The following is a 60,948-nucleotide window of genomic DNA, read 5'->3' as shown; positions in this document are numbered from 1 at the left end:
AGCACGGAGCTCCGTAAACATTCTTCCTCGTGTAGCCCAGGCTCTCCTACCCGTGTGTCGCGATCATGCCTCCACCAGGCACGCCCCCTCCCTCTGTCCACGTGTCCAGATCCGCCCTCTGGGAACCTGGGCCACGGCTCCCTCCCATCACGACGTCCGCGCACTGACGACCCCGGGAGAAACCCACCCCCGTCCCTCCGAACGCTCATGGCGCGGATCTGCGGCATGCTCCAGCGACCTCTCGTTTTCTTCTTTACATCGTGATTATTCACCTCTAGGTACGTAAGTTCCCGGGGACGGGCCGTCTGGCTGTGTCATCCCTGCGTTCCTAGCAGTCAGCCTAGAAAATTCTGGATGGGCAAGCGGAAACACAACTAGAGGTCTTTACTGGAAACTTGGGTCAGTTTCCTGTTGCTGCTGGAACAAATTAGCACACGCTTGGTGACTTTCAAACAACATAGATTTATTGTCTTGTGTTTCTGGACGCCAGACATCCAGAATCAGGCTCACTGGGCTGGCATGCTGGGATGTCAGCAGGGCTGGGTCCTTCTAGGGGCCCCAGGGGGCATCCGTTCCCTTGCCTCGTCCTGCCTCCAGAGGGTGCCGTAAGTCCCTGGCTCTGGGCCCCTTTATGAGTTACCCCAACCTCTTGCCTCTGTTGTGACATCGCCTTCCCTGACTCGGACAGATCTGCTTCCCTTTTATAAGGGCCTTTGCGATGGCATCGGGCCACCCCAATAATCCAGGACCATCTCCCCATCTGAGAGCCTTAGTTTAGTTGCGTCTGCAAAGTCCCTGCTACCGTTAAAACATTCACAGCGTCCAGGACCTACATACAGGTCCTGGTTATCTCGGGGGCCCGTGTCCGCCCACTACAGTAGTGTTTATGACGTCAGAAGTAGTCTATCCGGAAGCCAAGCCTCTCGGCTCACCTTGGCTGTTTCAATTCCTCCAGAAACGCTGGAAGATTTCTTTCCTGGGTGACGAGGACGCGGCCGGGAGGCGCCTCGGGCTGCACTGTTTGTAGAGTTCCCACGCCTTGGTCCTGAAAAGCTGACCCACAAAGGCGTAGATCACCGGGTTCAGGCAGCTGTTGGTGAACGCGAAGAAGTTGGACCACTGCAGGCCCAGGTCGGTGAGGTGGTCCCAGAAGCAGCCCTGGATGGCCCGCGTCTGGAAGAGAAACTCCAGGAAGGCGAAGAAGTGGTAAGGGGTCCAGCAGACCAGGAAGGCGGCCACGAGCGCCAGGATGAGGGCCGTGGTCCTGCCGTCCGCGGGGCCCGCGCCGCTCACCCTCCGGACCTCCGCCCGCCCTCGCAGGGAGGCCAGGATGTGGCAGTTGAAGAAGACGATGGCGGCCAGCGGCAGGAGGAACCCCAGCACGTTGAGCTCCACCATCCTCACGAAGTGCCAGCCCTCGTGGGGGAGCAGCAGCACACAGGCCGAGATGTTCAGCTCCGGGACGACTTCGACGGAGCGGAGCAGGAACGTGGGGACGCTCAGGAGACCCCCCAAGACCCAGATGAGCATGCAAGTGACCCGGGCCAGCCGCCGCCGCCGCCGCCTCCGGCTGGCCAGGGGGTGCACCAGCACGCGGTAGCGGTCCTGGCTGATGGCCACCACCAGGAAGATGCTGATGAACAGATTGGCCTTGATCACACCGTTGACGGCGCGGCAGAGCACGGCCCCGAAGGGCCAGTGGAACTGGTTCCAGACGTTCTCGGCCCAGAAGGGCAAGCCCAAGACAAACACCAGGTCCGACGCCGCCAGGTTGGCCAGGTAGATCTCTGCCGCGTTCAGACGCCGCTGCCGCCGGGGCAGGAGGAAGACGGACAGCACCAAAAGGTTTCCCAGCAGGCCGCAGAGGCAGACGGCCACGATGAACGTCGGCAACACGCCGTGCAGCACGTCCCAGGCTTCCCGAGCTCCATCGCAGGACGTGGCATTGGGATGCGCCGGCTGGCTCTGGTTGGAGGGCGGGAACTCCAGGAGGCTCTGGGGTGCCATCCACAGGGACCTGCAATGAACAGCATGCAGTGAACTGACTCGGGGGGACCCCAAGCACAAGCGCAGCTCACGGGCTCCATCCCGTTGGCCCAGGGTTTGGAAAATAAAGTCTCATGGCCACAGCCACACCCACTCACTGACACGCTGTCCTCAGCTGCTTGTGTGTCACAGCAGCGGGGCCGAGTGGTTGCGACAGGGGACTGTGAGGACTGCGAAACCGAGGACATTTACCGTCTGCTCGCTTAGAGGAAAAGTTTGCCAACTTCTCCTGGAAGGAAAGGACCAGGGCTTTGAAACCGAGTCCAAATCCTGGCCCCCTCCCCCCGCCTTGGTGTGGGCCACTTAGACCCACTGGCTTTTGTTTTTCTGTTTGAAAATCGAAGCTAATTGGATCCTGCTTGGCATGCTTGCCTGGCACAGAGGGACCCCTCCACGGAAGGTGGGGATCACCCTTACTAATAACCGTGGTATTATTACTAACCGTCTAACTAATGCTTCATGAGCACCTGCTTTGTGCCGGCACTTTGCCGGGTGCTGGAGGTGTGGGTGACAGGGCAGGGCAGTCCCCGGCCTGAAGGTGCCCACCGTCCAGACAGGGATGCAGGCCAGGAGAGAGGTGGGAACGACAGGCCTCCTGAGCTGCTGTGTGAGCAGGAGCGAGGTGAGAGGGGCTCAGACTCTGGATCGAGGCTGAAGGCAGTCAGCACCACCATGACTTTCTGTTGGGTGTTGGTTGCGAGAGAGAAGATTTTTGGCCTGAGCCTCTGGGGATACCAAGTGCATCAGCAGAAATGGAGATGACATGGACGGGGCGGCGGGGGGGGGGGGGGGGGGGGGATGCAGAGGTTTCTTTTTTTTTTTTCTTTTTTTGGGTGGGGAGAGATCAGGAGTTCATTTGGACCCATCAAGGCCAAGCGATCCGTTGGACACGTAGTGGGCATGTCCAGTGGGCGCCTGGATAAAGCAGACAGGGAAGTTTTCAGAGACCAGGTCGAGATAATGGCGCACCGCCGGGAGCTGGAACCTCACGGAGGGTCTGTGAAGCCATGGGACCGGATGAGACCGCCAACGGGTGGTTTAACGAGAAAGGACCCAAGTACTGCGCTTGTGTTTCTCGAAGTCACGGGTGCATGGGCAACTGGCACAGAACGTTTACTGGTGCCTGTGCCACTGGGGGGGCAGCAATCTCACCGACCACCAAAAATCCTTCACCGACCACCAGTAAAACCTAGACACGAGCCGCTCCTGCAGACACTAGTAGTTTCGGGAGAGGGCACCCTAAGGCGGCGACTGTACCCGCGGAGCCGCAGAACAAGCTGTGGTGAGTTGCTCCGTGAAGCATGACCGTTCACCTCGGATGCTCGACTGCTCCTTAAGTTAGTTCAGCTTCAACCCAGCGTGTGCACATGAGACCACGGAAACGCTGACCGGGCACACGTGCGCACGCGTGAGACCCACACACGCCCTGAACTGCGCCAGGTTCGCGCCTGTGTCCTCACAGTCTTCGAATTACGAAAATCAGGCAGTCCCAACGGCGATCCGATTCTCTCATCCGGTGCTTGCAATCAAAGCAAAATTTCCGAAGCTCGCTCTGGCGAATGGCATTCTAAAGTCGGATAACACATTGCTGGTGGGTAGTTTTTATCCCGCGCTCTACTACCAGTCAACGCAAAACGTATAAATACATTTCCCGCATGCGATGTGTTAAAATTGTTCCCACTGGAAATGAAGTTGCTGTATTTTGTGATGATCATACACAGACGTTTTGGTGGGCAAAGTGTTGTGGCAACAACACTGTTCTTACTAAAATAAGAGACAGGTGGGCCCTGGCTGGTGTGGCTCAGTGGGCTGAGCACTGGCCTGCGAACCAAAAGGGTCACCGGTTCGCTTCCCAGTCAGGGCACATGCCTGAGTTGTGGGCCGGGTCCCCAGCAGGGGGTGCTTGAGAGGCAACCACACATTGATGTTTCTCTCTCTCTCTTTCTCACTTCTTTCTCCTGTCTAAAAATAAATAAATAAAATCTTTTAAAAAAGTTTAAAGTAAGAGACGGATGGAACAAACACAGACGGACTTCGAACAGGTTTCCACAATTCGTAGTTGCACATAACTAAGTTTTGATTTCTACCAACTGAAACACAGGTTGTAGTTGCCAGATTTACAAAATTTTGGAACACAGTTACTGAACTACAAAGCTCTTGTGATGAAGCTGATGGTGAGTTTGAAAAAACACAGTTTCAACATCTGTTTTCTTTCTCGGCTGCCTGTCACCAGGTTTTAGGGGACACTAGTGTAAGGGCCCTAAAATGTTATTAAATTGTTTGTTAAAGCAGACCTCTAAGTAGGTGGGTTTTGATCCAAATCAATTATAAATCTTTAATCAAGTTATTCAATAAATGTAGTACCAAGACATCAGCTTTTAAAGCTTTTAGCAGATTACAATGATTGAAAACAAAGCTTTTATGTGGACAATAATGAAGCTTTTTTTTTTTTTGCTAAAAGAGCAAGGGACAAAAATGAGCAAATTAAGTGATGAGAGCTCAAATAGCACACAAGATTTAATTTTAAAATTCTGTGATAAAATTCTGTGATGAGCTTTGGAACATCTCAACGTGTAGAAAGAATTTTTTTCAGGTGGATAAATTCATACTGTATATAGGAAAAAAGGTGAAATCAAGAAAATCAGTGGTCTGTAGCATCTACATTGAATAAAGCACTAGAAAATTAGACATAGCTACTGTTTATTTAAAGAGCTTAATCTGATAAATACATTTGTGAAGACAGGAACTCTGAACTAAGGCACAATGGCAGTGCCGGTGAAAACATCGGGGCTGAAACATTTGCGTGACCCTGTACGCAAAGCACTGGACTTGAGAATTTCTTGTCAGAACTTGCTCAGAGCTTATCAGGTGCCTCAGCACTTGCGGAGGGAACATTTCTTTCTTTTTTTTTTTTTTAAAGATTTTATTTATTTAGAGAGGGAAGGGAGGGAGAGAGAGAGGGAGAGAGAAACATCAATGTGTGGTTGCTGGGGGTCATGGCCTGCAACCCAGGCATGTACCCTGACTGGGAATCGAACCTGAGACACTTTGGTTTGCAGCCTGCGCTCAATCCACTGAGCTACGCCAGCCAGGGCTACATTTCTTAATTAAATATACTCTGGTCCAAGAAAAGAATCAATCAAAGGCATTCATTTAAATTTGTCAACTGTAAAATTGGAAGAAAAGGATTTCAGCAATTATACAGAACAATTCTAAATAATAAAATCGCGCTGAAAGAGGAAGACTCTCTTGAGGAAAAGGCCAGCGCCGTATCGGAGTCAGGTACAAGTCTGAGAAACTAATTATGGTTCCTGGACACGTGCCAGGCACAGTCACCTTGCTGCTGTCATTTCCAACGTCCAGTTAACAGAGGGAACAGGCTTTACTTTGCTTTAATATATGTGGGGATACACACACACACACACACACACATACACATACATATATATTTGATGTATATATCTTTAAAGACATATTTTTTTTGAAACAAGATTTTGACTGAAACTACTTTGTGACTCCATTCAATGTAATACAGCCAACTCGTTGTGGTAAGGCGCCCGGCCTGTGGGACTGGATGGGGCAGCCGCAGGGAACACACGTGCCCGTGTACGCGCACACCTGCCTTCTCAGGTGTGCGAAGTGGGCCGCCACAGCCCCCTCCCTCGTTCTGCACGGGGTCGTATGAGCCGCTTCTCAAGGCTGCCACTGGGTTCCGTGTCACTCCTTCCTGTGCCGCCCTGGGGGCCGAGGACGGCCCGGGCGACCTCTGTGTCTCTGCCCCGACCTTCCGCCAGGCCGAGGCTGCGGGGCGAGGCCCTGGCGCCCAGATCTGGCCCCGGGCTGCACCTGTGACGTGCTGAGGGCCCGGCACTGTGCTGGGCTTTCCATAACTGAGCCCGACAACGTGCCTGGGAGGAAGGGCGAGGCCTTTACGCCCATTGTGCAGAGGAGCAAACTGAGGCGAAGACAAAGAAACGACTCGTTAAGTTTGCGTGACAACAGCTCTGTTTCCTGGCCCCGTTCAGGGTCCACTGTCTCTCTTGTACGCCCTGCCGCGACTACAGAGAGAATGGGCCTGAAGGCAGGGGACCGGGGCTTCGGTCCAGGGGTCACCAAACTATGCGATGCTGGGCAGGTCCAGGGACTTCTCTGAGGCTCGGTTTCCTCAGCGGCGAGGTGGGAATGCTGGCGGCTATTGCAAAGCGTGGCTGTGAAGCTTGGATGAGCTCACGTGCATACAGCCCCTCGCAAGTTGTAAGCCATCAAATCCAAGGCTCAATGATGACATCTGCCACCTCATCAGTAGTGATCCTGGCTACAGGGGTAGTAACAGTGATGACCAAGTGTCCCGGTCCCTCTGAGCAGGAGCGAGGTCTCCTCCACGTGGACCACCCATGAGGGTGGCAAGTGCCCCTGAGCCCCCTCCCCTGCTCCCCTGACCACGGAACAGGTCGGGGATGCCCTGGGACCCGGCGCACGAGGGCACGGAGGTACCGGATTCCAGAAGGCTGGGCTCCAGGGGGCCTGGTGCCCGGGACTGTCCTTTGTCTCCAGCCTCGGGGCTGTGACCACCAGGAGTTTAAGGAGGAGCCACCAGAAAGGGCGGAGGACTCATGGTGGAGGCTGAGCGAGCCTACGGCTGTGGTCAACTTCGCTTCTCTCCCTCCCCTTCCCCAGGTATCCCTGAGCATGCGGGAAGGGGACCCACGTCCCCTCTGAAGTGTGCCTGCCCGGGCAAGCAAGGATGGCCCTTGGTGGACAGTGGAAGGGGCCTGGCTCTGTGTCCTCCTCCTAAGAGACCCCAGGGTCAGTGAGAGGCAGGAGCTGCCCAGGCACCTCTAGACCGAAGGGCCGGCCTTGGGGTGCAGGGCTGAAGGGTTGGCCGGATCACGGCCCCAGAGATGTCTACATCCTGGTCCCTGGGCCGGTAAATATGTTGTTGCTCTACCTGGCAACAGGGTCTTTGCAGGTGCTCGGAAGCTAAGGATCTCGAGATGGGGAGATGCGTTTATTAAGAAGACGAGCTTACCCTGGCTGGCGTAGCTCAGTGGACTGAGCGTGGGCTGCGAACCAAAGTGTCGCAGGTTCGATTCCCAGTCAGGCCACATGCCTGGGTTGCAGGCCCTGGCCCCCAGCAACCGCACATTGATGTTTCTCTCTCTCTCCCTCCCTCCCTTCCCTCTCTAAAAATAAATAAAATCTTAAAAAAAAAAAGAAGAAGATGAGCTTAACGTACTCCAAAGTGAAAGTGACTTCATTTATGAGGGAAAGGGGAAGGTGGGAGGGCCAGAGTGGCAGAGAGATCAGAGGATACTGCACAGCTGGCTTTGAAGACGGAGGAAGGGCCAGGACCTAAGGACCTCAGGCAGCCTGGAGAAGCTGGGAAGAGCAAGGAGCGGTTGGTTCTTCCCTGATCCTCAGAAGGAGTGCGGCCCTGCCGACACCTTGCTTTTAGCCCAAAGTGACTGATTTTGAACTTCTGACCTGCAGGGCTGTTTGATAATGACTGTGTTGTTTTCAGCCACTAAGTTCATGCTTGTTTGTTACAGCGGCTGCAGGAAAATAACACAGGGGCAAAGCTCGCCCCTGCCCTGGGGACCAGGGACGGCCACCTGTGCCAGCAGATGCCTGGCTTCAGCCCCAGTGCCATCATCAGTTCAGCAGACGCTGCCCCCTGCGCCCCCCCACCCCTGCCCCCCAGGACCCCACCGAGTCCCTGGCGGCTGAGGTCACAGCGTGTCTGCTCCAGCTGGGCTCATTTGCAAACACAGCTTCTGCCTATGTTTATGTACAGTTAGCCAGAGAGAAGAAATCTTCCTTCTCTGGTTCTTAGTTTTAGCTCTGATATTTGCCTGGCACATAGTAGGTGTTCAGTAAACAGCAGCTATTGCTGTTATGGGTAATGTTTGATCCTATTTGAAAATCTTAGGGGTGACAGCGGGCAAGTCTACTAGGGATGACCCTTCTGGAATTTCCATGAGCTATTTTGTGAGTTCTGCACATTTTAAGCATGGGCAGGTGGCCCTTGGAAGGCAGCTGGACTTTCTTCCAGTCGATTCCCAGGTCTGCAGTGGGGTGACGGTCAGAGGCCTTTGGGGGACAGTCACAGATGGTGAAGAATGTCCACCCAGCCACACAGTAACACGCCACTTTCAAGCCTCACATAATAACCCCACCAAAGACCAGTTATAAGCCTTACAAAATCTTGTCAGCGATCCCGGGCAGGCCAACCTGATTTCTATTCCTCACAGTTTGTCAGCGGTGACTGCGGCATCCGGGGGGGTTGCGCTCGGGCCCGGTGGGCTCCGTGTGACCCGGAGAGAGACTGCTGCTGCAGCCCCCACAGGCCGTTCCCAACCTCCCTGCAGCCCCCCATCCCTGCCCCCAGCCTTCTGGGACAGCAACCAACACCCAGAGTGGGCATAGGACACACATTTCTTCCACTGACTCAGAATTACGTTAAACACACACACACACTTACAGAAAGCTGTGTTTCTTTAACACTTAGAATTACCTTTAAAAACACACACACACACACACAAATTCTGACAATATTTAGTTATAAAAGAAAGATTAGTTTCTCTCTTTCCTAGAAGCACGGGCCCCCCCTTATGGTTCAGTCCTCGCAGGAGAAGAGAAAGGCGGTCACTTACTTAAACTCAGGAAGAAAACGAAAGCGCTCGCCGGGCCAGCCACAGACAGCCAGCGCTGCCTCCAGGGGTGCTTTCTCCTCTGGGAAGCACTTGGAAACAGGGTGGCCTTCCCTTATGTAACCTCTACTCCGATGACGTCATGGGAGGGCCTGCCGAGAAAGTGAGTCTTCCAGACGGGGGAGCGGGAGCGTGCTGGGGTGTGGAGAGGAAAGCTGTTCTGTGCTTCGGAGCTGGCAGGGGGTGGCTCCCTCCTCACCTCGCTAACAGGCGGGGAGGCCCGCGATGAGGTCCCCCCAAGAAGGGCCCATCAGCCAATGTGCCCCTAGAATGCACTTGGCACAGGGACCGTGCATGGTGCCAGATGGCCACCACACGAATGCGGGGATGGGGGGGTGTCACTTGGTAAGACATAAAAGTGTGTGGTCACAGTGCTGTGTGCCTGCAATAGTATAAGCCCACTGTAGGGGAAAAACAAGTGGAAAACTCTTAAAGAAGGCCAAACACGAGGCAAAACCCAAACCACACCTCCTTGGGCCTCTCGGAGTCCCCCCCGAGCCTTGGGCATCGGGCGACACTGAGTGATGACTTGGCCCCTTCGCAGCGGGGTCCTCCACAGCTTTCGTGGGAGCTGACTCCAACGCCCCCATCTGAGCTTCGGGCGTGCGGCATGCGCTGCCAAGAACCCCTCGGTGCGGACCCTGTGGACGGGCAGGGAGCCAGGAGAAGCCTGCCGCGTGCTCTGCGCAGAGCTGAGTAAAGTCAGACGCACTGTTTCCTAATCCCCCCTGGCAGCGCCGAGGCCCCTGCCTGAGCTGAGCGTGCATGCATCAGCAGGCGCTCCCACTAGACCTCCCCTCCAGACGGTGGGCAATGTCTGGCTTCCTCTGAGACTCAGGCCTCAGGGTCCTTGCACGTCTTCGTGTCTTCCTTCCATCTTCGCTTTTAAAGAGTAAGACGCTTCACGCTCCCTCCCTAGAGGCAGGACAGCGCGTCCCCCAAATCTCAGACCCTCGGGCCCCCTCCCCACCCTGGTCCTGCCTCTCGGCGTCTCCACAAACCCAGTGAATGTGGCCAGAGCAGAAAGTGTCCCCTTTGTCCTCAGAAGCTGGCCTTTCCCAGGTGTTTCCCTTTTGTGACCCCCCTTGTGTACGGGGGCAAACTGTGCTTTTGAATTTTTCAAGCAGTTTCTTCCTGTTGATGGACACCTTGAACTTGTGGAAGCAGGGGGAAAAAAATAAAAAGAACGCTTCCAGGATCGGTAGCAGCTGTGTGATTTAGAGAGGAAACTGGAATTTACCTCTGCAGAAGGCCCCTGCCAACCGGGAGTGACCTGGGACTTTCTTTGTTTTTTTTTTTAAGATTTTATTTATTTATTTTTAGAGAGGGCAGGGAGGGAGAGAGAGAGAAAAAGATGAGAGAGAGAGAGAGAGACATCAATGTGCGGTTGCTGGAGGTCATGCCCTGCAACCCAGGCATGTACCCTGACTGGGAATCGAACCTGCGACACTTTGATTCGCAGCCCGCGCTCAATCCACGGAGCTACGCCAGCCGGGGCGACCTGGGACTTCCGTAGCGGTGCAGATGTTAGGCCAGTGCCCGCCATCGCTCCAGGGTGGATTTTAACCGGAGAAAGTTTCCAAACCCCAGGATTTCCTAATCAGTACTGCAGACAGGGGGGGGGGGGGGGTCTGGCCAGGCAGCCTCCCTGCTCTTGCAGAAAGCGGCTGGCTCTCCCCCTTCGGTGAGTGTTTAGGCTGGACGATTTCTGGGAAGTGCTATTTCCCGGGCGGTGTCTTCCTGCCCGAGCACGTGTTCTCCACGGAGACGCCCCAGAGGTCTGGGCTCCGCGGCTCAGAGGACGCCTGTGAGGAGAGGCAGGCTGAGGCAGGGCCACGTGGCCGGGACTGTCTGTCTGTGCCCCGCGTGCCCCGGAGGAGGGCTGGGGGAGCCGGCCTTGAGGAAATGACTCTGTGGCAGTCTGGCTGGGGCCCGGGGGCCCTGCCCAGGGTGGGATGGAAGGTAACGGAGATGATTAACGCACAGAGGCTCCCCCTGCTGCTCACCAGGATGGGAAGTGGGAAGCAGACCTTGGTCTGGGGGAGGACAGGCTCTCCCTCTGCCTATGGGCCCCGGGGGCCTGGGAGCCTGCATTCTGGGGACGGAGGGCAGGGTGAAGGAGCCCCAAGTCTGTAAGGGACAATGGGTCCCTGTGGCATGGAGAAGGCGGGGGTGACTGGGAGTCACCGAAGTCCCCTGGGCCCTGGGACGTGGGGGAAAGCGTGTGAGGAGGACGCAGCAGCACAGAGACGGTCCTCAGGCTGGCGGGGCACCCGGGGCCACCTTGCAGAAACACAGGCCGGCCTGGCCAGCTGGGTGGGGCAGGCCCGCCTTCCCTGGGTGCTTCTGCATGCCGGGGCAGGGGGACCCGGGGCAGGGGGACCCCGGGCAGCCCCACTTCCCGGGGACGGCTGGCCCAGACCCTGCTTGATGCACGTTCAGGGGAAGGTGAGCTGGAGCTTGAAGAACGTGGGGACACACGGTCACTGTCCCCACCATGACATACGGGGTCACTTTTCATTTCGCTAATTGCTAAGAACTGCAGTCACTTCGTCTGGGCTCCTTTCTGGTCACATCCAGCAAGTTCTTCAAGGCGGTAGATTCCAGTATCCCTCCAGCATGTCCTTCCAATAGCATCTGTGCACTGAGCACCTTCAAGTGTATCATGAGTCCTTAGAGTGCATGACGGCCCTGCCGGTGCCGCCTCCACCTGTGGGTGGAGGAAAGAAAGGCAAAGCGGGCCGTTTCTCTCCAGGACTGAAGACGCAGTTCAAGTTCAGTCCCGCCAGCGTCCCTCCTCCCTGGTTCACGCCCTCCTTCCTCCCCGAGGTCCTAGACCTGCAGCCGCAGGTAAGCCTGCCGCAGAGCGCGGTGACCCGATCTCCTTGCTTCCTGATGTCTTTCCTTCACTCTGTCCTCGTGCTAGATAGATTAGCCTTCCAGAAGCACTGGGATTTGTCACTTCACGGGACAGAGGCCCAACCCCTTGGAATCACAGACCTGGCTGCGCTGTGACGCTCGGAGCCGTCCTCCACCCTGGGCCCCCGGCTCCGGCAGACAGGGGCGGCTCCCGGGCTGCTAAGACATCCAGACTCACCTTCCTAGGGGCGTTTGCTGGAAACGACCTCCCCGCTCCTCCCCGCCACTTGATACCCACCCACCAGTAAGCCCCGCTGTGGCCCCCTGCCCCTCTGCGAGCACAGGTCTGAGCGTCCGTCCCTCTCTTCTGCAGACACGGGCGGACCCCCTACGCTCACCTGCACCAGGTGAGTGCAGGCACCCGGGGGCGGAGAAGAAGGCTCGGAGCCCAGCCCGGGGCTGCTCACACTCTGGTGACCAGGCAGGTGAGCCACGGACATTTGCAGCCAGGTGTGCCCACGCCACCCTAGAAGAGCACACACAAGCGGCTGGGATGGCGGTGGCAAGAGTAAGGCGCCAGGATGTGAGGGGGACAAAAACGAAATCCTAAACGTAGGTTCAGCAAAGCCCCAGCACCTGCACCCCCACGGGGCATGTCCTGGGCGTCGGGCAGCTGTGGGCGTGGCCCTGGCCGGCGATGATGACCATTTAGACCAAGAGAAGGGCCCTGGTGCCGGCCACTGGGCAGGAAAAGCTCTGCTGGGCCAGGGGTTTCACAGACCAGGAGGGTTTCTGAAAATCCACGCAAAACTCCATCTCCATGTTGGCCTCCTCACTTCGGGAGCTGAAGGCTTCCGCGCCTGGGCCGTGGGGCTCACCAGACCCTCCTCTTATGCAAGCCGTGAGCTCACGGGGCACCGGGCCAGGGCAGGCGTGCCCCCAAAGGTGTGGACAGAGCAACAGGTTCAGCCCAAAGCGAGGCCTTCTCGAGAGTGTGGGTGCAGAGAGGGGAGCTGGCCCACCTGTGAGACACCCCGGGAGAGAGCTGGGGGGGCCAGGCAGTCCTTGGGATGCTCCCACCCCCAGTTTTTCCACCTGGGAACGGGCCCTGCCCCCTTCGAGAGCTGCTGTGAAGGTCAGATAAACTCGTGGAGCGATGTTCCCAGGAGCGGGTGATGTGTGGGTGCTGGTGTAGCTTTCCCCAGCTCTGTGGGCTTCCTCTGTGGCATCTGGCAGAAAGCGCCCCAGAGGAAACACCTCTTCTGTCATTTTCCAGCCTAGAGGCTGCTGAACTGGCCCGCGTGGACAGCAAAAAATGGGGGCACGGACTACAGTGATTTTTCCTTAGAAACCGGTAGTTCTCAGTGGAGTCGACGCCCTGAGCATCCTGCTCAGGAAGTCACAGAACAGAGCGGGGTGGGGGGGTGCTGAGTGATATAAAAGACCCCCCTTTTTTCCAGGGGTTCCTCCCCACCGACTGGGTTCGTTTGGCCTGCCGCCTGAGGAAAGATGTCTCTTAATACCAGAGATCAGTGAAAAGGAAAGGAATTTATTGTTTATTTGAAATAACACAAACTAAAGTTCCCCACAAATGCACACGGTCCTCCCGGCACCCTCCGCGTGGCAAAAGGGAGCACTTCCAAAGCTTCATGGTCTTGACTCCCACCCAAGCTGCGTGGTCCCAACCAAGACACCAAAGCCACGTGGCCCTAAACAGACGTGTGGTCCCACAAAGGGAGACGCCCAATGGTTGCTGTGCCTCTGTTTAAATCCCAGTGTGCCAACCTTCCTCTGCAGCCCCATTTCCGGCTCCTCCCACAATTGGCCACAGCTGCCCGCATCCAGGGCAGGGGTGGCCCTGTGGTGTGGAGCCAACTATCTCCAAGCTCTTCTGGACCCCGTCACAACTCCCTATTTGGGGCTCCCCCTTGCCTGCACCCTGTTACAAACACATGTCACGTTGGTCCCCAAGAGAGGTCGTCTTCCATGAGCTGCAAAACTCTGGGCACGGGAGACCTGAAGATGCCAAAGGCAATTTTTTGCCTTTTTTAAAAATTTTTACTTTTTTTTTTAGAGAGAGGAAAGGGAGGAAGAGAGAGAGAAACATCAATGTGCGGTTGCTGGGGGCTGTGGCCTGCAACCCAGGCATGTACCCTGACTGGGAATCGAACCTGCAACACTTTGTTTCGCAGCCCGCGCTCAGTCCACTGAGCTACGCCAGCCAGGGCTCAACTTTCACCTTTTGTTAGATTCCAAAGCCAGAATCTCACGCTCTGGCCTGGAAGTCGCGGTGGGCAGGTCTGGGCCACAGGGCCGCCTTGCCAGGGGTTCGACCCCAGCTCCCTCACGGGTGAGCTGGGTGAACTTGGGCCATTGTCTGTAGCCCCCCGAGGAGCCTCAGTGTCCTGGCCTTCGCAGAGCTGGGGATCACACGCAGTGACGGGGAGAGGCAGCCGGCCCTGGGTCAGCCACCCGCAGCATCAGCTCTGGTGTAACTGCTGGGCTGTCGCACAGGGCGGCGGGGCGCCAGCACAGGAGGGGTCACACGGCTGTCCTCCATCCCGGCCAGGACTGGAGAGAGGAAACCGGTGCACGTTGCTGGCCCCCCAAGTGCGCCGTGCGGGGTGGCTCGGCCTGGAGGGCGGCGTCCAGAGGGGCTGAGGAGCCCCGTCTCGGGCTGTTTCTCCAGGCGGCCGATGAACAACTTTCCCACCCACGTGGGTGCAGTGGCTGGGCTGTCTGCGAGCCAGGAGCCGGGCCCTGTGGTCTCTCTTCTCACCCCCGCCTGAGACTCCCCAAATCAGCCTGACTTCGGGGCCTGGAGGGGTGGGGAGAGAGGAACGGGGCAGCTGGTCCCGAGTCACTGGAGACGGGGCATGCGGACCAGCACCCGCAGGCATGGGACGTGTACACTCTGAGCACCGGGCTGGCCCCCAACACGCTGTGTGACCCTGGGAAAGGCCTACTGTCTTCCCCTTGAGAAATTCCCCAAGGTCTGCAAGGTAGACACCCTATTCCTTCTGGGAAGTCGTCGGTCACAGGCTGGCCCCCGTGGCCGTCCGGGACCTGAGGAGTGCAGCGACTCACTCTTCCACCGTTGCGGGGGAAGGAGCGCTCGGCCGTGAGGGGCAGCCCCCAGGGGAGCCTGCCCTTGGGACGAGTGAAACGCCGCATCGGCCTCAGAGCGCCGCGGATGGGGCGGCTTGAAACAGCGGGCATTGATTCTCCCCCGGCTCAGGAGGCAGAAGTCCAAACTCGCCCGAGGTGTCGGCAGGTGGGTCCCTCTCAGCGGCTCTGGGGGAGACTCTGCCTGCCCACCCCTCTCCTCTGGCGTCTGGTGGCTCCGGGCAGTCCCCAGGGTCCCTCGGCCTGTAGAAGCGTCATTCCAGTCTGCCCGCTGTGTCCCTGTGCGCCCTCCCCTTCTCCAATAAGGACCCCGGGCACTGGACGGAGGGTCCACCCTGATCCAGCGGGACTGTGTCTTCATTACGCCCGCAGAGACCTGCTTCCCAGATAAGGACACACCCTGAGGTTCCGTGTGGGTGTGACTGTGGGGGGAGGGGAACAGTATCCCACCCACGAGAACACCTCCATCTCACTTTATCTTCACAACACCCGGGTCCTCATTTCATAGAAAAAACACCTGGAGCCGAGAGACGCCGATGGACCTTGTCCAAATGCCTGCCGCCAGGCAGCGGCAGAGCCGGGGTGTGAAACGGGACCCTGGCCTCAGCCTGGGCGGCCCTGGCACCTGGGTGTTGCCCTGGAGAGTGAACAAAGTCCCCTCTCCAGAGACACGAGCTCTGGGTGGGATGGGCACCCTTGTGGTGTGCTCTGCCCATTTTGCAGAGGAGGAAACTGAGGCCAGAGGCCCGGGACGGGGAGTGGAAATGAGTCTCGTGGTTGGCCAAGGTCGCGCGGTGAGGAAGTGGCATGGTAGGGACTCGAGGCCTGGCCTCCACAGTGTCCCCTACTGTTAAATATCGTGTCTCAGTGTGAGCTAGACGACAGAAGCCAGATGCATAGGGTGTGATTCCGTCTACGTGAAATGCCCAGCACAGGCGGATCTGGGGACAGAAGAGGCGGTGGGGAGGGAGGAGTGAGAGGGATTGCTGATGGCCAGGGGGTTCCCCGTGGGGTGACGAAGGTGTTCCGGGATGGATGGCAGGGGCGGCTGCACGTGCGTATCCTGCGTGGGAGGGGCGCGCCCCCGGGCATGGGACTTGCATCCCCACAACGCGTCTCAGCGTCAGGTGCGGGCCCCCGGGTCTGGGGCGGTGGCTGTGCAGGGACTGATGCAAAGGCTGCTTATTGGGATGGAAACGGCTGGAGCCCAGGCCCAGAAGCTCTTCGCGCAGAAAGGCCACGGAGGGCTTTCTCCATAACACAACTGGCGTCCCTCTGTTGAGGCACAAACTCACAGAGAGCAGCCGGGCTCCAGGGCGCCCCTCTGCCTCCGCCGCTTCCATCTCCGGGCCTCAGCTGCCGTCTCAGTGCTTGGGAGGGTCCCGTCTAAATGAGCTCAGCAAAGGGTGAGACGTGGTGATGGGGCCCCTTCAACCTCAGCCAAAACCACAAACCATTAACCTTTCAACCGTGGCTCTTGCTACACCATGACCCCCCAGCTCACCCCCGACACCCACATCCTCCCGGGGTTGGCCAGAGGTCACAGCTGTGCGAGCCTCTGCAACAGGCTCAGGGATTGAGCAACAAGGAAACAATGAAGCACATCGCTGGGGCAGTGAGTGGAGACTTCCCCTCCCGAACCACAGAGATTGCACCCGAGTGGCTCTCTGCATGGACAGTAGCCGTCATCATTGGCCAGCTCCTGTTGGGTCACATGCATTCAGTCTGTGCCTCTGCACCAGACCCTCGCTGGCTCCAGCCAGGGCAGTCTTGGGAGCTGGGCCCATTTCTGGGTTCTGAGCCCACCAGCGGACCACCTGGGCTCCTCCCCATTGCACCAGCTTCCTAGGGCTAAGGAGGGTCAGGGGTTGGGCGGCCGGTCATGTTGCCTGGCTGCGGCTGGGGTTGATTGCACCCTAGCCTGTTTCCACCTGCCGAGAGCCCAGCTCAGATGCCCAGCCAGGCGGCTTCCCCAGAACCGCAGGCCCCCTTGAGCTATGCTCCTGTCTTTCAACAAAGTCCCTCGGATGAGCGAGCTCCTTGGGGCACGTGTGGGCAGCTTCCTCCAAGTCTGAGGCCGCGAGGGTGGGGGTGCGGGCTGGCGGCAAGCGAGGGCACCAGAAGGGGCCTGGACGCTCTGCCGGGCTCTGTGCAGACCCTCGTGTCCCACGGGCCTGGGGGGCGGGGCACGAGCCAGGGGGCAGAGAGAGGGAGAGACACGAGGCAGGGCTTGGTGCATGACCGCTCCCGCAAGCCACGTTAAGGATGTGGAACTTTAAAAAAAAAAAGATTCTATTTATTTATTTTTCGAGAGAAAGGAAGGCAGGGAGAGAGAGGGGAAGAGAAGCATCGATGTGGGAGGCACATGGACCAGCTCCCTCCCACACATGCCCCAGCCGGGAACCGGACCTGCAACCCAGGCACGTGCCCTGACCGGGAATTGAACCGGCGACCTTTCGCTTTAGGGAACGCCGCCGACCCACTGAGCCACACTGGTCAGAGCAGGATGTGGGCTCAGAGCTGGAGTGGGACACTGGAAGGGGGTTTCCTGTTAGAGGGTTCCACGGGCACTCTCACCGTTGTCTTCATCTTCATCACCACCATCCTCACCATCACCATCGTGACAGCTCACACATGCTGGGTGCCAGCTGCGTACCAGGCACCGTGCCAAACACTTCCACACACCAGTTCTGTTGGCAGTTCTTCGAGATAGGGGCCGTCATCCCCCCCATTTTACGGATGTGAGTGTGGACCCCGAAAGGACGCGCGAGATCCCCGAGACCACGGAGCAGTGAGAGGCCGAGCCAGAACCAGGACTGGAATCCGTTCCGGTTTCCAGCGTGGTCCGCCCGGCGCCAGAGCCTTAGCCCCTGACCACCGCACGCTGCACGTCTCTCCGCGACAGCGTGTGCACTCTCCGACGGCGTCATCGCCTCAAGAGCGGAGACGAAGCACTGGGAGACAGTGTGGCTGACAGCACAGGTGGGGAGACCGGTGAGAGAGGTGGTTAGGCACCACCGAGAAAGAAGATGATTCAGGAAACGGGTGAAATCCAAGAGCTGCCGACCCGTTCAGCAGAGGAGGTGAAGGAGTGGGGGCATTCTTTAGCGGGCCCCAGCTTTCTGGCATGGACGGACGGACAGACGGACAGATGTGCAGATGGGCAGTGCCGTTCCCGTAGACACAGAAGGCAAGTTTTGTTTAACGAATGAGGGAATGGATGAATAGATGAGTAATGAAGGGGACCCCAAGTGGGTAGATAGTGAGTTCCCCGTCACTGGGAGTATGCAAGTAGTGGGTAGACAACTGTTTTAATCTGGACCTTGGAGAGGACGCTGCTGATTTGGCAGAGAGGTCAGATGAAAAGCACTCCATAAATATATATTACATGTGCAAATGGTGGAATCACCGCCATTCGATGATTCTGGGCCTCCCAAGCCCCTGGTGGGAGCTCGGCGCAGAGTTGCCAATGGAGGAGTGTAGGATGGGGGAAGTGTTCAAATCCTATTTCATTTTCTTCAATTTCTACTTGAGTCTCTTTCAGAGTGTGCGTTGCAATACGTGTGAGTAAGTATACGTATGTGGCCCGTGGCGTTAAAACCCTTTTGCTCAGAAGGGCACGCCCCACAGAGGCTCAGACACCACGGAGCCTCAGGGCAGAGCCGTGCAGGAGGTTCGGCAGAAACGAGCGGAAGCCCCAGGGCTCCTGACTGCCACTGGCGGCGTCCGGAGGTGGCGCAGGGCTCTGGGAGCCGGAACAAGAGGAGGAGCCGTGCAGACACCCCTCCATTCACGCTGTTAATCAGGAAGCACGCGGTTTGCACCGGCAACCAGTCTCTTGTCGTCTGTGCCGTGCGCCCGCCTTACAAAGCGGCGGCAGCTCTCTGAGGCGCTCGCAGGGCAGGTGTCCTTCACTGAGGCGCCGGCACCACCCCCAGGCAGCTCCCCTCCTGCAGAACAGCCCCGGCTCTTCAGACCACGTGTGGTCTCAGGGATTGCTGGGAGCCCAGGGCCCTGAGGAGGCCCTGCTCCTAGGAGACCCTCAGACCAACCGCACCCACTGAGGAGTGAGGGCCACACAAGTTGCAAAGTGGCCTTTCTCTTCCACTCCCAACATGTGCGTCATTTAGCTTCCTTCCAACACTGTACGGCCCCTCCTTCCTCTTCCCCGTTTTCTCCTGCCAGCTCCAAGGGCATGTGTTTACTGGGCGGAGGGCGTGGCTGGCGGGGCTGGGGTGCGGTGGGGAGCTGGAATGGGGAGGGAATCGTTCCTGACCCTTCTTGCTTTAAAATCTGGAGCTGAACTGGTCAGGATTTGTGGGCGCTTTGCCTGACGCCCAGACCCTCCTGGTCTGGTCCTCCAGGTTCTGTCCCCCCCAGACCCCGTTCCGTGTGCATAACAACACCTCACATTCACGTAGCACCAATGGATTTTCAAAGTACGTCTATGCCAGTCCCGTCCTTTAAGCCTCACAGCCTCACGTGACAGAGGGGGAAACCGAGGCAGCTGTCAGAGGAGCTGGGTCATCAGGCACCTCGCCCCTCTGCCCTGCGTAGCACCCAGGATTTGCTCGACCGTGCCTCAGGGAAGACTTCCAGGGGCCACTAGAGCTTGCGAGCTCCTTCCAGACAGAGCCTGCCCTTTCTCTTTCCAGCCTCTTGCCTTCCGTGTTCAATGCCATGTAGGTGCACAGCAGGTGCCGGATTAGTGCTTATTGGGTCCTTCTTGGGCATAGACCCTCTTGTCTGTGGGCAAGGGGAGTGACAGGGTCCTGATCTCCTGGGTCTCACCACGGACCCTCAGAGGTTCACTTTCATTCGTCTGCAGCATCAGCCTCCGCAGTCCTGGCCCAGTGGCAGCACCCGGCCAGGCACGGCGCACGCACTCAGCCCCGCACCAAAGCTGGGGGCTGGTTCTCCTGGAGTCCTGAGCTGTCACGCTGGGGCAGGCGGGGGTGGGGGGGACACCACGTGGGAGGAAAGCTCAGGCACTCCTGTCCCTGTCCCCAGGTCCCATCCCCTCCTGGGAAGAAGCAGACCCGGCCCCGGTGTGGCAGCAAATAAGAATAATGCTGTCGCGCTGATGGAGCCCTTGCCTCTTCGCGGGGTCGCCCCATCCACACATCTGTGCTTGCGGCAACCCGGGCCGGGCAGGAATCGTGCTCCCGGGTTTACCGCAGACGCCGACCCGTTGCCCACGGTCCCACGCGGGATGACTTCCGTTCCTAGCTAGGCACACCCTGCGGAGCGACCGTCCACGAGCCCTCACACACATCCAAGGTGGCCCAGGCGCCTCCGCTCACTGGCTGCTGCCCACCCACACCGGCAGTTTGTGGACCTGCCGATCCACCGAGATGGAGGTCCGCATCGTGCCCATGGAGCTCTCGGTCAGGTTGGGCTGTGCCGCGCAGCCCCCCGCCCGGCAGAGGCGCTGGTACACCTCCCGGGACTTCTTGCGGAAGCGCTTGCCCACGATGGCGTACACCAGCGGGTTGAGGCAGCTGTTGCTGTAGGCCACGTAGGAGGCGATCTGCGTGAAGACGTCGACCACGTGCTCGTCCCGGCAGCCCGAGAGGACGCCCAGGCGCAGCAGCGTGTCCAGGAAGGTGCTGATCTGGAAGGGCAGCCAGCACAGCACGAACAGCAGCAGCACGGCCAGGACCAGCACCGTGGCCTTCCTCTCCGTTTGGATCTCCTTGAACTTCTGCATCTCGTTGTTGCGGAGCACCTGCATGATCTGCACCGTGCAGAAGGTGATGACGCTCAGGGGCAGGAGGAAGCCCACGACGTTCAGGAGCATGTTGGTGAACACCACCCAGCTGCGCGACGGGTAGGTGATGATGCAGGCGGTGACGTTGTGGCCCTCGGCTCTGTAGTCCTTCATGGTCCGGAAGGCCAGGATGGGCGAGCTCAGGAGCAGCGTGCACGCCCAGATCACCAGGCTGTAGAGTTTGGCCCAGCGCACGCCGCGCAGGCGGCCCGCGGACATGGTCTTCACCAGGGCCAGGTACCGGTCGATGCTCACCAGCATCAGGAAGCAGATGCTGCTGTACAGGTTCATGTAGGTCATGGTGTTCACCACGCGGCACAGGGCCTCCCCGAAGAGCCAGTCGAAGTTGTTGGCGATGGTGATGGCCCAGAAGGGCAGCCCGCAGGCCAAGATCAGGTCGGCCACGGCCAGGTTGCCCAGGTAGATCTCCGCCACCGTGCACCTGCTCTTGTGCAGGCAGAAGACGCTGAGGACAAAGACGTTCTCGAGCGCCGCCAGCACGAACAGCACCCAGAGGAAGGGGGCCTGGATGGTGTTGAGCCAGCCCCACCAGTCGGAGTGGACACAGCCGTGGCTCTCCACATGGGTCCCGTTGAGAGCAGACAGAAGGACTCCCGAGGTGAGGTTGAACATTGCAGCGCTGAAAGTGGAAAAGAGACTGTTACACCTCGAGGCCTTAGACGGAGGAGAGGTGGCTGCTGTGGAAGGAGAGGGGCACCCAGCGCACAGCGTCCGGGAGGCGAGGCCAGGGGTGGACCTGGGGCCCTTTCTGTGGCCACCGCGCTCCAAGAGGCAGCTCAGGCTCATCGGACCCCCCGGGGCCACGGGGAGGCAGCTCTGCCCCTCGGGCCTGCAGGGACAGCCCACGTTCCTCATCTCCTGGCTCCGCTGGGGTGTCTCCCTGGCCAGAACCCATCGCCAGCACTAATGACCGTGAGTTCTGGAAGCTTCCGGGAAGGGGTGATGTGTGGTGCACACTCGTTCCTTATTGTGTGGACCCTTCCAAAAGGAGCTGGCCGCCTTTTAGCCTCTCCTGGCCTGGCCCTAGGTGATGAGGTGATTAATCTATGAGACCGGAAACATGATGTCAGGCCAGAGAGGGAGATTCCACTTGGCTCTGAGACCACGGCCCATCCCCCCGCCCCCCCCGGGCCTTCCTCCTGCTGGTAGCGGGCAGCGCCGTAGTGTCGGACCCTCCCTGGGCAAAGCATTCACAGTGGTCAGAGGTTATGTAATACGGAGGGAGGGCGAGGGTTTTGGAGCCAGACCATCCTCCTGGGTTCAGATCCTGGCTCATGCCTTAGCTGTGTGACCTTGGGTGAGTTAATCAACCCCTCTGAACCTCGATGACCTACCTTGTAACACAGGACTAATAAAACCTACCACTCGGGGTTGCACGGAGGAGCTCAGTTAGTTATCTCGTTCTGAGAAACTATCTATCGAAACAGCCGACGCCGGTGCCACAGTTTGCATTGATGTCTGGATCGATGACTTCACCTTGACCGCGGGGGCTCCTGTCCTGCTCTTGGGTGAGACTCGGGCCGCCGGGCAGCTCGCTTTCCAGAAGTGTTGCTGTTGAGCCCGATTCACCCCCCCCTTTCAGCAAAACAGTCTGGGTTCACTTAACCCACTGTGTATTCCAGCCCCAGCTGTGCAGTTTTGGCAAACCGCCGGACCTTTCTGAGCTTCCATTCTGTTCTCTTCGCTTTGCATGGCTGTTGCAAGATTCGAATGAAAGAGTGGGCATGGAGACATCGAAGAGCTTGAAAACACAGCCCAGAGGGCCGGACTAGTAGCCGTTTCCCTGGTGCCCCGTGGGGTGGGGGAGGGGAGGGGCAGGCAGAGGGGCTTTTCCTGGGCGGTGATGGTTGCGCAGGCTCCGCGGGAGGAATTGAGCAACGAATCCTGGGAAGAACTTGCTGGTTGCCCCGGGATTTCTCAGCAAAAGCCCCTGTGGTTCCGGGAGCTGCTGCCCAGCTTCGGGGGGCCAGGCTGGAGACTTGTGGTTAAACGTTCGTTGGTGCACGTATCCTTCCAACGTGTCCTGGTCCGTGCCAAGCCCCGCCCTGGCTGTGGGGGCCCAGAGGGGAATACCAGTGTCCCCCCCCACCCCGCGCTGCCCGGGGCCCTGCATGTGACGAGTGCCGAGGGGCAGGACGAGGGGCTGGCGGAGGGCAGAAGGTGGGAGGTGACTCCGGAGCTGGGTCTGGAAGGATGAGGAGCCAGGGAGGAGAGAGGACACACCAGGCGGCGGTGCACCTGCGGGGAAGCCACGGGCGTGCTCCGGAGGGCGGGCTAGACGTTCGAGGTGGGGAGGGGCCGGAGATGGGGCCGACGACGGGGACGAGACAGCCGTCACGGGGGGCTCAGAACTCGAGGCGCTGCCACCCCCCCCCCCCCAGGGCTCCAAGAAGCCAGGGGCAGGACGGAAGACGTGCTCTGGGAAGTCTTCCGGCGGCTCCGACATGCTCCACATCTGTTGCTACGCCTCCCTTCCGAGGGTGGAGACTAGCTCCTCTCCCCCTGAACTCGGCGACTTGCTTCCCAGCCACGGTGGCGGAGGCGGGGACAGCGCGTGACCTCCGAGATGAGGGCACAGAATGCAGTGCAGCGTCCTCCTCGGACTCTTGGGCCGCTGACCTGGGGGCCGCCCGGCACCACGGCGTGAGGACACTCACAGCCTTGTGGGTCCGGCTGAGGCCCGAGACGTCACGGGGCACGGACAAGCCGTCCCCCCCGCCCTCGGTTCCTGACCCACGCAAACCGGGAAGCCTTGGCCAGGCCGCCCCGGACGGTCCCTGTGCCCCCACCCTGGGCCCCGTTTCAGTGGCCACAGACACCTGTGTCCTCGGCACTCCAGGCCAGGGCTGGTCCCTCACGTTCGGGCTCTCCAGGGACTGGAGCTTCACGCCAGAGGCCACCTCTTAACTTTCTAGCAAGACAGTCCCTCGCCCGCAGGGGGCACCTGGCCCGGAGCTGGCCCTGAGATGCATAGGAGGGCCCGAAGGTGGCCTGAGGAGGCTGTGACTGGGGGTCAGATGCAGGGCCCAAGCTCCGTGGCCCCAGCTGAGACGGCCGCCTGGTGATTTCCTTCGTCTGGGTCCCGCACCTGCCACGGGACCCAGAGGCCAGGCCGGGCCCCTCTCCCCTGTGTCTGGGCAACACCGCCCCCACTTGGGGCCGACCCTCCCTTTCTCCTGCTTCTCCTTGGGATAAGTTCCCCCCCATTCTCTCTTTAGAGTGCCCGGCCTTCCACAAGACGGCAGCCACGTTCTGAGGACGTCTTGTCTCCGCGGCGACCTGGCACATCCTGGTGACTCCTTGGGCGTTGACCTCAGAGTTGCACCGTCTTCATGTCCAAGTTCATCCAGGATGGTGCACCTGTGACTGCCGGTAATGTGGCCTCTCCCCGTGGCCCCTTCCCCAAAGCCCACAGAACCGCCTCTGCCCCACGGGCCTACGGGGGTTTGAACACTGGCCTCGCCAGGCCTTGAGAGGTATGGTCTTTGGATTTCACACTGCTGTTGCTGCGACCGCTGTCCAGGAGATGAGGGTCCCCTCTCCCTCTCTTTCTCCGGGTGGGAGGCCCGCCTCCGCCCACACACGTCCGTGCAGGAGTCTCTGACTCACCTGGAGGGGACCGTGGTGGGCACCGGCTCTTCATAAACAGACAGGAATGTGGGTCTCTTCCAGACAGACCACATTTGGACGCAGAGCGGATGGGAGTGAGGCCTCACCGGTGCTGGCTGGAAGAGGAAAGACGGTTAGAAGGCAGCCGGGGACCCCGAAACACGTGCTCCCCACCGGGCAAGGCCGGCGGGGTCCTTCGCTCCAGAGCTCCGCCCTGCGCCTGGCGCCGGGGTGTGATGCTGAGGACCCGCCAGGAGCCTCCGTGTGCCCGCCAGGAGCTCCTGGTTCACCGCGGAAGCCAGGCACGACTCAGACGGTCAGGGAATGACGGGCAACCGGTATCAGTGAAGGAAGAGGAAGGTCCCATGACAGCGCGTAGCACGGGGTCCTGGTGCAGCCTGGGGCAGGGGACGCGTGGGCGTTTATTGCGAGACCCGAGGGTGAGCGGGAGCTGACAGGGTGAAGGACCGCGGTGGAGAGGAGGACGTCTGGGCGGCAGGAGCTGCAGGAGCAAGAGCCCCGAGGCGGGAAGAAGCTGGAGGTATGTGTGTGTCGGGTTCTGGTGTCTGCGGGGGCGGGGGGGGGCGGGATCCAGGGTTGTGGTGGGCGGGGAGGTGGAGGGGGGAGCGGAGCAGAAGCAGGGAGGCCTGTTAGCAGGTGCTGCGCATTAGTCTAGGCACGGGACGGTGGAGCCCGAGGGGCGTGCGTCCCGGGGGTCTTCAGAGCCTACAGCTGCGTGCCTGGGGCGAGGCGGGAAATGGAGGGGCTGGGGATGAGCGAGAGGGCGTGCCGAGGACACCCCACCCTTTCCCCTCCCCTGAACGGAAGAAGGGGGGCGGGCTGACTAGGAGAAGCAGGATCCCATGCTGAGACTTGAACCTGTGAAGTCTGAGGTGCTTTTGTAACTGGCAGGTGTGGCTGGGACAGCTGTGGGCCCAGTGCGGGTGTGCAGCTCGGGGGAGGAGGGGCCGGGGCTAGAGGACAGGCTGGCCAGGAGGTGAGGGAGGGGAAGTAGACTCAGGACCTCTCGGAGCTTACACCCTAATGAGGGGGACCGGGCGGATGAACCTCTGCAGCCACCGTGGTTGCTGATGCCACGAGCTCTCGGGTCTGAGCCGGGCGCTGACCTGCTGCATCCCAGGTCCAATGGGGTGTCCAGGGACAAAGCCCGTCTCTGCTCGGCCTCACCTTTCCCTGCACCCCCGCCCAGGGAGGTCGGCGCCGGCTGTACGCTTGCCTCGAAGGGGAAATGAGACGCAGAGGGGTGTGGTGACTTGTCCCAGAGTCGTTGCCAACACACCTGGTGGTGGGGCCCCACCCCCTTCTGCTGCCCGACCTGGAGCTCTCTCCAGGACCCCACGGCCCCTCTCGCTCCTGGCCGGGGTGGCGTGAAAACCCGGGTGCACGCGTGCATGTGGGCGTGTACGCGGGTGGAGCCCCAATCTGCCTGCCCCTGCCTCCAGCTACCCCTTGGCTGCAGGAGTCTGCAAACGCAGCACCGGTCTTCTAGGCCCCCCTGTGCTCACTCGGCTGTGGGAGGTGGAGCTCAGGCAGTGGACACGGGCTTAGGAGACTTGAACACCTTGGAAAAGGAAGAGCCGGGGTTGTTAAACAGGAAACGAAGGGGACTCGTGTTCCATGAATGCTCGTTGGAGGTTTAGGGGAGCCCTCAGACAGGGCTGAGGCCGAGATTTGCAACTTGCCCAGGACGCCACGAGCTGCAAAGCCCGGCGGATCCTTCAAGGAGGGGGCTCCAGGGGAGGGGAGGAAGCCCTGCCCGCCCCTCGGGAAGAAAACTCAACGGGGGTCACGTGCTCCAACGAGGCGTTTCTCAGCGACAGGTGCGGAGTGTTTTTGGGGCGCTGAGATTCCGTGGCAGAGAGAGGAGACAAGCTTTCTCAGTCAGGGACAGCTGTCCAGGTACCTCGGGGCCTCCAAGCCCGGCCACCTGGCGGGGAGCCCAGGTTTCCTGCCTGCGTCTGCCTGGCTGGGTGTCCCCGGATCTGGCCGAATCAGCCCAGCGGGATCCTGACTGCTTGCCGAAGGCTGTGAACATCGCTCGCGTGTTCAAAACAAAGCCGAGGGCTTTCGGCTCTCCAGACGCCCGGAGACCCGTGGGCTGAAGGGTCCCGGAGAAGCGGGAGTCTGAGGTGATTCTAGTCGTTCCTCGGTCTCTTCTCTGGAGACCTGCAGTGTGCTGGGGCAGGACCTTCGCCTCACTCCAGGTCACTCTCCCTGCAGTCCCCTCCAGGGCCACCATGGGTGGGCTCTCTGCCATCCAGCACCCCATGGGGTTTTGATCAGGAGGCTGAGGGAGGGAGGGGAGGGGAGGGGAGGGAGGAGGGGGTTTTGCCTCTCAGCTCCCTCCCTGTGAGCCTCCAGGGCTGGCTGTCCTCTCTCTAGCTCAGGCCCCTAGTGGGGAGGGAGGGAGGGAGGGACAGCGGGCGGGACCTCTGCTCTGTCCTGCAAATAGACCCTCCATCAACCTTCTCTTCATGTCACCCGGTTTGAATGCACCCCGTTTCCTTCTGGGGCCCTGACCAATATACCCCGGGCCTTGTGAAATCAGGTGTCAGAGGATTGTTCGAAGGACTTTTCGGGGAGCAGGCCCACTGGCCCGGGGGGTGGCGGTAGTGGCCAGGAGTGCGCCTCTGTGTGTGGGTGGTCTTGAATCTGTCCCTTCACTCCCCTGGGGGCTGGCCCCCTGCCCCCCACAGACTCTGATCCTCGAGCCGGGGTGGGGGCAGGAGGAGGTGACGCTGACCCCTCCTTCTCCAAACCAATGATGCTTTGGAAGGAACACCCAGCGTTCTGAGTCACCGGTACACTGCCCCCCCCCCCCAGGGTTCTGTCCGAGAAGACTTACTTTCAAAATATTTCCTTTCTTTGACTCATATAAACATTGGGTCTTGGAGCTGTCAGGAGAAAATTCCCCTTGAGCCTGAGAGGGAGTTTCTTTTGGTTTCCCAAGAATCCGTGACTAGGGGGCTCGGGGGCTGTGGCCCCCACGGAGCACGAAGCAGCACCTTCCTGAGGGCTGAGTTTTGCCTTGTCCGGGGCACCCGGCCTCGGAGCCCGTCCAGCCCGGCGCTTGGTGGCTGCCTGGGGGAGGCGGAGCACTGTGCGCTGGACGGTGAGTAGCTGCCCATGTGGTAGCTCCTCCAGGGACGCTGCTGTGCTAACTGGGGTGGCCCCCGTGTCCCCAACACCTCCCTGGTATTTGTCATTTCCCAGCAACGAGAGCAGGTCCCCGTCTGGGCCGGACCCCAGGTCCAGCCAGACTCCATCGTGGTGTTTATAGTCAACGCTAAATGTAAGAGCCCCTTGCATTCATTTTTCACAGGTGTTTTTTAAATGACAAACGATGCGCATTTTCGACTTACGTTGGGGGTGTGATGTCACAGCTCAAACCTCCGCCGGGACGGGAGAAATCGTCACGGAGCTGACACGGGGACAGCAGAGACTGCGCCTGTGGAGGAAGGGCAGAGTGTGGGGAACGCGGCCCCCGGGCTCCCAGGGGGCTCACAGGTGGGAGCCAGGCCGGGAAGTGAGACCCCCTCCATCCAGCTCCTAGGAAAGCCACCCCGGCCTCTGGGGGCCGCTGGGAGGCGCAGCTGGCCGGCCCGTGTCAGAAGCACCAAGTACCCCGTGACCCTGTCCCGGCACATGTGCTGCTCTTCCCGCCCCACCCGGGACCACCCGCCTGCTTCGGCCACACCTGGGGCGTGAGGTTCAGGGGGGTCCCTTCCACGTGGCCTGGCCACCCACGCACACACTCAGCTGAGGTTCTCGGGCTGTGTCTCCATGGCTGGGTGACAGACGAGTGTGTCTCTGCGAACGCCGGGTCCTATTCTGGGGCCCGGGGCGGGTGTGTCCCTGGTGCCGTGTGCAGCCCTCTCTCAGGGACGTGTGTGGCTGGGTGAGTGTGTCCATCTGCCCCATCGTATTCAGGCTCCCCAGAACGGTTTTGGGGGGCCTGCCGCATTCGTCTGCCCACCCTCGGGCGGCGCTGCGCATCCCAGCCTCTGGGACCTCCCAGCCAGCCAGAGTCAAGGCCAGAGCCAGACAGCACCCAGGTCTCCTGAATCACAGCCCAACCCTTTCCCAGCATCTCCCCAGAGTAAACGTTTTCCTCTATGACCTGACCAGCGTGGGCCTGAGTCAGGACGCTCTTTATAGACGGTCACCAAGGCCGACGGCAGGCCACCGCAAACACCGGGGTCGGGGCAGGGACGGGGGTCTCAGGCACCGCGTCGGCCTCCACCGCAGGGAGGAGTGCGGCCCTCAGCCCACGGTTGCCAAGGGGCCCTCTTCTCCTCCTCCCTAGAGAAGGACCAACCGAAGCTGTCTGGGCCGAGGAGGGTGTTCTGGGAAGGGGAGTGCGGTTCCAGGAACTCCCAGTGAGGGGTGAGTCAGAGGATCCAGCTCACCCCCAGATGCACGTGGGGGCCCTGCCAGCCTTTGGACACCGGACAAGCCTGGAGTTTCTGGAGACATTTACACGGCGAGGGGGGGGGGCGGGGGACCCTCAAGGAGCAGAGCCCCTCACCCACCCACTATCCCCCTCTCCCGCGGAGGTCAGAGAGCAGCTTCCCCGCCTCCACTGGCCCTCAGGTACCCCGGGCTCACGTTCGTCTTTCTCCTGTTCAGCACATTGTGCTTCTTGTCGGGGCTCGGGGTTTTGTGGTTTTAATGAATGAGCGATTTTATCTGACCTCCTGACACCGCTCTTTCCCCTTAGAGAAAAAAAAATCTCGCCTTGTGTTTCCAAAGGTAACGTAACCGCAGTGAAGCGCATGGAAAACCCTCGCCTCTCCCAGCGCGCCAGCGCTAGACTCAGCCCCTCTCACTCCGCGCCAGCCAGCCCGTCCCCCGCTGCACCGCTGCGTGGGCTACCGCTGCGGCGCAGAGCGCCCCGTGCTGCTCCGCGGTTGTCACACGGTGCCTTTACAAACGGTGCTGTGTGTGTGTTCACTGTTCATGAGGCCACCCTCTTACTCCAGTCCCTTCACGAGGCCACCCTCTTACTCCAGTCCCTCCGTGCGGGGCGCCTCTCCACAGTGGGCCTGCCACGCCGCTCCGCTCGGTGCCCCTGCCCCCAGGGCAATGTCCTACGTTCCCCTGCCTACCCTCCCCCGCCTTCGCTGAGGCTCCGCCCTCTGGCTGGGGGGCCCTTCCCCTCCTGCCTGCAGCAATCGAGACCCACTCCATGACGAGCCCTTCCACGGGGCCTCCCCTAGGGGCCTTGCCACAGCCACAGAGGGCAGTTTTTACCTGTCGGCGTGGCTGGGCTGCACCCCGCCCCCGCCCCCCCCCCCTTGTCTGACATGGAACCAGCTGCTGCTGCGGAGGCATTCTGTAGACCTGACTCAAGTCCACCGTCAGTTACTCTAAGTACGGCAGCCGAGCCTCCAGTACCCAGGTGGGCCTGATGCAACTGGCTGCAGGTTTTAAGAGCAGAACCCCGGTTTCCCAGAAGAATTGTTTCTGTTCACGCTGGAGGGCTCTGGCCTGCCCTGCCCGAATGGCCTTTCTGACGAATTTTGGATTTTGGACTTGCCGGGCCAGCCCTACCACCCCCTTCCTCCTCATACACACACCTCTTAGTACCCGTCTCCTGCCGGCCGTTTTGCTCTGGATGAACTGCTTCGGGCAGCGGAGGCCTCCCTCTCCTGTTCCCCCTCCTCCTCCTCCTCCTCCTCCTTGACGTTTCTTTAGGGCACGTCTATTAGAGTTGCTTGTGTCGCCCCTTCCTTTCTCTGTCGAGTGCCTGGCACCTAGTAGGTGCTCAGTCAATGATTGTAGACTGACTGATAGAGGGCAGGGTGAGCCTTGTCTCTCTTTTTGTCCCCAGCAGACACATTTGAGGGGTGGAGGCAAAGGACGCACTCTGGGTGGGGCACCTGTGACGCCCTCCAGACCGCACAGGGTGGCTGGTGCCTGTTGTTCCCGTGTTGCTGGTCAGAAGGCAGAGGCTTAGCAAATTGAGCCGGCGTGCTTCAAGCTCACACGGTTAGCCAGAGGCAGGGCCAGGATTCAAACGCACACCTGCCCAGGGCCAAACCCCAGGCCATGGCTTTCGCACCAGGCCACCTTCTACCCGGTGAAGGGCAGCCCCGCCGCGTAGCTGAGGAACTAAGTGGGTTTGCAGGCCTGGCTGCCCCAGGCCTGGAGGGGGTGCTGTGACCTCGTCCCTCTAGGGAAGCAGCTCAGTGCTGGTGAGCAGCTCAGGCTAGGGCTCAGCTGGCTGCCTGGGGGAGGTGGGGTGGGGGGGGCATGAGTGTAGGGTGGGGAAGTGGGCGGCCCCTGGGCCTCGGGCGCTGGGCGCTTTGGTGATGCGGGTTTCCCGGGCTGGAGACCTCAGTCTCCTGACCTTGGCAGCCACCCTCAGTGTGGGGGCTGAGCCGAGTGTGGCAGGCGGCCTGCAGTGGAACACCCACAGTGTGAGAGTGTGAATGGGTGTGTGTTCGTGTGTGAATGTGGGAGCGTAGGGGCTGGCTGCCTGGGGATGTCCCCCGGAGTCAGGGCCACAGGGACCCCAGGGCACGTGCCTGAGGTCCGAGCAGGTCAGAGCCCGAGCTCCAGCACCGACTAGCCGTGCATAGCGCTGGCCAGGAGGGTGAACCCCCCAGGGCCTCAGTCTCTGCACCGGTCACGTGGGGATGCTACTGTACCTCCACACCCCCGGGGTGGCTGTGAGGGCGCAAGGTAATGACTGAGATGTGCCCGACCCGCTTGGAATCCTCCCTACGGGTCGGCTCTCCTGCCTCTCTGCCCTTTGTTGGGTCTCCGCACGGGAGTTTATTGGGGGAAAGAGTGCAGCTTTAAAAGAAAATGTTCAAGCCCTGGCTGGCGTAGCTCAGTGGATTGAGTGCGGGCTGCGAACCAAAGTGTCACAGGTTCGATTCCTAGTCAGGGCACATGCCTGGGCTGCAGGCCATGACCCCCAGCAACCGCACATTGATGTTTCTCTCTCTCTCTCTCTCTCCCTTCCCTCTAAAAATAAATAAATAAAATCTTAAAAAAAAAAATGTTCAACCCACCCTTACCGTCTCATCTCCAGAGGGAGACACTGAGGCCCAGAGAGGTGATGAGATGTCTCTGAAGCCTCACAGTGAGTAAATGCCAGTCTGCAAGGAGAGAGAGGCCTTGCCTGTCTCCCGTGGGAGGAGACTTCGAGGGGTCTGGCCCAGGTCCCAGGTGACCAGGCGTGTGGGACTCTCGTGGGTCTGGGGTTGCTGGGGAACAGAGCTTCAGGGCTGTCTTCATTGAAGTGGGGGATTCTTGTACCAGGCGTGTCCCCTTTCTTCTTCCTTCCACCCCCAAAATCGTTCCTGGGTTAACCTGCCGGGCTGCTGGCGTGGGGGCGTGGGAGAGGCTCTTGGACACGGTCGTGTCAGAAGTTACGCCAGTGGGCGCAGCGCGGAGGCCCGGGGATGGTGGGCATGCTCCCCCAGTCACGGCCAGTCAGTGGTAGAGCTCACACTGCAGCCCAGGTCCTGGGATCCTGGGGCCCCGGCCTCCTATGTTATATCGTTGCACGGCCATCCCCGTCCCGTGCGGAAGACAGAGCTGTCTGTCGGCCCCTATTGTCTGACCGTAGACGTGGCTGAAACCCAGAGCCCGGGCCCCCACCCATGCCGGGGGGGGGGGGCGGGGGCGCGGTGGGGCATTCGCCAGCCCCTTCAGAGCAGCTGCCCGGACGGGTGAGAAAGATGTCCTCTCTCCACTTTCCTTCTGGGCGTTCCAGGGTCTCGGTCCTGAGTGTGTGAATGATTTACAACGGGAAGAAATAGAAATTCTTGCAAGAGAGCAAAAGCCCAAACCACGGGTCCAGAGGGAGAGTGTTTTCCAGAAAAGAGATGGCTCCAGACCCTCAGGCTTGGTGGGGGGATGGCGCCTGCCACAGGCACCCCAGCTCCCTGGAGGTCCGGGTGGCCGGGGCGGGGGGGGGGATGGGGGGGCCTGGGGGGCACTGGCCCTGCTGGGGTGGGAGGAGCGGGCAGCTGGCCAGGGGCCTCCGCCAAGCTGGCTGTTGGCCCGGCTCCTTCGCCAGACGCAAGGGTGTGCTGTGACCTTTGTCACCAGCCTGGTTGACAAAACAGTGGAAGGAAGACACAATAAACGGAGACTCTGAGCCAGCTGCAGGGAAAAAAACAATCCTTGGGCACAAAAATATTTGGGATCTTAAGACTCCTTACAGGATGCTGTAACCTCTGAAGGGACCTCCACCGCCGCCCGTTCACCTGTGGGAGTGGTCTTCCTGCCCATCCATCATCCGTCTGTCTGTCTGTCCGTCCAATAAATTTATGTTCCCTGTTACCATGTTGCTCAGTGTGAGACAGAGCAGGAAAGAGCGCACCCATGGTGGGCAGGACCAAAAGAATCAGGACATCAAGCCACACCCTTATGCCATCATACAAGACGTATCTCGAATGTCACCACCTCCGAGAAGCCTTCCCTGACCTCTCAGCCAGCAGAGATCCCTCCCTTGTCTAAGACTCTACAGCAAAGGGGTGGAAGGAGTATTTTCTGGGCATCAGGGCCCTGGGCTCCGGTCCCGTGTCCATCACTGGGTACCAGGCGTGGCTTTGAATAAAACACCTTGACACTTCCGGGCCTTCATTTCCTCCTCGGGGGAAGGAGCAGCTGTCACAGCTGATTCTGCAGACCTTTGCACAGCCACGTCGCTAAAGAGGAAATAAGCTGCCGCGGTAAAGCAGTGAGCTCCCCATTCAGAGAAGCATGCGAGCAGAGGCAATGGGATCGGCCCACTGTGTTTCCAGGGGCTCAGCTCCTCTCTCACTGGCATCCAAAGGCGCTGGAGGAGATATGGGCGTGATGACTCAGCCTTGGCTGTGGTTCCCCTTCCCCAGGAGTGGCACGTCCGGGAATCTCCCTGCCTCCCTGCCCCGCTCCCCGGAGGCTCCAAGAATCCCAGGTCCCGGCCCCTCCCTGCCAGGCCTGCCCAAGCCAAAGCCGCAGTCAAGTCAAAGCAGCCAGGGCCCGCTCGCTGCCCTTTGCCCAGTTCCACTGCGGGAGGGGGAGCCTGTTGGGATTCGGGGAGCGGAACTTCCAAATTCCAGAGCTCCGCTTCTGCCAAAGCTACACCTTTTCTAGGCAGGAAGCATGTTTCTCAGAGCGGACCTGCAGGGGAACGGGCCTGGCCTCTCCCAGACTGGAGCAGCCGGCGGGGCGGGAAGAGTCGGCCAGGTCCCCGGCCCTGTGTGCGCGCTGTGCCTGGGCTCGGGGGCCCGCAAAGCTGGACCTGTCTTGATTTGTCTAGCTGGGTGACGGGGCGGGCAACTTAGCCTCTTGGTGACAGGGGGATAACCTCTGTGAGGAAAGGGGAGATGGGGGGTGGGGAAGAGGCAGAGAGATGGGGAGGAGGAGGAGGGTGGGAGAGGATTCCAGAGAGGGTGCAGCAATTGAACTGGGCTGTCTGCAGGGTCAGAAAGCAATGTATCCGAGGTCACAGCTCACAAATGGCAACCTGTGTGGTCACCCCAAGGCCACCAGACAGACTAAAGAACCAGGGGAGAGCCAGGTTGACTGTGGTCAAGCGTCCGAGGCAGACCCTGCTGGAAAGGCCCGGAGTTTGGGGCTGAGGAAGAAGGGCTCAGGCCCCTCCTCCACCGCAGCTGAGGGGCTACCTTCCCAGAGGCCGGGGGCTCCTCGTCACCTTCAAGGTCTGCCCCTCCTCGGGGGGCTCTCCGAGAGGTGGCCTACTGGCCCAAAGGTGGTCTGAGGTGAGGGCTGCTGGGGGGCAGGGAGGCGACAGGCAGGCCTGGCTTGACCCCCGCTCCCGGCTTCTCTCTGAAACCCTGCTTCCCACCCTGCAAGGCGTGGACAAGTACGGTGTGCCTCCTTGGGGTGGCCATGAGGATGGGGTGACTTGGTGTTCTCAGGTGCCTGGCCCATGGGCCGGCCAGCACCTGTGGCCACTCGCGGCAGCTGCCCTCAGTCTTGCTTTTGTCGGTGTCATCATAGTCACTACTATTACGCTGCCCTGGGCCACGGACGCAGCATGTGCCTTTGAGCAGGTGCCTTCCCCTCTGGGGGCCTCCATTTCCTCATCTGTAGGGAAGGGGAGGGGGGCATGTGGCCACACAGATGATTTGGGAATGTCCCTCCAGCTCAGACAGCCCGTGACTGGCAGCTCTCTGAACCCACCTGTCCGGTGGCAGGGTGGTCCTCACCGTCACAGTCGCTGGTGCTCACGCGTGCACGCGTGCACACACACACACACAGACACACGTGTCTACTGCATGTCGGGGGATTCGCAGACCCCATCTCCTCCCTCGATCCCCACGCAGCACTGTCAGAGGTTACCCCGCGTGTGACCCCATGCAGTTCGGGGAGAAAAGCAAAGGTCAGACAGGCCCCTCACCCCCAGGAGCCCAGCCGCTGTGCAGTGCAGGGGGCTGGGGTCGGTCTCAGCCTGCCCTGAGGGTGCCCACCCCCCAGGCTGCCTTCTCCGTGCGGGGTGCGGGGGGAGGGGCTGGCGAACAGGAGAGCGTGCCCACCTCAGTCACAGAGCCCTCCCAGGAACTGCGTCTGCCGCCCTGCTGTCATGGGGGGCTTTGGCCAGGCCAGGGCCATGAAGCCTCTGCACGCCCCGCCTGGGGCTGCAGGGTCCCAGGGGCCTTGCTAAAGCAGGCAGAACGCTCCCATTTCCTGAGCCAGGATAGAGGAGAATTTCCGACAGGCACGAGCTTGCCCGGTCTCCTCGCATTTCACGGTTTGGGGACCACGGACAAAAGCCTCCGCGGTGCCCCACTCGGCCCACAGTGACTCAGCACCAGGCGGACGCCCTCCCAGACGGCTCCCGCCCCACGCCCTGGCTCTGCAGCCCGGCGCAGGAGACATGGGCCACGGCGTCTGTGTCCCCCTGCCGGGCCCCTTCCCTGCTCTGAGCCTCAGTTTCCTTATCCGTGAGAGGGGAGGGGTGGTCTGCAGGCGCTCGGTCCACATAGAGGTTATCACTGTGAGTGACACCTGTGGCTGCGGAGATGAAACCAGCTCCCGCCTCCAGCTGCCGGGCTGGACTCCTGCAGGGACCCACAGGCGAGAGGACAGGACGACAGGACGGCAGTGTGGTTTGCACACGTGTGTGGGCCAGGCGCAGACTGAGGGGGGCAGGAGGGTGGCAGCCAGACATCCTCTCGGACAGAGTCACATGGGGGAGGGCAGAGGGGCTCCCCAACCTGTCTCCGGATAATTCTGTTTTTTTTCTGGATAATTTGATGAAGCAAATCAAGAAGCTAAAAAAAATGCCATTTCCTTTTTGCTTGGTATTTATGAGAATAATTAACAGGACAGGAAAGTGCAGAGAACTGTCTATCGAATTTTAGACAAGGGGAGTAAGAAAAGCAGAATGTTTAGGACTAAGGCATTGCTTAAATGGGTGGAAAATGATGCACCAAAGAATTTGCCAGGAGAGAGAGAAGACTTCTGCTCTCTTGTCAAGCGGGAAACAGCGGGCGCATACGGTAGAGAAAATTCTGGAAGGCAAAATACCAAGTTCTCACTCTTGGTGGCTGCCTGTGAGCCTGGAATCCGGGCTGCTTTCGCGTTTTCTCCGCTGTCTGGAGGAATCTCCAATTTTTGTGTGGGCAACACACGTGACTTTTGTGATGGAAATGTTTACGTAAGCCAAGTGTTTTCTTCAATTTTTTTTAAAAAACAAATAGGGAATGAATTATGGCTTAGCTTATGCAAGAAAGATCATCAGCCAACTCCTGCTCCAAGGAAGAACTTGCTTACATGAAAGACTAGTAAATAATTGCCCAATCATGTTTTCATCTCAAAGGCAACGTTCAAATATTTACAAACTGTTTCTTCGATGATTCTCCCTTTTCCCCAGCCCCACCCCGGTCCCAGCCAGGTGGGGGCAGTGTGCGCTTCTAACCCCCCGGGGTGGGGGGGCAGCAGCCGGGCGGGCGAGCGGCTGCAGAGGGAAACGGCGGGAAGGTGGGCTTCCCTGCCGGGCGGCAGAAGCCCCTCATTGTCACGGGGCAAACTGACCTGGGGGTCCCAAGGAAACAGAGGAACAGGACAGAAGCAGGTGGTCTGTGAGGGATTTTTCGGGTTGGTTACAGAGAGGGCACCTGGGAGCACGGGGCTGCCCCCTCCGCTCACGAGGGACCCCTCAGCGTCGCACCTGGTCCCCCCCAAGTCTGCAGGGCCCCTCTGTTGGGGTCTGATGTGTTTGCTGGTGCAGAAAACCTGCAGCTGGCCGGGGGTCCTTCCTCTGTGTGCTGCCTCCCCTCCCACCTTATCCGGTCGGCTCCGGCACGAGACACAGACCTGCTGTGCGACCACAGAGCAGGGTGACAGAGCGAGCTGGCGGCAGGCGTGTGGGCCCCAGCTCTGCCCTTTGTTAGCCACGTGGCTTTAAGTGAGCGGCCCCTCTCTGAGCCTGGGCCCCCCCACCTGTAGGACAAAGCGCAGTGTCTCCCGAGTGCTGGTGGTGGCCGGGACCTGGAGAAGTCGCCCCGGCCCTCGGGTCTCTCTGGTCCTCGCTCCCTTCCCTGTCTCTGGAAGGATGGTTGCCTCCACTGTCCCCAAATCCACGAGTGGTTCTGGGCAGCGACTGCCCCAGGGGCCCGCAGCCCCTCAGCCGCAGCCGCCGCAGTCCGAACAGACTGTTGGAGGAAGTTGGCCAGGCTGCGGGCGGGGCCCTTCCTGTGCCTGGTGTTGATCCTCGCAGGAAATCGCGTGCCATCGCAGGGGCGTGCAAGGCGTCCCTGTTGGGCCGTTAGGGCCATTACGCCCCTCCGGCCCCAGCCCCCTCCTGCTCCCTCCCCAGCAGCTAGACTGGTCTCCTCCCCGGCCTGGGCGCCCCTCCTGAGTTCCTGCTACACCTTTGCCCGTCCAGGTGGGCACAGGGGCCTCGTGAGAAGACCTGGACTGGAGCAGGCCCCGCCCCGGCTCGGCCTCTGACTAGCTGTCTCCTCGGCTCTCAGGCGTGGACACCGCCCTGCCCCGCAGGTTGATCAGAGGCACACTCTTGACAGTTTTGGGTGGCACGGCTGCCTGGGGGTGGGGCCGGGATACACTTCCGAGTGGCCCTGGGCGTCTACCCCGCTGCCTTCCTTTCCCCCATTGGACACACCCTCGTTTTCCCTGGGCCCAGGACCCTCCGGAGAAAGGACTTGACGCCTGACCACAAGGACGACAATTCAGACAAGTTCTAGACGTGTCACAAGCTGGTTGTGGGCCATGCAGGCAGCAGAGAGGCTGTGTGTGTGTTTGTGTCAAGTGTGTGTGAGAGAGAGGGTCAGGGCTCTCCAGAGGGACAGGACCAATAGGATTCGTGCAGGCAGGCCCTGAGCTGGGGGCTGGGGACGGACGGGCGGTGAGCTGAGGCCCTGGCCTTCGAGGGCTCACAGGCTGGCAGGGGAGACTGACACACCGATGACCGCGATGCAGCATGACCGCTCTGTCACTGAGGGGCCACGGCCACGGTGCGGGCACCAAGGAGGGACCGCAGCCCGCTGGACAGGGGCATAAAAGACGTCCTAAAAGACTTCATCTCACAGGATGAGTAGGAATGAAGTAGGTGAAGAGGCTGGAGGAGAGCGAGGAAAAGCACTGCAGGCACGGGAACAGCATGAACGAAGGCCCAGAGGCATCAGAGAACCCGGTGTGCTTAGTGTGCCGGGTCATTCAGTTTGCCCTGCTTCGTGCCAGCTTTTCCTCCCCTTTTTCAGAACAGCCAGGCCCTCCAGCAAGGTTTCAAGAGCACTGCTGGGTGTTTCCGCTCTAGGTGTGGGAGCTGTTCCATCTTTCAGGCAGTATAACCACTGGCCCATTTTATCGTTCGACTTCCCTGCCCATGGTGTGGGGAGGGGCCTGCCTTTCCCTTCCCTCGCTCAGGATTTTCTTCCCAGTGAGCATGGGGCGTTGGGGGTGGGGGGGAGTGGGCGTGTGCTGGGGACGTGGGTGCCTCCTTCCCATCCCTCGCCCTTACATGTTCACTCGAACAAGTTCTTTCTGCCACTCGTGACTGGCTCCGTTCTGCCTCAGTGGCCCTACCTTGGCCCACACCTCTCCAAGTCTGCAGGTGTGGGGCAGGGCCTCAAGTTCGAGCACCCACAGGCCTGGTCCAGGAGGCGGGCTGGAGGTGAGAGCAGAGGCTGGGGGTCTGTGGGCACCTGGAGGACCACATCCTCCCCTGAAGGGCTGCGTGCGACCAGGTGGGGCGTTCAAGTTCAGCGTGACCCCAGCTGCCTGCATTTCTAGAGAAGCTGGGAGTCTGAATTTCTACGAGATATTTTGGTTTTTAAATATTGACTCTTTTTAAACACATCGGTGGCTAAATATGTAGCACCACTGTGAGCGTGTTGGTCCGTGGGCTGTGAGTGAGGCCTCTGTGTGCGGGTGGGGGCAGAGACGGTGGAGCCCCAGGCACCGGCGTGACCCGGGTCGGGGCGTTAGCTCCGTGCGACCCCGCCTTTATGTAGGTGAGGCGTCTGCTGCTCAGGGGCACAGGAACCTGAGGAATGAGGGGGACCTCTGGGACAGAGGAAAGGAGACCTTTCTGGGGCTGAGGAAAGCCCTCAGCCAGGCAGCCCCTCCCCCGACAGTGGGCCTGAGAAAAGGCTGGGACGCAGGGGACCCAACTGTGGCCGCCCACGGCTCTGTCCCCCATCCCACTGCAGTTCCCTGCGCGGCGGGCCTCGCTTCCTGCTGCTCCCTTCTCCTCCCCTCTCGTCAGACAGCCTGCTCGTCGTTTCTCCTTAGGTGGACTTCCGATTTTAATGTTTTTTCCTCTCTGATGCATCGTTCTGTTTTTGTTATCATGGCTTTTGTTCTTTTGCCTACTGCTTTTGGGCATTGTTTGGCTTATTAAACTGAACACTTCGTTCATTCGCCGGCCATCTGCCCTGTTGAGTGCTAGGGATGCGAGATGAGCGGCATGAGTTGTCCTGTGCGTGCGGCTTTGGCTGCACCTGGGACCATGGTTAGGAGCATTTGCATCGTCGATCACTGCTCAGATAGCTATCATTTCACTCTTAGTGATCTCTGATGGAAGAGTTGGGAAGAAGAGTGTTTTGTAAAATTGTCCAGTGGTTTGTGATATTCAGTTTTGAGGTTTGATGTTTTCCATAGTAAAGCTAGGTGATGCAGCCTGTAAGAATTCGACATCTTGGATTTACTGATGTTTTTTTAGGGGCTACAACATAGCATCTATAAATATCCCGTGGAAGTGTATTGCTTGTAGAGTACAAAGTAACATAACTTATAATAAATGTGATATGTTTCATATATACATGTATTCTTCTACTTTCCTAGAGGTTATCTTTCCATTTTTAATAAACCTGTTAAAATTTGTATCTACCCGTTAGCATCCAGAATAGAAAAATAAGCATTCTTCCGAGTAAGATAAAATCTTCATCACACTTTTCCTCCCCTGCTCCCTCCTCCTTCCCACTTCCAGATTTAGTTACAATAAGGAGGAATTTTCGTTCCAGAGTATTCCTTAATGTTTATGTCTTTTCTATTTTACGTATCCTTTCTAAACAGTTGTAAACCTTCACAGTCTCATTACAACCAATGTGTCAGCCCTTCCTTACAACTGGTTTTGCGGATCCCACCAGCTTTTCCCACAGCATGCCTTTCTCCTTCTGGACTTACTCGGTGGGGCTGCTTTCCCAAGTGGCCGGAAAGCACAAGCCCCGAGGCCCCGGAAGGGCCCCAGGGCCTCCTGTCTGCTGCGGCCGCACTCCAGGCGCACAGGGGGGCCGCACTCTGGGCTGGGCTTGGCCTTTCCCCTCGGGGGGCCTCCGGCTGGGCCGGGGAAACAGGACCCATGTGATGCTTCCCAGGCCCTGAGGAGCTGGGCAGGGGGCTCCTGAGGCTCCCCGTTCTCAGGGCGAGTGTGTCTGTCAGTCTGAGAGGTGGGAGGGGGCAGGAATGGGCTTGGGGACCCTCAGCTACGGGGCCTTAGACAGGGCTCCAGGGGGGTCCAGAGAGGGTGGCTTTGGGGTTCAGGGCAGAGACAGGGCCCGGGTTCCTCTCGAGTTTGCTCCCCTCAGAAAGCTCTTTGCTAAGGCGGTTTGCCTCAAAGTGTGGACGGCGGCCCGCCTGCTTCAAAATCCCCGGGGATGTTAGCAGGTCTTTGGGCACCCAGACCTCCAGGTCGGAGTCCCTGGGGAGGGCCCAGGCGTCTGCGTGGGGGACCAACGTCCAGGTGACTCCAGGTCACAACGGAGTTTGCAAATGACTGGTCTTTCTCCATCAGGCCACATGGCCGGGAGCGTGGCCACTCAGGGGCCCCACAGGAAAGGGGAGGGGATGTGGCGTCATGGCTACGCATCAGCACAATAACAAACACAGAAGCTGCAGGGCTGTTCCAGGGCTCAGCACGCCACAGTTTGTACTGCCCCACTAGCTGTCCGGCCCAGGTTCTCCTGACCCTCAGATGCGGACCCAGAGGAGCAAGGTGACTTGCCCGAGGTCGCTCCGCTAGCTCGTGGGTTCTGGGGGGTCTGGGAGCCAGTCCTCTGCACCTCACCTCACAGCACTTCCCTGGCCACAGAGCATAGGGAGGCCCAAGATGCTGGGGGTGGGGGTGGAAAGTTTAAGTCTATGGTGGGGGGGCAGTGCGTCAGGGCCTCGGCTGGCACCACCCACGGATGCATTGCCTAGGAACATGAGCATGGGCAGGGGCGGGGGCTCCCAAGCCCGTGACCCCACTGCAGGGCAAAAACCACACCTCTTGGGGGGCTCCTTTTCCTGGCCCCAGAGGCCGTCCATCTGCTAGGCGCATGTGCGGAGTGAGCCTGGCAGCTGCCTGCTCTGCGCCTGTACCATCTGGGCTCACCCTCCCCACGCTGCCATCCCAGGAATAGGAAGGGGGAGCCCCCGCCCCAGGCGGCTGAGAAAGCTGAGACTCAGAGAGCTTCCCTGGCCAACAACAGTCAGATTTCGAACTCAGAGCCCTTGTTCGTTCCGGCCTGCTTTGCACTGGGATAGTTCAGGGGAGGGGGACTCACACTTCCCTAGGCTGCAGGAAGCTCCAGATCCCCCTTGGATGACGGAGCCAGAGAAATAGCTGACTCCTTGGATTTGTTCCAAAAAGCGTGTTTTGGTGAAAGAATTATGGACATCTAGCTGAGAGGGGACCAATAGAGACCAGAATTACCAGTCCCACTCCAAGAAATGGAAAGCGGACCATCGTTCATTGGGAGAGGAGTTTAGCTTTAGTCTAAAGAAGAGCTCTTTAAAGGTACCACTCTCCCGAGATGGAACGAGCTGTCTTGCACAGTAATGAGCTCTCCATCCCTAGAAGCATGCACACTGAGATGGATACTCAGGGGTCAGGGGATTCCTGGACCGGGTGGGCACTACACCTGGTACACTTCAGCTATCAAGTCTTAGCAAGTTCTCCTCATTCGACTCCTGGCCCTGAGATGCTCCCAGTGCCTTCTGGCTTCCCAGAGCAACACACAGGTCTGCTCTGTGCGCCTTTTCCTGGTTTCTCAAGTAGCATTCACTTTCTGGAGTAGTTTTAGGTTCACAGGAAAACTGAGTGACAAGTACAGAGACTTCCCACATCCCTCCAACCCCCACCATGCACAGCCACCCCCTGCTACCAACACCCCGCAGGGTGGCACCTTTACTACCGTTGGTAAGCCTGCTCCCACAAGCCCGCAGTGCACACTGGGGCTCGCTCTTGGGGTGCACGTGCTGTGGGTCTGGACAGCTGCAGAGTGACATGTGTCCGCCACTGCAGCTTTGCGCAGAGCAGTCCCACTGCCCTGGAGATCCCCCGTGCTCACCTACTCATCCCTCCTTCTCCCCAGCTCTGGAAACCCTGACATTTTCCTCGTTTGCACGGTGTTGCCTCTTCCAGAAAGTTGCAGAGAGGGAATCCTACAGTACAGAGCCTTTTCAGTCTGGCTTCTCGCGTGGAGGGATGACTTGCTGTGCTTTCTGTGCCCGCTCTGTGACCAGTGTTCGTCTATCTATCCATTCGTCTGTCCGTCCATCCATCCATCCATCTATCTACCCATCCAACTATTCAGTCATTTAGCAAATACTGACCAGAGCCTGCTGTGTTCCATTCGTCTGTCTGTCCATCCATCCATCCATCCACCCATCCAACCATTCAGTCATTCAGCAAATACTGACCGGAGCCTGCTGTGTGGCCGGCACAGATCTCAGCGTGGGGTGGGGGGGGGGCCTCTGTGATTGGACAGACGGGATCTCTGCTCCCATTCGGAAAACCAGAGCCCCCGGTAGGTCTCAGGGCACATTCCCCTGCCCCACGTGGACCCCTCCCTTTACTGTGAGGTGGCACAGGTGAGGGGGCCGCCCTCTGAACGTTCAGGCAGACAGAGTCGGTATGTTAGGGGAGACCACATGACAGAGCTGTCTTGCCTGCTCGGTTGCATCGGCCAGCACCTCCTGAGTCTGGTCTAATCCCCAGCACGACTCAGTCTCACCGTCCGTGCTCAGTTAATCTCCTGACCCTTCCCTGTTTGCAAATGGCAGAGGCCGAGTCCCGAAGAGATGGAGTCATTTCCCCGGACCCTGAGCAAAGGCTTTGCTGGCCTGCATTCTCGCCCTGAGACTAGATTTTCTCATCTCTTCCACAGGGGGCTTGGAGCACGTGGCTGCAGGGGCTTTGTGAGTTCAGGGCAGAGCTGGGCTGAGACCCTGGGATCCCGCCCGTGGCAGGGATCACCCTGGGAGCCTTCTCCTGGCCATCCCCCACCCTGCCCGACTCCCGCCCCAAGGAGGGGGAAGACAGCCAACTCCTTCCTCAAGCCTGGGGGGCTCCCGGTTACAGAAGGTTCCCGTCACCTCCACTGTGGCCAGGGCCCAGAAGGGCACAGAGGGGGTCCCTCCAGAGAAGGAGGACAGCAGTGTCCCCTGCAGTCGTTCAGAGAAGAAATGAGAGGCGGGTTTGGCCCCAGGGCCCCTGCTGCCCCACACCTGGGCCAGAGCTCCCGCTCCATGTGGGCTGCCGGAGCCACAGGCAGCCGGTGACTCAGGGAGGCGCGTTCCAGCCTGCCCGGGGGACGGCGCCCACTGTCCTCCCCACCCAGGCCCACGAAATCACCTGCCCTCAGCAGTTTTAACAAGGTCTACCGTTTATCGAGCACCAGCTGCATGTGTATGTGGCACGTCGCAGGCATGAGCCCCATCTCTGTCTTTGCAACTGCCCTGCCAGGTCAGCTCTGTGGCTTAAGACGTGGGGGAAAACGTGGTAAAAAAATGTCACTTGGGGGGCGGGAACAGAGCTGGGGGTCCAACCCGAGGCTGAATGCAAGCCCACGCTCTTTGCCCCTCTGTCTTGCACCAGGGCAGCCGGTAGGGTCCAGGGACGAGAAGTCCCGTCTGAGTTAAAATCATCACCTCCGTGCGCATCGGCCAACATTTACAAAACCTCTTCCCCCTCAGCCAGCTGTAACCCGTGCCACCGCAGGGGGCCGGCCAGCAGGGTCTTTGCACACAGAGGAACTGAGGCTCAGAGAGGTCAAGTAACATGTGCGAGGTCATACAGGGTCTGTAGGCAGCGGCAGAGCGGCAAGTGAAAAGCCAGGTTCTGGAGTTTAAACCCCACCCCCGTCCCGGGCGCACCTCACCTGGACTGAAGCGCCCCCACCATCTGCCCCAGGCGCCCACCCAGAGCACAGACATCAGGTCGGGTCTGCCCTGCATGGCTCCCACGAGTGCGCACACGCCTGTCCGTCACCCCGCGGCCACGAGAAGGCAACCCAAAGCAGACGAGAGAGTGCCTCTCGCTGGGAGCCCTTCTTGTCCCTTGTCAGCACTAGGGAAAGGAGCGAACTTTCCCCAAACTCCCCAGGACCTGAGGGCGACTTGCGTCCCAGCCTGGCAATCAGCCCCTGCAGCCCCCCACCTGCCCGCCTTCCCCCTGCGCTGGGGGACACCCACCTTGTCCGGAGGGGGCTGCGCGGGCACCTCGGTCGCTCTCCTGTCCGGAGTCCAGCAGGGCTGTCTGATGTCCCCTCCTCTCTGAGGAGGGAGTGAGCTGGAGTGGCGGCAGGAACAGCTCATCTTTCAAGGGCTGGGCTGTGATGTCATCACCCTCCTGGGTACTTCCTCCCTCCACCTCCCGCCGGGCCCTGAGCACCCGCCCCCCTCTCTGAGCCTGGCGGACTGCAGGTTCCAAACCCAAGACCCCAGGGGCCAGCCGGGACGGCTGTGGCTGCCCAAGGCTCCGTCCACCATCCGAGCTCTGAGCTCCGAGACTCGGTGAGTCCCGTGGAGGGCTTCCAGGTTGGCCCGAGGAGCGTTCTCGCGTGTGGACTGTGGCTGCCCTGCCCAGTCTCGGAGGAGCAAGCGTGCTCTGGGCTCCCCGTCAGCCAGTCCTGCAGGTCAGCCCGGGTGAGGGACTCACCCTCCCTGAGCTGTGAAAGCAGCTGACTGGTACGAATCTCAGGGGGAGAGGGTGTGTTGAGGATTAATAACAGTTGGGAAATAGGACAAATGAAAGCAATTGCGGCCGTCAAGCTGCTAAACGACTCCAATCGGGCAGGCTGAGGCACAAGGAATCGATTCAGTTCTTGTTCTAACTAGGCTGGCAACTTAAATGTCCAAACTTTCCAGTCCCGTGTCAATGCCTGGGTATGTCTGACAAAACTCCAGGCAACCCTCTGATGGTCCCTAAGCACTAAGGAAAAAAATGTTCAATTATCTGGACCACCTGGCACCCAGGATCCAGCCCACCTGACACCCAGTATCCAGTCCACCTGCCACCCAGGTATCCAGACTGCCTGACACCCAGTGTCCAGCCCACCTGACACCCAGTATCCAGCCCACCTGACACCCAGGTAGCCAGCCCACCTGCCACCCAGGTATCCAGACTGCCTGACACCCAGTGTCCAGCCCACCTGACACCCAGTATCCAGCCCACCTGACACCCAGTATCCAGCCCACCGCCATCCAGGTATCCAGCCCACCTGCCATCCAGGTATCCAGACTGCCTGACACCCAGTGTCCAGCCCACCTGCCACCCAGGTAGCCAGCCCACCTGCCACCCAGGTATCCAGGCCACCCGACACCAGGTGTCTGGACCACTGGACACCTAGAGAATGACCACCTGGGACCAACCCAGACAGATGCTGAGATCACAGCACTGACTCTTTTCAAGAACATACTTTTTACTTGAAGGACTCTCAGCTTTTCTCTTCTTGGAGCACTCTGGGTGTGGCCTATTTTCAGTCGGCAAACTCTAGGACTCTTGAACAAAATCTATCTATTTATTTATTTATAGATAATTTATAGATTTATTTATAGATTTATTTATAGATTAATCTAATCTATTTATTTTTAGCGGAAGCCTCCACACTCTGCCTGCAGAGTGTCAGGACACGGTGCTGATACGCGTGTGACTTGGCTCTGAGCCGGGCCCCTTTCCGGGGCGCACGGGCGCCCACACTCAGCGAGCCCCCCCGGGGCCCGGCCGCCTGGCTCCGGCCCGCGTTCTCGCCCTCTCTGCTCGCCCCCTTTTCGGTGAGGTGAGACACACAGAGGGCGGTGTGGGCTGCGTGGCAGGGGACCCCTAAATCCCAGTGCTCCTCCCTCTGGCACTCCGAGAGTGAGTCAATGTGTCTCCTGCAACGTTTCTTGCTCGTCGTTACTGTTCGCCCTCTGCGGCTGTTCCGTGCCGGGGCGTAGGCGCACGCCGTGGGTGCTGGTTTACACGGACCGTGTGCGCAGATATGGGCCTTCTGGCCCTTTCGTGTGCCCTGTGTGCCTCCCAAGGGGCGATGGCAGCGGGAACTCTGAAACCTTTTCAGGGACTGAGGCCCTCTCCCTGCCCTGTCTTCCGGAGACACGTGAGGGTCTCTGCCCCTAAGAAGCAGCCGTGCGTGCCGTCGGGGAGGCCGGGCTGTGGCCCCCTCTCGCTTCCACGCTGCCTGGCTTTCCCGGCTTCTCTCCGGGGCCTGGCTGACCGTCCGCAGCACTTAACACTCCCGGAAGCAGAGGAGCTGCCAAGGCAGGGGCTTTCAAATTGGTTTTTTTTTGTGTGTGTGTGTGTGTTTTTTTTAATTCTTAAGGGCTTTCCTTCAAAACAGAGCGAATAAAGGGGGCCTGGAGGAGCTGAAGAATGGACAGCAGCGTCAGAACCCCGCCTGCTGTCTCCCCTTCCCCTGTAACTTCTCTGCAGATGGGCCGCCCAGAGTCCGTGGTCCCCAAACATGGCACACAGAACTGTGTGTGTGCGCTTCGCCCGTAAAGAAGATCCGGAGCCTTCATCATATCACTGAAGGGGTCTTCCTCGAGCCCCATCAGGACGGATGGAGACCTTGTGGAGTCCTTCCCGCACATGCAAAAGTCTGAGCCCAGGGCTGACGCTTCTGTGACGATTATTGATCGAGAGAGCTCCAGAAGGCATCCGCCCATCTGCACCCTTCTGTATCCGCCACTGTAATATCATTCAAAAAAAAATCTTGACCCAGTTTTGAAGTCCTGGCTGGGGGTTGGTCAGTTCACACTCCAGTCATTTCCCTTCCTGGGCTCTCAGACTTTGGACCATACCACCGTGGCCCTAATTGTCATGGGGCCAGGCACCAAACCACTGTGGTTAGCACCTATCCCTTGGACCTCGCAAAGTTATTCAAATTAGCTAGTCCACAGGGAGCCTGGGAAGCCTGGCTGACCCCAGCTGACCCCGCCTGACCGAAGGATGAGGCTGCTCCCTGCAGCCCCAGCTGGCTGGTAGCCTGGTCCTGGGCACAACCCCCACGCAGCTCTGCCCAGAAGCCTGCTCTGGTCTGGGACTAAAGTAACAAAAAGCTCTGCCTTCCTTCCATCCAAGTGCCATTGTGTTGTGTCCTGACATAAAAAGAATCTTTATTTCTTACAAAACAATTACTCATTCTTTCATTCATTCACATTTGTAGCTACCCATTCATCCAACTATCCATCCATGTATCCATCCATCCATCCATCAGTCCATCCATCCATCCTTCCACCCACTTACCCATCTACCTATGTATCTACTCATGCACCCACTCACCCAGCCACTCACCCACTCTTTTATCAGACATCTGCATAGCGGGCTGTTCATTGTTAGGGTGAAGTGAATGAATCAGGTGCACCTGTGCTGGGGGGAGCCCCAAACCGAGGCCCATTCCCTGTCTGGGACATACCCGGGGTGGGCAACCATTTCAAAAGGAGCTCCTTGTGGACGCAATTACAGCTCCCACTGACTTATATCTGGACTAGCATGTGTTTTGTACTTCATTTTCACCGTGAGAAAATTTGGCTACACCCTCCCTGCAAAATCTCTGCAGCCACTCACTCATTAAACCTCTCGCCATCCAGCTGGCTTGGCCGGGGCCCGCGGGGGCTCAGCCCCGCCAGATGTCAGGCTCCAGCCAGCCCAGCTGCACTCAGAGAGAAGCGGGGGTGGGGGGGCTCGAGTTATTCCTGGGAACCCTGACAGCCTCCCCAGGAAGCCGAGAACCTGCCCTCTTGCCCTCTGACCTCTCTGGCTTCTCATCCAGCCCCTGAGCTTTAGCCCCACGAACCACGTAAGGCTCTGAACTTGGCAGGACAGCACTGGACTCTGGAGTCCCACCTGTGCCGTCACCTCTGCCTGGACTGCCCTTCCTTTGCTTCACTTGGTGGCTTCTGCCCTGCTCTTAGGAGGCCGTCAGGGCCCTTTCCCGCTGCGCCTGCTCAGGGTCCGTGTCCTGTCTGCACCCTGCAGCCGGGGTTTTCCTCCGTGCACCCACACACGTGTGCGCCACGAGGCGGGGACTCCGGTCTCACTGCTGTCTAAGCACCGTGCCGCACCGAGCCGGCACGCCGTGAACAGCTGCTGAGGGAGTGGAGACACAACCTCGTCACTGGGGGAACCCCCCCCCCGCCCCCCCAGTCCAGCCGTGCCGGGGTGAAGAGGAGACCACACAGGACACAAAAGCGGGCTATAGACTATGCCTGCGTGCATATTTGTTTACAAGTGTCTGCCTCTCCACTTCAGTGTTCCAGAACATTCTCTCCAAACATCTGTGTGTGTGAGGCCAAGGTCCTCAAACCCCCGTCCCAGAAAGGCCATTTTCCACGGGCCTCCTGAAGTGGGCTGCACTTTTGTCCAGGACGGCACGCTCTCGGCCAGAAAGCCGAGCCATTTTCTGTTCCTCGGCAGCCACAGGGGGAAGGGCTGACTGGGGACCCGCCCCAGGCAGACCAGCCCGGGGGTGGGACCCTGGAGGGCGGGGTGGGCAGGCCAGTGCTGCGGCTGAGTCACAGCGACACACGCGCCAGGCCTGTGGTGTTGACCGGTTGGCACTAACGTTCACAACCAGGACGCGACAGAGCGTGTCCCAGGGGCTGTGTGGCCCTCTGTCCGGCCCCTGCCCCGCCCCCAGATGTGCCTCCAGCCCCACAGCCCCCTCCCAGGGCTCAGACGCAGCCCTCATTCCCCGGGGTCCGCCCGCGGCCCAGGGAGAAGCTACTGGCTGTTGAATGTCCCAATTTCAAATTAGCAGCACGTGCTTGACCATCCATCTCTAGGTTGCTTGATGTGTTTTCAGGGCCAATATCGCTGCTTTTAACTCACGTGTGAGATGACTGAAATGACCCGGTTCGTGTTTTACAGCTTGTGCGAGCAGCGGAAGCAGCGTAGAAGACACATTCCCCTGTTTTCGTTGAACTCGTTGAAATGGGTTGTTTTCCTCGCACGGGGGAATCTCCGCCCCACGTGGCTCTCACGGCCCTCCTCAGACTCAGGGAGCAAGCGAGGTGCTTGCTGTTCCCGGCGTGGGGGTGGGGGGGGGGAAGGCACGTAGAGGACGGGGGGGGGGGGGCACCGGAGGCCAGCCCCCCTCGCGTCCCTCTGTCCTCTGCCTGGTGCCCCGCGAGGTGGGCGGCCAGCAGCCCCGGTCCTGTGGGGGCTGGCAGACTGGCGGCTGCTCAGGTCGGGTGGGAAGGACCCCTGGTCCGGGGTCAGCCAGGCGGCTTGTTCACACTTCCTAACTGCGCCCTTGGCCCTGGGGCTGTCGCCCAGTGGGTGGGTCTTGAGAGGTGATGACTCACTTCCTGCTGCTGGGGGCTTGGGAGGCTGGGACAGCCTCAGGGCGACACTGGATGCTGGTTCCTGGCCTCCCCCGGCCCCTCGTCCTCTGGGACTGACCGCGGAATCCCCAGGGAGCCGCTCTGCCCGCAGGTCCTGGTGCCTCCCACTGAACCGCGGGCCCCGCCACCACGGTGCCAGCCTCGGCACCAGCCCAAACAAATGGCTTGGGGCCCACCGTCCCCAGGCCTCTGCTGTCCCCTCCCTGCTCTCCTGTCCGCATCCTCCTGCCCCCCCCCCCACCCTCGCCTTCTTCTCCAGGAGACTGAGCTCAGAGGAGCGTCGCTCTGGTAAGCGATGGAACTGGGCTTCAATAGGTTTCTCCTCGAAGGACTCCAGGGGACCGGGAAGGACGCCGAATGGCCCTCCCCATCCCACCTGTCCTCCCAAACCCCCACTCTGGGTTCTGTCCGGAGGGGGCGCTGTGGGCCCCGTCCTCCGGGGAGACACCCTGAGACACCGGCCCGCGGCCCTCCGCCCTCTGGCTGCGTCCATCTCTCTCCTGTGTGTTTTCCGATCAGCCCCTTCCCGGCCCAGGTCTCAGCCCTCCGGTACCCCCCCCACCCCGCCCCTCCTCTGAGCTCACGCTGTGCTCTGCACACCACGGTCCCCACGGTCTCCCCTCCGCTCTGCACACCGGTCCCTTCGCTCTCCAGCCCGGCGAGGGGCACCTGCACAGGAAGCCCCCATTCTCTCTGAGCCCGGTCCCTCTAGACCCCTCACTTTCTGTCTGGGCTCCCCAAGCGCTGCCCCGTGACTGGTTCCCTCAGGGCTAGTCTCCTGTCCCTCGTTGCTGGGGTGGCTCCATACATGTGACTCTCATTTCTTTGTTCATCCATCAGTTTCCTTAGGTGGCATGCAGGCTGCCACCCCCGCCTCACAGGTTGTGAAACTCAGGTAGATGGTTGATCCGTGGCAATGAGCAGAGCCACGGGCACAAGGTAAGGGTTGGCGACAGAGGCTCTGGCCTTGACTTTGTGTCCAGAACTGCTGCCCATAGCTGCAAGAGCTCTGTGCCCCTCGTGGTAAAATAAGGATATTTGTGCACCCACCGGAGGGTACTGGGAGGGCGGGGAGTGGGGAATGAGTGTAACAGTCAGTCCTCACCAGACTGTCCTCTCTCCTCAGTAGAGTGGATGGGAAGAACCCTCCCTTCACCCCCTTTTTAAAAACTTAAGAGGTGAAGTTCACATGACATACAGTAACACTTTCAAAGCCCGCAGCTCCTCGTCATTGCGCGCATCAGCAATGTGGTCCGGCGGTCACCTCTTTCTAGTCCCCAGACAGTTTCAGCACCTCCAAGGGGACCCCACACGCAGGGAGCGGTCACCCCCCATCACTCCGGCCCCTGGCAACCACCAGTCTGCTGTGTCTAGGGGTGTCCGTATTTGGGGTATCATCGCGGGACCTTTGGGGTCTGGCTCCTGACGCTCGGGGTGGTGTTTGTGAGGGTCATCCGTGTCAGAGTGCATGCCAGGCCCTCTTTCCTGTGTGTGGCCGAGTGACGCTGCACGCTACAGACAGACCACGTCTGCTTGTCCACTCACACGCTGGCGGGCATCTGGGCTACTTCTACCTTTTGACTACTGTGAACACGAACGTCCATGTAAAGGTATTTGACTTTCTGTTCTGTTCTGAAATTCAGTTCCAGAAGGGAAATGGCTGGGGCAGGTGCTGAACTCTATGTTGTTCTATGTTTAGCTTTTCCGGGAAGCCCCAGACTGTTTTCCACAGTGACGCCCTTCTCCTCCCTCGGTCCCCGCTCACGGGCTCAGACACAGCCCCCCCCACCCCACCCCCATGGGGCTGGGGAGGGCGAGGACTCTGGGACCCGGCGGGTCCGTCCTTCGTCGCCGTCAGCATCAGCATCCTGTCTGCCACCAACGTTGGCGCCGCTCGTCTGCATCTTATCACCGAGCAGAGAGTCCAAGGTCACGGGCCCAAGGTCACCCGGCCAGCGTGGCTGACCCACAGCAGGACCAGGCCTCCTGGCCCCTGCGTTCAGCCTGCACCAGGTGGGGCCCCAGCCGGAGTCTCCACCGCCCAGTGGGCGCAGCTGCGTCCGGGCTTCCCCGGGTTATTCCCAGCGCGCACCGCCCCCCCCCCGCCCCCCCAGCCCCCCGCTGGGCCCAGGCTGGCCCTTCAGCAAGGTCCCCATTAAAAGCCCCAACTCAAGTGTTCCAGCCTCCCCGGGAGAGAGGAACACTCTTAGGTACACAGCCTTCTGGGCCACATTCCTCGGCTCCATGACGTCACCTGAGCCACAGGCCGGGGGCCCCAGCCGGATGCCCTTCACCGCTGAGTGGGTCACCTTTGCTCTGTTTTCTGGACGCAGCCCCAGTGGCTCCCTGGCCGGACCCGAGGCTCCCTGAGGTCAGTCACCGCCACCCTCTGGCCCCTGGGTGCTGAGCCCCTCGCTCTAGCCAGGCCCTGCGAGGCGGGTTACAGAGGTCATGGTCATGGTCAGCTCCCAGCGGGAAGCACTGTCCCATGTCCCCGGGGAGGGAACGGAGACTCCCGGAGGCCAACCGGCTGAGCTCCTGTTCGCGTCCCTACAGCCGGTCACCACCTGCCCGGACCCAACCTCACCCCCACGGGCGCAGCAGTGGCCCCGGCCCTGGCCGGTCCCCCACGTTCCCTCCTGCCCCTCGCCCCCCTTCTCCGCACTGCCGCCCGAGGGGTCTTTTTTCATTGAATGACTTCAAAAAATGTGTACGTGGGAAAGTTCACTCTTCAAAAAAATTTTTTTAATCCTCACCTGAGAAAATGTTTATTGATTTTTTTTTTTTTTTGAGAGAGAGAAACCTTGGTGTGAGAGAGAAACATGGATCGGCTGCCTCCTGTACGTGTCCCGACTGGAACTGAACCGGAAACCTTTCGGAGTATGGGTGACGCCCAAGCAGCTGCGCCACCCGGCCAGGGCGAGAAGTTCGCTCCTTGTGGCGGCGGGTTCTGTGGGTTCCGACAGACGCCGAATCGTGTGTGTATGCGACGCCCCGTGGCCACAAGTACGGTTTGACCACCGGACACGATGCCCGTGTGGCCCTTTGTGGTCAAGCCTCCTCCAGGCCCCCCGCGCCTGGGAGTGAATCAGTGATGTGTTCTCGGCCCAGAGGGACCTTCAGGATGGTAAACCACCTCCCCACACCCAACATCAGACTCAGCTCCAGGCCTGTCCCCCCCAACCAGTGCTTTCTGCCCCGGGCATCGGCACTGCGGGCTCCTCGGCCCCTCCCTGGGAACGTTCCTCCCTCAGCGCCAAGGTCAAGGCCTCTTCTCTGCGAGCAGCAGCCCCAGTGGGTCCTCCTCAGGGAGCCTCCTCGGCTGGGCCTGCTCTCCTGTGTCCCCTGGGGGCTAGTCTGGGGGGGTGCCCACCACATACGTGCAGGTGTGTGTATGTGTTCACTTGTATGCCACCGGAGTCCCCCGTGAACTCGTAGCTCCGCGTGGGCGGGGGTCACGTCTGCCCTGCCCGCCAGTCCACGGGCAGGCACACACCAGGTGCCCAATAAGCGCCCACTGAACAGGTAAGAGGGGGCTGCAGACGGCATGGGCCCGTTTCTCTGACTCGCAGTCTGCACCTTGTCCGTCACACCTTGTGGCCTCCTCAGAATCCTCACTCGTCTGTCCATCTGTCCATCCGTCACACCGAGGGTGTCTGTCCATCAAACGCCCGCCGAGGCCAGCTCTGTCCCGTGTGCCAGCCCAGGGCTGGCAGAGCCGGGTGAGGCGGCCCCCTGTTTCTGGTGGTCAGGATGGACAGCCCCCCAGCCCCAGCCCCAGCCTGAGCTAGGAGAGGCCTGTCCACCCCTTTCCACACGTGGCCTCCTTCTCACAGCGTGTGACGTGAGTGACACTGGAATGGTCAGCACAAGGGAGGTGACCCGCCCGGGGAGAGAGGGAGCTGCAGAAGGCCTAGAACCCCCCGGTCCCCGGAGGAGCCGCTTGGGGGAGGCAGGAGTTGGGACAGGGGATGGTCTCTCCCGTTGGGTCCTAAATTGGGCACAGCAGGAGCCTGGAGTGGGGGAGGGGCACCTCTGAGACAGAGGCCCCCCTTCTGTGCCCAGTGGGACACCAAGGCATCTTGGGATGTCGGGAGGGGTCCTCCAGGGCTATCGGTGGAACCAGCCCCCGCATTAGGGTGACAGTGAGCAAGCATGTCCCCCTTTGCCTGTCCCATGAATAGACACCGCCGTCCTAAATGTCACCCTGTCACGAACCCCGAGGGTGTCGAGGTGGGAGCCGGATCCAGAGGTGCCCGTTGCCAGAAATAGGCCAGGGCCCGCCGTGGGCGGGCGGGACTGTGTGGCTGGCTGCCCTTCCGGCATCTCTTCCCAGACGGAGTGATTCAGAAAGTGAGGAGGTGACCTCTTCCTTCCCCGAGGGTCACTTTTTGCTTCCAAGGTTTATTGGGGCTATTTTCAGCAACCTCAGGTCAGCCAAAGTGAGTGACGTCAGATGGCACCGGGAAGTGTGGAGGGACGGTTGCCGACCGAGCGAGCACCTCCGCCTCTCCCGGGCCCTGTGCTCGCAGAGCACTTACAGACAAACAGGAGAAACCAGGCAGCCGGGGCCCCAAGGCCACGGGCACGCCGCTCACATCCCCGGGGGCCGGGTGGGGTGTGCTGGACCGGTGGCCTGGTGCCCAAAAGCCCCCTGCAGCTGCCCCACTGGGCGCAGACCCTGCTGCCGCTCCTGCTGGTGCCACGCTGCTCCCGGTGCATCGGGGGGCTGGGTGCCGCTGCTGCCACCTTCCTGGGAGGGGTCCCTAGGTACTCACTGGCTTCCGACTCAAAGGCCTGAGTGGGAGCAGCGGGCTGGGAATCCCGGTCACCTCCCTGCACCCCAGTGCACAAGAGAGGCTGGGAAAACATCTGCCATTCTCCCAGGCTCAGGGGGCGGGAAGCCCCCCAAACTCAGCAAGGGGGTTCAGAGATGCAGGGGATCCCAAAAGGAGCCGGCGCACTGGGAGTATGCTGCTCCCTGCCCTGGCAGGACATGTCACCCTGCATGTCCCTCTGTCCTGTGTGGTACCGTACTCACGTGCACACACACGCACACACGCATTCCCCCTGCTTTCCCTCCCCCATCCGCTCGCTACGAGTGTGTAAAACGCTGGTTATACCAGCCACCGGGTTCCCCGCTACCAGGCCTGTGGGACACGGAATGTGATGCGGCTGGGGTGTTCCCCGGGCGGCAAGCCCTGCTCCGAGATTGGGTTTGCTCGGTCTCCTGGCGCTGCCGTCACCAGCTGCCACAACCTTAGTGGCTTAAACAACAGAAACATATTCCTTCCCAGGTCTGGGGCCGGAAGCCCGAACTCAGAGACCCGGCAGGGCCCTGCTCTCTCCGCCAGCTTCTGGGGGCTGCCGGCGCCCCCCGGCTCACGGCCACATCACTGCCCTCTCTGCCGCTCCCTCAGCCGTCTCCTCCGAGTCTGTCCTCCGCCTGGGCCCACTGGAGCGATCCAGAACAATCCTGTCATCTTAATCACACCTGCAAAGGTCCTTCCTTTCTAAGGAAGGTTATAGTTTCTTGACAAGTTCCTTCTGTTGGTTTGCTTCTGTTTCCTTTTTCTGAAACTTCTGTGTTTTAGATCCTCCACCACGTGGTTCTCTCAGAATTTTTTAAAATCTCCGTTATTATTATTGCTGTTTTTCTTCTTCTGTGGGGGAATTTCCTTGATGGTATTATCTAAACCTTCTTTTGAACGTTTACATTTTAGTTGTCATATATTTTTAAACAGTTTTACAGAAGTACAATTGACCTCATAAACCAAACCTGTTTAAAGTACATGACTTCATACATTTTTACATATGAATACACTTTGAAATCATCACCACAACGACAATAACAAACCCGTCTTTCTCCCCAGGGGGTCCCTTAGCAGTCCCTCCCTCACAGCCCTCCCCCTCCACTCGCTTCACTGTTGGCCCCATAGATTGGTTTACAGCATTTCCAGTTTAATAAAAATAAAATCAGCCCTGGCTGGCATAGCTCAGTGGATTGAGCGAGGGCTGCGAACCAAAGCATCGCAGGTTCAATTCCCAGTCAGGGCACATGCCTGGGTTGCAGGCCACGGCCCCCAGCAACCGCAATTGATGTTTCTCTCTCTCTCTCTCTCTCTTTTTCCCTCCCTTCCCTCTCTAAAAATAAATAAATAAAATCTTTAAAAAAAATAAAATCATACAGTACGTTCTCTTTTCTGCTCTGGCTTCTCTTACGCAACACATTATTTCAACCCCCGCCCCATGCTGGCGTGCGTACCAGTCGTGCTGTAGCTTTCGAGTTAAGGAGGAGGCTGCTGCACTACAGTGTGTGTATCCATCCATCCGTCCGTGAACATCTGGGTGGCGTCTGGTTTTGAGCTGTTACGGAGAAGCAGCTATGAACATCCACATAAACGTCTTTGTCTGAACACATATATTTCCTTTTCTCTTGAGCCAATATCTAGGAACCGAGGGGTGGGGTTGTGGGGCAAGTGACTGTCACGTTTTAAGAAGCTGCCCTGCCGGTTTCTGAACTGAGTCTGTCCTGGCGCATTCCCACCAGCGACCCACGGCAGCTCCGGCTGGCTCGCCGCTCGCCAGCACTCGGTAACTTGGAGCCGTTCTGCCAGGCAGGGAGCGGCATCTTCTCGTGGTTTCAATGTGCGTTTCGCTGACGACGAACGGTGTGGAGCATCATTCCATCTCCTTATTCACCATCGTCTTTTTGGCTACAACTGAGTCAGGATAGGAAGAAGCCAGGAAACTTTCTGGGCAAGTGGAATGGGGAAACTGAGGTAAGGCCATTGAACAAGGCCAAACAGTTTGAGCAACTTACAGCCAGCTGGTGAATTGCGAGACCTTATCTCCCCTAACAAGAAGCACTTGGGAGCAAATGGTTTGTACTCCTCCTTCCTAACCAGAGAACGCACAGCTTTGCTGGCCATAAACCACCGGTGTCCGGGAAGCACAGGAATGCTAATGCAACTGCAATGCAACCGGAGAGATAGCGCAGAACAAAGGGAATGAGCTTGGGAGGAAGCAGTGAGACCCCGAGACCCCCGGTTCAGCTCCCCTCCCTCCCTCCCAAGAGAATCGGCACATCTGCGCTCCCCCTAGGAATGGCCCCCTTCCAAATCCCCACATTTCCCCCGTGTCAACTCGCTTCTGAAGCCCAAAGGAAGGTGGGTGTTAGGGGTTTTACCAGCCACCTTCTCAGACTGCTGGTCTCTGCTATGAATGGAAGCACATTTAGAATCCGACTCCTGTTTCTGCTTTTCGGTGCCAGTCGGCATGCGCCCCTGACTCAGTTGCTCTCTGGTTTCAGGCTGTCTATTCACATCTCTGGTCCACTTTTTTAACTGGGTCGTTGGCGTCCTTATTGTTGAGTTTGGGGAGCTCTTTGTATATTCTGGATACCAGTGCTTTGTCGCATAGGTGTGTATTTTCCTGAGCTTTTTCTTTCAGTCTCAGTTATGACATGTTTAGCACACAAGATCTCTGTTAATTCTCGCTCGTTTTTATAGCACCCCGTTCTTGTCTAATGGATGCGGTATTTTATCCTTCTGAAGATGTTAATTGTAACTTTTAAAGTTTCTTCTGTTTCCTGCACTGCTTATCCTTGGCTTCTGCCATTAGGTTAGCAGGCTTCCTCAAAGGCCAGTGCCTGGCTGGCCCGAGGTTCTGTGTGCCTGAGCTGGCCTCGGTGACATGCTGGCCTCGGTAACATGCTGCTGGCCTTGGTGACAGGGGAGCCCCATGGAGGAACAAGCCACCTACAAGCAGGAGTACTGTGGGGGGGCTGTCCAAGGTCAATGCTGCAGTGTTTCCTTTGGGGCCACTCAGTTTCCCAGAGAAGAACCCGAGGGTCCCCCGCCTGGGAGGCCAGAGCCCAGGTGTGGCCTTCTGGGGACAGGACAGGGGCGGGCCTGGGCACCAGAGCGCGACAGGCAGATTTCCACTGAGCCCCGTGCTGGGCAGCTTCTGGCCTCACCTCTCCTCGCTCCTCCCCGCTTTTCCCAGAGAGCAAACCCTGTGCTCGGGGCCAGAGGTGGTGTGGGGAAGAAGGGAGCTCATGCTCACGTCGGACGGCTCTGGGGCCCCAACCGTCTTGCAGAGACACTTACATCCAACCTCCCCCTTTTTCAGTCCCGAATCCAAAACCCTCCTTACACAGTATCTGGTGACGCAAGTTACTGAGCCCCGGGGGTTCTGGGCTCCGGTGGCTTGTCTCCAGGGCACCCCCTCTTCGCACCCGTAGGTGGAAACCGCCTCCACCTGCCAGACCCTCCTTCTGCCTCGGGTCCCCGAAAACTGGGGGCTCTCAGCTGCTCTTGCGGCCTCTCCTGTTTTCATGTTCTTGTAGAGGAATACCTATTTTTGGTAACATCTCCATTTCAAAGGCATTTGGGAGAGGGAGGGTACCCATGGATGGGGATCATGCCACTTTTAACCAAAACTGGCATTTCACTTTCCTCTGTGCATGGAAGTATTTGCCTGTCCCTGCTGCTGGTTCACCGCCCTCACCGGGCCGCTGTCCTTTTCTGGTCTTCTGGTCCCTCCTGTTCCCATGACCCTCCCTGTTCCCTGTCCCCCAGTGCCCTCCAGCCCCTGTCCACTGAGCCACCAGGCCTCACCCAGCCCAGTGTCCCGATGCCCCTGTCAACTCAGAATTGCCAGCCCAGTGGGTCCCCCAGCCCTGCCCACGGCCTCCCTCGGACGCCCACCCGCCGTCCCTCCGCCCTCCCCCCTTGCTCTCTTTCCGGCCCAGGAAGAGCACGGACTGGGCGTTTTTGTGTTTGCTTTTCTCCAGGGGTGACATAAAATATGACACAATGCTGTGACAGTGTCCCAGAGGCCCCCTGCTCTACCAGACATTGGCCCTTGAATGTTTGGACCACAGGAGGGTGTTGGCTCCCTGGGGCCACTGTAGTGGAGTGTCATAACCAGGTGACTTAAACAGCAGAAGTGTGCCGTCTCCCAGCTCTGGGGGCTGGACTGCTGAGTCACGGTGTCAGCAGGGCCTGCTCCCTCGGCACACTCCAAGGAAGGCCGTGTTCATCCCAGGCCTGCGTCCCAGCTTCTTGATGGTGACAGCGTAACTCCGGTCTTCACATGGCCCCCTGCTGCTGTGCGCGTCTGCGTCCAAATCTCCCCTTTCTGTGAGTTCACTGGTCCCAGTGGATAAGGGCCTCGTCATAACCTGATTACCTGCAAAGACCCTAATTCCAGCTAAGGTCACATTCACAGGTGCTGGAGTTAGGACTTCAGTTCCTTTTTGGGGGGACACCATTCAATCTATGGAGGGAGGCTGGAGGGCTCCAGGAATGGGGGCTGGGGTGATCGAGGGTTGGGGGATGGCACAGGGAAAGTGTCAGTGTATTAACTCAGACAGGAGTGTGTCAGCATTCCAATCCCCGGTCTTGCTGCATGAGTGTGCCCCCTGCCAGTCCTGGACACCCCCCATCACCTACCCTTCCTTTCTTCCAGTGACACCCCTTTATCCTTCGGACCCCAAAGCCGTCCGTGCCCCAGGAGGCTGTCCCTGAGAGACCAGACTGCAGGAGAAACACTTCAAGCATCTTCCAGAAATGCTGGTGTCTGCCCGCAGCTCTGGGCAGGTGTGCTGTCAGACCCTGTCTGAGCGACAGGCTCAGAAAACGTGTACAGGGTAGGGGCTCGGGCACGGCACCCATGGATGCTGGCGGGGCATCCCGAGCTGGGTGGGGGCTTGCTGAGGCGGGGAGCCACAAGCTCTGCTGGGTCACCCCAAATCCTAGAAGTTGGTGGTCAGCATTCCCATGGAAGTGGGGGGAGGTGACAGCTGCCACAACAGGGACAGGAGGTAGACCTGCCACCTGAGAACTGGAAGTCCCCCTTCTCTCAGCCTCGCCATCCTAAGGCATGTACGTCACTTCCCTTCTCTGAGCCCTTTGCCCGTCCACGCGGCCGTAGCCTCAGGCCGTGAAGATCCCATAGACTGCGCTGGGAAAGCAACCTGTCGCCTTCACAGGCTCCCGGGGTGGCCGGTCTGCGAGCCCGGCTCCTCCATCCCAACGAGAGGCCCGTCAGACAGGTGAGGAAGGCCCCGCTGCTGACGTCTCTTGCCGGTGACTCACGCACAACATCCCCCGTGGGGCGGGGCTGCTGGAAAACTACCAGCGCCGGGGAGGCTGGCGTGCGACGGCCAGATGGTTCCCATCGGGGTGACGATGGGACTGGGGACCGGTGGAAAGCCGAGGCTTTGCCGCGGTGAAATGTGATCCCCGCCAGCAGCCTCCTGGTTCTCCTTATCGCGCTGCTTTCAAACCTCGGAGCTGCCTTTCAAGGTCCCTTTGCATCGGGTGTTTCCCCGTCTGAGCTTCTCCCCGTCTCCCTCTTCTCCTTTGCTTTCCGCCTGCCCCTCGCAGGTCTTAGAAGCTAGTCGCGAGTATTCCCCGCAGCAGAACCAAGGCTCTTCCTTAGCCCTCAACAAGCGGTATTTCAGGCCCGGGGATCTGACTCCCCCTCCTCCCCCCAGGTCTCGCCAGTTCTGTGGACCATCCCCCCAGGTCCCCTGCCGTTGGCTACGGAAACAACAGATAGAGAAATGTGTTACTCCGCTCAGGCCTCCTGCACACTTCGCAGGTGTGTCTCCTGGGTGACACTGGTTTCGCCTAAAGACCAAGGTCCTGCCGCGCATGGCAAGTGAGTTGGGTTGAGACTGGTTGACCAGTCAGCTTTTCCCGGTGCGGCCTTGTGCCCTTAAAGGGTATTTCTCTTCTGGGTCCTGGGATAGCATGTCCTCTCTGGCCGGTGGGTGTCTTAGGGGGGAAACTGAGCTTCTGCAGCAAAGAGCCGCCTTCATCCCCCCAAGAGCGGCTAAGGGCATCACAGTTCATCTCCCGTGCTCTCGCGTGAGTGACCACCCGGGGTGTCGGGGTGGCTGGGCCGCGCACAGCATCGGGGGCCCGGGCTCCAGCGTCTGTCGCTCCGTTATTCTCGCGGTACTTTCTGTTATCTGCGTAGCTGGAGCTGGGTTGCCGCCCTGTCTGGGCTTCGGGATAAAAGGAAAGAGAATGTGGCAGAAGCACTCCCTGTGTCTGAATTCCAGCCCCTCCCCCAGCAGCTGGCACCGTGTCCCCGACAGCCAGGGGAGCGCAGTCTCTCCCCGTGCCCAGCCACACGCGTGTTACCAGAATGAAGGACACATCCGGGTGGACAGTGAGCAGTCTCGGCCACGCCGGGCACTGGGAGACGTCGTGGCTTTGACTCTGGCCCCGTCCCCGCCTTCCGTACTGAGATGGGGCGCTCAGGCCGGCTGGTCCGCAGTGGCCACTCCGTGGGAAGGGCTCGGGAGCTTCCGGAGAAATAACTCAGCTCACAGGAAGAGTCTGTCCTCACGGCGCCAGCTGCGTCTCTAGTGACTTTACTTCGAGACAACCACTGCGCCACTGGGGCCGTTTGGGGTGGCCTGCCCCGAGCCACACCAGCACACAGTGCTTCACGGAGACTTCCAACCAAGCAGTGGACATGTGACGGAGTTGGGCCCAGCACAGGCTCTCTTCTGGGAACTTGACCTTTGAGTGGGCGGACATGAGGCAGGACCATATGGTCAAGGTGCTGTGATCCAGAAGGGCACGTGGGACCTCTGACTTGTCGGTCTTGTTCTATGTCTTAGCCTGGCTGTCGGGTACATGGGAGGCAGTTTATTATTATGTGGTTGACACGACGCTGATGCTACAGATTTTATGCGTGTTTCACTGAGAAATAACT

General features: G+C 59.6%; 2 protein-coding genes across 2 annotated transcripts; both read right to left on the bottom strand.

The window, feature by feature from the left end:
• Positions 1–511: 511 nt before the first annotated feature.
• BDKRB1 (bradykinin receptor B1) lies at positions 512–8,781 on the bottom strand. Its single transcript, XM_045823390.1, has 2 exons — positions 8,700–8,781; positions 512–2,017 (listed from the first exon to the last, which is right to left on the bottom strand). The coding sequence occupies exon 2, from the start codon at positions 2,005–2,007 to the stop codon at positions 943–945; it is 1,065 nt and encodes a 354-aa protein (XP_045679346.1). The 5' UTR covers positions 2,008–2,017; positions 8,700–8,781; the 3' UTR covers positions 512–942.
• Positions 8,782–17,009: 8,228 nt separating this feature from the next.
• Positions 17,010–44,262, bottom strand: BDKRB2 (bradykinin receptor B2). The gene is made up of 4 exons (XM_045823716.1): positions 44,056–44,262; positions 27,525–27,610; positions 24,142–24,257; positions 17,010–21,151 (listed from the first exon to the last, which is right to left on the bottom strand). The coding sequence occupies exons 3-4, from the start codon at positions 24,213–24,215 to the stop codon at positions 20,041–20,043; spliced, it is 1,185 nt and encodes a 394-aa protein (XP_045679672.1). The 5' UTR covers positions 24,216–24,257; positions 27,525–27,610; positions 44,056–44,262; the 3' UTR covers positions 17,010–20,040.
• Positions 44,263–60,948: the final 16,686 nt, after the last annotated feature.

The sequence above is a fragment of the Phyllostomus hastatus genome, unplaced genomic scaffold, assembly GCF_019186645.2.
Source record: "Phyllostomus hastatus isolate PE091 unplaced genomic scaffold, TTU_PhHast_1.1 phas_scaffold_501, whole genome shotgun sequence".
Lineage (NCBI taxonomy): Eukaryota > Metazoa > Chordata > Mammalia > Chiroptera > Phyllostomidae > Phyllostomus > Phyllostomus hastatus.
Note: the sequence above shows the minus strand (reverse complement) of the source record. Positions and strands in the feature narration are given on the sequence as shown.

What these genes read in the sequence shown, in the direction of transcription:
- BDKRB1 (XM_045823390.1), bottom strand. Translation starts at nt 2,007, where the DNA reads ATGGCACCCCAGAGCCTCCTGGAGTTCCCGCCCTCCAACCAGAGCCAG.
- BDKRB2 (XM_045823716.1), bottom strand. Translation starts at nt 24,215, where the DNA reads ATGTGGTCTGTCTGGAAGAGACCCACATTCCTGTCTGTTTATGAAGAG. An exon ending in CCCACCACGGTCCCCTCCAG is followed by an intron (nt 21,152 to 24,141) that starts GTGAGTCAGAGA and finishes TTCCACTTTCAG; the next exon opens with CGCTGCAATGTTCAACCTCA.